Source organism: Terrapene carolina, unplaced genomic scaffold (assembly GCF_002925995.2).
Source record: "Terrapene carolina triunguis isolate 2854851 unplaced genomic scaffold, T_m_triunguis-2.0 Scaffold210, whole genome shotgun sequence".
Taxonomy (NCBI): domain Eukaryota; kingdom Metazoa; phylum Chordata; order Testudines; family Emydidae; genus Terrapene; species Terrapene triunguis.
This window is the reverse complement of record NW_020664561.1, coordinates 6,281,005-6,353,093: the sequence shown is the minus strand read 5'-3', so window position 1 is coordinate 6,353,093 and position 72,089 is coordinate 6,281,005. Positions and strand designations below refer to the sequence as shown.

The 72,089-nt window shown below is 44.9% G+C and overlaps 1 protein-coding gene across 1 annotated transcript; it reads left to right on the top strand.

Moving 5' to 3' along the window:
• The first annotated feature begins 27,918 nt into the window (after positions 1-27,918).
• Positions 27,919-50,129, top strand: LOC112107439 (alpha N-terminal protein methyltransferase 1B). The gene is made up of 4 exons (XM_024201134.1): positions 27,919-28,072; positions 33,344-33,519; positions 45,710-45,959; positions 49,855-50,129. The coding sequence occupies exons 1-4, from the start codon at positions 27,919-27,921 to the stop codon at positions 50,127-50,129; spliced, it is 855 nt and encodes a 284-aa protein (XP_024056902.1).
• Positions 50,130-72,089: the final 21,960 nt, after the last annotated feature.

Sequence of the window (72,089 nt, the reverse complement as noted above, 5' to 3'; positions counted from 1 at the left end):
CTTATTATCATCACAGTTTCTCATGTCACAATTTCACATCCTGGGTGAAAGTATTCTTGCTGTGGGAAATCAGTGATGAGTCCCAGCTGTGCGTCTTTGAGAGTGGGTTTACAGCTGTGGCATCATGAAATAGCCCCAGCTGATCAAACAGAATGCAACTTTGGATAATCAGTATCCCCAGCCAGACTCTAATAAAGCCTGGTAGATTGTTAGCGGTATAATTCTAGGTCAGTGTTTTTCCTTCCAACAAAGAAAAATTAACCCCCATTCTGCTTTAAGTCCAGTGCAGACTTACCAAAATTCACTGAGAAAGGTTAGGCCCAGCAAAACAGAAATGCCTCTTAAAAATATCTATACAATCAAAAGTTTCTGATTCAGTCTCCATCCCTTGCTACTGGCTGCAGTATGTGGCTATGGTCGAGCAGCAATGCTATTGGACTCTGGTGTGAGCTGTGTCCTAGTCCTACTTCCTTCCTAGCCTCTTCTCACCAATAGTCTTGCCACAACCTCCTCTACCTGTCCTGTTGCCCAATATCTTCTCCTATTCATCTCAGATTGTAAAGCCTTGTAAAGGTTATTATAATGTATAAGAACTGGTTGGTATCCTTTTATCTAGTTTGGGAGCCCTGTAATAGGCCTTCCTGTGTTTTATTGCAGAAGCCACCAGAACCCAACAGAGAAGCAAGGTATGCAGGTAACTAGACCTTGTATGTTTGTATATAGTTAGAAAACTATGACTATTTGAAACCCAACTGTGTCCCTACAGTTTCCTTTTATTCTTAATGTTGTGTAGAACAGCAAACACATAACAGGTCTGAGGCGTGTCTTGGTCTGTGTTGGTAAAGCACTATGTAAATTTATGCTGCTATGCCCTGGGAAACCTTGTCTCAGGGACCAACCAGGTTCCTTAGCTGGGGCGGTCTTCTAATAAACATGGAGTAGAATCATGTATAGTTGTGTATACTGTGAGGTGCTCTCCACAGGCAGGAGATTGCCTAATAAATATGATCTCTTGTACAGGTTTAATTGCAAAATTGATTAAAAACATACATAAATATAATTAATAAGTAACCAAAAATCTGTATAATGTAGAGGGCTAAAGATGGGAAGTGTGAGTCAAGGAAGAGAAATGACAGGCACCCCTGGAGCTCTGAGAGGCTAAAAGGAACCCCCCTGATGGGGGAGAAATCCCATAAAACCACAAAGAGCATAGGATTGCCATGCAGGATCAGATTATTGGTCCGTCCAGTCTGGAATCCTGCCTTCAGCAATGTTCTCCATCTGATGCTTCAGCGTAGCAGGAGTGAGCCATCTTTATGTATGTTTCCACCCTGGCCATCCATTTAGCATTTCCCATAGGACTGGTTAGTGTTACCTGGTTACAATATTTGGGAGAGGATCCAGGGTCTCTTCCTGTCCTGGTATCGCCCCCATTATGGCCAGTTGTGCTGTCATCTTTCTACCGCGCCTTTCGCTTTAGCTCTCATTGATGATCCCAGCCCTAAGACAGCCTGAGTCAGAAAGGCATCTTAAAGCAAAATCCTCTTCCTTGATTACCAGCACCACTGCTCATACCCAGCACACAACTGGCTGAACTGTGACATCACTATGACTCACACCAGTGGCTGCAAATCTCAGAAGAGTAGTGGGTAGGATGGGGAAAGCAAGTACTGTGGAAGCAAGTACTGAATTTTCCATTTTCTCTCCATACCTTCCCCTTCCCAGCCAATCTATAGAACATCCATACAGCGTCATTTTTGGAACACAAATTTGGGTTACGTTGTTCTGATATGTCAGGAGATATTTTTAATGAGGATGTCCTCATGGAAACTGCCTTTAACTGAGCTTTGTTCCTATCAGAATTGTTTCCAATCCAGTTCTGGGGTTCCCTTTGAGTTATTCCATCCTTGTCTTATACCTCTGTTAGAGATGGGCCTGTACCAAAGCTGGAATCCAGATCTGAACTTCATAGCGCAGGCCCATGCTGTGGAGTATCGCGAATGTGTTGGAATTGTAAGCTACAATTTTAAAAGCAAGGGGTTTCCTGGTCCTGCTTCATGGCTAGTGCAGGGGCTCTGTAGGAAAGCATGCGATCAGAGTGAGTCCAAAAAGAGCCAGTTTGAAGCAAAGTGGAGTGAATTGTACCTCACTGCTGTAGGGAGCAGCCTGTTTTCTATCTCATTTTTGGGTTCTGTGTTATCATTCTGAATTTTTAAAAATATAGTAGTATTACGTTGTTGACGTCACTAGGCATAGCTACCAGGTAACTCGGGAGAGTGGAAGACCATAAGTGTCAATGAAGCTCTCTTGCTCTGGGTCTAAGTGAGCCACAGTAACTCCATCTTGTGAACTTTAACCAACCTGAAATGCTGACAGCCTAAAAAGCAAAAGCATAGCGTGTAACGCAGACAGCTGCAGTTTCGCTCACATTAACAAACGCTGTAGTGATAAGAGCGGGGGAAAGGGGGAGGGGGAAAGTTCGCATGCGTCTAAGCCTACAAGGCCACAGATAAACAGATGAACAAGAACTTTTCTCACATACCAATGTAGTGCCTATTGTAACTGTTGTCTGGGAGGGAGGGGTAGGGGTGAAACCAAACAAAGGCTTGCACACAAACAGCTTGGAGTATAAAATGGGAAACTTGTTTGTATTTGTTGCGCTTCTGATTTGAGACATGCTGGTCTCCTGAGTGCCTTTTCGAGATCGCGAATAAACTTGGATTGCTTCTCCACCTCGGTGTGTTCATTGGTGCGAAGCACACCGGGCAACGAACCCAGCTGTTGCCCCCTCGGGCCCTTTGGGCCGGCAACAGTTTTGGCGTCCCTGGGTGGGCTCGAGGCTGAAATTTAGCCTTGCCCGGATCCCTCCTGGCGGCCGACGGATTACGACGACGACCAACGCCCAGAGCTCACCGGTGACTTCATCGGGGGCCTCGGCGGAGATGTGGTTTGATTGACCCCGGAGGGCACAACGGTGTAACGCACACGGACAGTGGAGAAGCAGCTGTGGGCGACGGTGCAGAACCAGACCCTTGGATAAGGTAGGAACAGTCCAGTGGGGACTTTACCTGTTTGGACCTGGGGACGCCCAGTGTCTCCCTAGAGTATGGGGCAGGGACAGAGTACAGCCGGCGGGGCACAGTGTACGCCCTTAGAATGCATCCTAGCAAATTGGGATGTGTTTGGGTCAGATTCGATGCTTAGAAGTAAATTAAAAAGATTCTGTACAGTTGATTGGCCTCAATACCAGCTGGAGTGCCAGGAAAGGTGGCCACCGGAAGGATCACTTAATTACAACACAATCCTTCAGTTACTTTTGTTTTGTCAGCGAACTGGTAAATGCAATGAACATCTCTATGCATATGCGTTTATGGTATTAAAAAATAGGACTGATATTTTGCACAAGTGCCATTTGACTTCGACAGACTCGGTAGTACCTGCTGCTAAACCCCAGAACCCTCCCACAGTTGTAATGCCAGAATCGGTGTCCCCTTCGGCTCCTCCACCCCCACAGGCTCCACAGAGTACCCCCTTGGTGGGATTGTATCCGCTGATTACTGAGAATGTGGTAGCCCGTCCAGGAACACAGGATCGTGCAGCCCAGATTGTGCCTGTGTACTCTCATGTTCCTTTTAACCCAGTGGACCTAGCTGCCTTTAAGGCACAGGCAGGTGAATTTTCTACAAATCCAAGCAGGTTTATTTCAATCTTTGAAGGGTGTCTGGCTAGTTGTAAGCCTGACTGGGATGATTGCAATATACTTATGAGAACCTTGTTGTCTGAGGTGGAGTGGAATCAGGTTGTAGCCAAGGCTAAGGAGAAGGCACAGAGAAGGCATTTAAGATTTAAAAAGGAAAGCTATTGGACACCAGAGGTTGTACCGAGTGGAATCCTCAAAAGTGAGTGTGCTCGTCCTGGTTTGTTGCTTCAAAGCTCTGTATAAAAGTTATTTTACTGGAAGGGTGTATAATGGCAATGTGTATGTGTTCATTGTTGGGAAAAGGTGTATAAGTGAAGAGTGGAAGTTTCCTTTGGAAGTTAAAAGAAGCCAAGAAAGGGAGAAGGAAAAAGAACAGAATGAGTTAACAGGAAAATATAGCTAGCAAGCTCAGTCATGCTGGCCCTATCCAAGGACATTGTTCACAGCTAAGACTTGGCTGACAACCAAGAAAAGGGGGGCCTGAATGTGCCCAAGCAACTATGAGATCTGCAAAATACTGCCAGGCATAATGAGGACAAACGAAGGGTTAAAAAGCAGCTTTGCTGGACAGTATTGGCCCAGGGATTTAAAAATTCCCCCACTCTGTTCGGCCAGGCTCTGGCCAGAGACTTGGAAGAGTGGAATAATTTAGACAGAGTCCTACTCCTGCAATACGTAGATGACTTGCTAATTGCTGCTGTGGGTCTGATCCCTTGTCTCAACGCCACTGTGAGTCTCCTGAACTTTATTGGACTCTGAGGATACCGGGTAGCTCGAAGCAAGGCTCAAATTGCTCTCTCAGAAGTACAGTATCTGGGATTTCACATAAGACAGGGGGAGAGGCGGCTATCAAATGAAAGAAAGGAGGCTATCTGCCAAGTTCCTATCCCCAGCAACCGTAAACGGCTCAGGGCATTTCTGGGCATGGCAGGCTTTTGCAGAATATGGATCCCAGAGTTTGGATTATGGACTAAACCTCTGTATGAATGTGTTAAGGGAGTGGATCATGACCCCTTTCACTGGTCCCCAGAAGCGGACAGAGCATTTAAAATCTTGAAAAGGAAGTTGATGGAAGCCCCAGCCCTGGGTCTGCCAGATCTCTCTAAGCCGTTTCAACTGTCTGTGCATGAAAGGAGAGGGGTAGCCCTGGGAGTGCTTACTCAGCTATTAGGTGCCTGGAAACGTCCCGTAGCCTACTTTTCTAAACAACTGGATCAGGTTTCAAAGGGATGGCCAGCATGCTTGCGAGCAGTCGCAGCCACTGCCCTAGTGCTTGGGGAAGCTGAAAAACTGACACTGGGAGGAACTGTGCATGTGTATATTCCCCATATGGTTCAAGCCCTGCTGGATACTAAGGGTGGTCTTTGGCTCACACAGGCTCGGGTTGCTCGGTACCAGGCAAAACTGTTAGAGAACCCTGAAGTTACCCTGCAAACCTTAATCCAGCTACCCTGCTACCAGAAACAGAAAAGCAGGAACATGATTGTCTGGAAATCATAGATGTCCAATACTCTAGCTGCCCAGATTTAAAAGATCAACCACTCCCAAATGCTGACTTGGAATGGTATACCGATGGCAGTAGTGCTGTTGTAGATGGGCAAAGGAGGGCTGGATATGCTGTTGTGTCTCTCCATGATACCGTGGAAGCTGAGAGTTTACCTGCTGGGACATCTGCCCAGCTTGCTGAACTAGTGGCCCTAACTCGTGCACTCGAGCTGGCAAAAGACAAACGGGTCAATATCTTTACTGACTCAAAGTATGCTTTTGGGGTATTGCATGCTCACGCTGGTCTGTGGAAGCAAAGGGGAATGCTGACAGCCCAAGGCTCCCCGATCAAGCATGGGTCTCAAATTCTCCGCCTTTTAGAAGCGGTACAACTCCCCTCAGCAGTAGCAGTGGTGCATTACAAAGCCCATCAAAGGGAAGATCAAGATGTAACCAAGGGCAATGCCAGAGCAGACAGGGAAGCCAAGCGTGCTGCTACCCTGAAATCACCAACAGAGGAGAATGCCCAAATGCATGTCCTCATCCCGTCAGTAGGTGAGCTTGCAGCTCCTCAGTACTCCCATGATGACAGAAACCTGGCTGACAGTCTCGGTCTCCAGGAAAAGGTGGATGGTTACCAGCAGCAGCACCTCTGACAATTTAAGTTTACGATCTAACTGTACTGCGGAAGCTCCGTATGGCCTATACAATGGCTCTTGGACTTCCCACTATAGTAGCACTCGTAAGCCCCAGCCCATTCGTTTACGCTCTCCACCCACTGGTCTCATATGTTATCAGCAAGCCAGTACAAGTAATCATACCTGGTTTGCCGGCATTAGTACGTGTAGATTTTATATTGGTTCTGGTATAAGTCTCACTGTTCCTGTACTATTGCATGGAGCTTAATTGCATTTTGTCTTTAGAGTATGAGAAAACTCTGCCAAAGGTTTGTTGAGTGTTCTCAAAGGAGGGAATTGTTGATGTCACTAGGCATAGCTACCAGGTAACTCGGGAGAGTGGAAGACCATAAGTGTCAATGAAGCTCCCTTGCTCTGGGTCTAAGTGAGCCACAGTAACTCCATCTTGTGAACTTTAACCAACCTGAAATGCTGACAGCCTAAAAAGCAAAAGCATAGCATGTAACGCAGACAGCTGCAGTTTCGCTCACATTAACAAACGCTGTAGTGATAAGAGTGGAGGAAAGGGGGAGGGGGAAAGTTCGCATGCGTCTAAGCCTACAAGGCCACAGATAAACAGATGAACAAGAACTTTTCTCACATACCAATGTAGTGCCTATTGTAACTGTTGTCTGGGAGGGAGGGGTAGGGGTGAAACCAAACAAAGGCTTGCACACAAACAGCTTGGAGTATAAAATGGGAAACTTGTTTGTATTTGTTGCACTTCTGATTTGAGACATGCTGGTCTCCTGAGTGCCTTTTTGAGATCGCGAACATACTTGGATTGCTTCTCCACCTCGGTGTGTTCATTGGTGCGAAGCACACCGGGCAATGAACCCCGCTGTTGCCCCATCGGGCCCTTTGGGCCGGCAACAACGTTGCAACCCTCCAGAAAGAGCATTTGATATTTTATCTAACTTCTCTGTGCGTATTCTGCAAACATTGCACATCCCTCCATCTATGGATTTTGTATTGCTGCCCATCATCTTAATATCTGAGCACCTTCCATGTAAAATCCATAGCAATAGCGAAGTGTCTAGTGGACTGCATGGAGTCTCTGGCCTCTCTGCCTTTCCCAGGTAGAAACCCCACTCAGAGTAGGATTTTTATTTCAGGTTGGTTCTTAATAATGTTACTAATTTACTTTTATTTGGGATTTTTGGAGGAAATTCATGGCAGAGTTTGTTTGGGTTATTTCAGTTGACTGGGGCTTGGTGGCAGAAGAGGGTGTTGGGCTCTGGTATCTATTAGCAAAATAACAAATGTATAAAGTCCCAATCCTGCAAAACAAACTGGGTGGTGTCTGTGCAGTTCTTGTTGCAGTATCAGGGCCTCAACTGATAGACCTGGAACAAACAAATAACTGGAAATAATATTCACACAGAGTCAAGTAGTTAATACAGAAATAGATAACAGGCATAAATAGACATTTGATCTTTTAGTAGCAGGATATTAAGAATAAAAACAGAACATCTAACAATATCGTAGAACATTACAGCTTTTTCACTTTTCATTATTTATTGCTTCAGATTTATAAAAATATCTATTAGCATCCATCCTATCCTCTGGGCATGTGTCCTATTAATGAAAATGCACCATATGATATAAAGGACTACCTTTGAACACGCAGCTTATAAAGCTTTGTCAGGACAAAATGTTGTTTTGTTATCATCATTCTCTTTAGCACAGTAAGATTTTCAGTTACCTTCTATTGCAGGGCAAAGTAAATTGTGTGTGACCACGTGTTCAAACCTAGGTTTGTTCAGTCAGTCTCAGTGATTACAAACAAGGGCTAGGATTTTTCAAAAGCAGGAGCCTAACATTAAGCACTTAGGCAGCTAAATAAGTCTTTAAATAAGCTTCCTTTTCAGAAGTGCTGAGCGCTCCAATTTCCATCGATTTCAGTAGGAACTGTGGGGTGTTCAGTGTTTTTGAAAATAGGGCCACTTTTCCAGGGGTGTAAAAATGAACACAGGAGGCTAATTTTAGGCACTTATTTTTAAAAAAATGGTCAAAGATTTAGGACTCGGAAGATGTAAAATGGTATGAAATGTGAGAAATGCAAGGGAAGGAACATTCTAAAGGTGATCCGTAACACACGTATTGCAATCCAAGTGTATCATCATGCAGGGCTAAAGCAGGATATTTGCCATCTTGTTTGATAGGGGCTGCAATGGCAGTGAGCCTATCTCAGCCTGACAGAGTCTAGAATAAAATGACCTCAGCTTTGCCCTCTTTGTAGCACTAGAGCCACAAGTGGTGCTAGAAACCGATAATCCTCTCCCTATGAATCAGATGATGCTGGGTTTGGATGACCACACTGTGCAAACACCAGAAACCTTACCTTGTAAGGCATGGGTAAGGAATGGTGTGCCTAGCCTCTGTTTGTCAGAGGGTGGAGATGGATGGCAGGAGAGAGATCACTTGATCGTTACCTGTTAGGTTCACTCCCTCTGGGACACCTGGCATTGGTCACTGTTGGTAGACAGGATACTGGGCTGGATGGACCTTTGGTCTGACCCAGTATGGCCATTCTTATGTTTGGCAAGTTCTTTAACAATCATGCTGCCAGGCAACTGCTGCACCAGCACTAGTTGCACAGACATTCTCTTGATTGTTCATGCTGCATTATATGGTCCCGGCTGCTCTGTTCGTTCTGGTGTGATATCATTCAGTTCATGGTGTATATCGACGGGACAAGGCCATATGAGGCTGGATGAGTGAAATCTAATGGCATGTCTACACTGGCAAAGTTACAGCACCAGCAGTTACAGCGCTGCTCAGAGAGCGCAGAAGGAAAACTGCTGTTGTGTGTTCACACTGACAGCTGCCTGCACAATAGCATGTTCACACTTGCAGCGCTATTTGGAGCGGTGCACTCTGGGCAGCTATCCCACAGAGCATCTCTTTCTTTTTTGCCGCTAAGACTTGTGGGAAAGCGGAGGAGGTCGCAGGGCATCCTGGGTCCAGTCCCAATGTCCCGTGATGCATTGCTTCGCATCCCAGCAAACCCTGGGCTTCCATCTGCATTTGGTGCCACCTTTCAAAAGTTTGTGTACTGCGTGCCCTGCCTCTTTCAGGCTGCAGGAATGGATCCCGAACTGCTGACCAGTATGCTGCTCGCTCTGACCAACACGTCACGAGTGGCAGTGGAGTTATTCCTTAAACTACAAAGTCAAGAGGAGTGTGACGTTGATCTCGCCACGTGTACTAGCTATGACACAAGATTGCTTGTGACTTTCACGGAGGTGCTGACCACAGTGGAACGCTGCTTTTGGGCTCAGGAAACAAGCACTGAGTGGTGGGATCACATCATGATGCACATCTGGGATGACGAGCCATGGCTGCAGAACTTTCGCATGAGGAAAGCCATATTCATGGGACTGTGTGATGAGCTTGCCCCAGCCCTGCAGTGCAAAGACACAAGAATGAGAGCTGCCCTGTCATTGGAGAAGCGCGTGGCGATTGCACTGTGGAAGCTGGCTACTCCAGACTGCTACCGATCGGTCGCTAACCAGTTCGGAATGGGAAAGTCGACCCTTGGACTCGTGTTGATGGAAGTGTGCAGGGCCATTAATCACATCCTGCTCCGAAAGACTGTGACTTTGGGCAACGTGCGTGACATTGTGGATGGCTTTGCACAAATGGGCTTTGCTAACTGCGGAGGGGCGATAGATGGCACGCACATACCAATTCTGGCACCAGGCCACCTAGCCACTGAGTACATTAATCACAAGGTGTATTTCTCAATGGTTCTCCAGGCACTTGTGATCACCGTGGACATTTCATGGATATTAACGCAGGCTGGTCCGGAAAGATGCATGTCGCACGCATCTTTCAGAACACTGGTCTGTTCAAGAAGCTGCAAGCAGGGACTTTCTTCCCGGACCAGAAGATCACTATACGGGAAGTTGAAATGCCTATTGTGATCCTTGGAGTCCCCGCCTACCCCTTAATGCCATGGCTTATGAAGCAGTACATGGGGCAACTTGACAGCAGCAAGGAGTGGTTCAAGCACAGGCTGCGCAAGTGCAGAATGACTGTTGAGTGTGCATTTGGCCGTTTAAAAGCTCGCTGGCGATGCCTGTATGTGAAGCTGTACATGGCCGATGACAATATTCCTATGCTTATAGCCACGTGCTGTACACTCCATAATATTTGTGAAGGGAAGGGTGAAAGCTTCACTCAGGGCTGGACTGCAGAGGCTCAGCGCCTGGAGGCTGAGTTTGAACAGCCAGAGACCAGGGCTATCAGAGGTCATCTCTGTGAAGTTTAAATGCAACATTTTACAGAAGCAGTATTGTTTGCAAACCAGACAACACTGATTCAGTGCTTTAAAACACAGCCAGTACTCACACACCTGTCACTAACTGGCTGACCTCAGGCAAGCACACATGAGCCACAAGACCCCCAAAATGGTGAGTAGCCACAGGGGCAGGGTGAATCACTCTTCCCGGACCCTGCTGTACACTGGGAACATGGCTCTTGAGGAGAGCTAGCACTGTAGGGGGGGCTTGATAATCATTCCTGTCCCCACACTTTCCACAGAATGTGATCATTATGGAAGATATCTCGCTGCTGAGGGTGAGCAGGGAATCAAGGGAAGGTCTTCTCCAAACCTGCGGCTTCCATCCTGGCCCCTATGCAGCTCGCTTGTGTGCATCAATGATTCCCCTCCTCACCCCCATGACAGCACAGTGGCGTGGGAAAGTTACCATTAATGGGTCAAGAAACAAAGCAGCTCTGCTGAGGAACCTGCGGCAACGGATTGCCCAGTATCTCCATGAGAGTTTCCTGGAGATCTCTGAGGGAGATTCCTATGAAGTGAGGGAGTCTATCAAAAGCCTGTTCTGCCGTTCAGAATAGGCATGCAGTGGGAGACAAGCCTGATTTCTGCAACCCTCCTGCCCCCAACAAATTGCTTCAGCAATTCCCAAAATCAGATCCACTTACCAGGGGCCTCCTCTCCTGTTTGCGCTTCACCAAGATCCAATTGGTGTGACTGGCTAGGCTCCTCCGGGGTAGAAAAGAGCTCCTTACTGCATGCATCTCTGGCCTCCGAGCCATCCTCTGCCTCTGGGTGTCCCTCCCCCTCTTCGTCCAAGATTTCCTCCTCCTGGCTCAGTCCACTCTTGACTGGCATGTGAGCCAATGAAGTATCCACAGGGGCCTTTGCAGTGGAGGTGGGGTCACCACCGAGTATCGCATCCAGCTCATGGGCGCAGCACCGGAGCGGCAGTTTGCCTCCCGTGCCTTGTGGTAGGCGTTATGCATCTCCTTCACTTTTACCCTACACTGCAATGTGTCCCAGTCATGGCCCCTTTCTATCATGCATCATGAAATCTGTCCGTAGGTATCATAATTCCTACGGCTGGAGCGCAGCTGGGACTGCACAGCCTCCTCTCCCCTAATTCTGATGAGGTCCAGCAGCTCGGCATTGCTCCAAGCGGGGAATTGCCTGGTGCATGGAGCAGATATGGTCACCTGGAAAGATGCACTGAGACCACTGCATGCATCACCGAGCAAACAGTAAGGGGACTTTCAAATTTGCAAAGGAATGTATGGGGTGGGGATGACAGTTGGTCACCTGAGAGCAGGGCAGTAGAGTTCAAACCAATGAGCAGAGAGGTGAGAACAGGCATTGTGGGACACCTCACAGAGGCCAATCACAGCGCTGTAATCGCCACGGTATCTACACTGGCACCGTGGTGCTGTACCCCCGGCGCAGAAAGCTTTTCGCCTCTCATCAGGGTGGGTTTTTTAGAGTGCTACAACTGTGCAGTTTCTGTGCACTAAGTGGCTTGGCAGTGTGTACACCTCGGGAGTTACAGCACAGAAAGCTGCTTTACTGTGCAGAAACTTGCCAGTGTAGACGGAGCCTAAGGCAGAGCTGGCTGCAAAGCAGAGGTGCTGGATACCAGAGGTGTATTTCAATCAACATGCTCTCTGAAGGCCTGTGTTTTTTAAGATTTCAGGCCAGCTGGTTGTAAATAAAAACTGTGTTTGAAGGTAGCTAAAAGAAAAGAGTTATGAATGGGAGAAAACAGAGCAGAGTGGGAAAGAGGGTGGGCATTATTGAAAGAACAAGGATGGAAAGGAGGGAGAGAATTTAAAGTGGAAGGAAATGTTATGAGGGATGTATGGAGATGGAAAAATAAAAAGATGTGCAATGGTACGAAAGAGAGACTGGGAGAAAAACCAGAATTGAAGAGTGATCTTGAATTAAGACAGGAGCTAGACAAGAATCCCTAAACTAACTACAGTTACAGATTATAGGTAAAGTGTGCTGTATGTAGCATTGATCTGTTTTCTATTTGTTATATACTGTTTCTTTAAATAGAGGGAAGTCCCCCAGCCTAATTCCTTATTTTCTTTCCTTCATCCCCACTTTTCCAGTGGAAGAAATAAAGTCAAGAGGAAGGATAAAAGGGAGAGCAAGTTGGACGGGAAATGAGCCAACCTATTTTTTTGGTTTTCAAAAACTGAAAACCAAAAATTTCTTTGGCTTTCATGTAATCAAAAGACCAAAAGCTTTCACCAAACTTTCAAACAAAATGAAATTTTTTCATCCCATTTGAAATTTTTCATTTAAAACATAGAATTTCTCAGCCAACTCTTGCTCAGACACAGTCTGCTGTAGGGGAGACTCACACACTGTGCTCTCTCATGGAGACTTTATTTTTGTTCTTTCTTGTTTTGTTGTTATTTTCATGTAAAACAAAAGTCATCCTGACTGAAAGGATATGGATGCCCTTTGGGCATGATCCAAAGCCCGTTGAAGTCAATAGGAATCTTTCTGTGAACGTCAATGGCTCTTGAAGTACGAAAAAACATGGCAATAAGTGCTAGGACTGTGATTGCCTGCTGAAGATATTTTGGGATCTGATTTGCTTCAGCGCCTGACTGAATCCATTATAGTTATTTCAGGATCGTAATAAAAAATAAACGAAGCCAACCCATCAGCATTGCTTTTCTCCAGAAAATAAAACTATTATAAATTTAATAGATTATTTTTTATCTTGTGGGATGGAAAAAGTCTGAGATTTATAGTCTCCACTTCTAAGATCTCTTCCTCTGTACCCATTTCTGCATGGTAAATCCAGGGTCTATCTCTCAAGGAAATAAGTCGCTGCATGTCTTTTCTATGACCCTCTTTTAAATCAACTGTCTGTATAAAAATCCTCGTGGAACCTTATTAGCTAAAATAAAATAATGCCACCTGATAAGGTGACTGACTATGCATAATAAGGGATTACACCAGGCCAGTCATTGGGGCAGAATTCTTGGTGTTCTCATGTCCAGTCTCATCTTTACTGATTGGATAGTAAACGCTCAGCTTAAATATTTATACTAGAAGGAAGTGAGAAAAGATGAAGCAAAATCCGATACTCTAAGGCAAGGTCTTGCCTTGATGAAGTTAATCTTGGTAGACAGATCAGGAATGTAGCTGAATGCTTTTTTGGTCAGCAATGATTGCTACATCTGAACAGGAGAAGGGTGTTTTGAATATGACGTGGTCACAGTGGTAGCCAATGGCAGCTCCTGGTGCCTCCTTGAGAAGGACCGGGATATCATACAGGAAGATCTGGATGACCTTGTAAACTGGAGTAATAGTAATAGGATGAAATGTAATAGTGAAAAGTGCAAGGTCATGCATTTAGGGATTAATAACAAGAATTTTTGTTATAAATTGGGGATGCATCAGTTGGAAGTAACAGAGGAGGAGAAGGACCTCGGAGTATTGGTTGATCACAGGATGACTATGAGTCGCCAATGTGATATGGCCGTTAAAAAAGCTAATGCGGTCTTGGGATGCATCAGGCAAGGTATTTCCAGTAAAGATAAGGAGGTGTTAGTACCATTATACAAGGCACTGGTGAGACCTCATCTGGAATATTGTGTGCAGTTCTGGTCTCCATGTTTAAGAAGGATGAATTCAAACTGGAACAGGTACAGAGAAGGGCTACTAGGATTAGGGTGACCAGATGACAGAGGTCAAATATCGGGACGCGGGCGAGCACCGGGAGTTCAGCTGCGCTGCCCCAGGCCCAGGAAGAAGAGGTGAGCGGTGCCAGCAGCACCGGCTTGCGTCCTCCACCAGATGGTCTCCCGATATCGGGACAAAGTGCGTCCCGACCGATGTAAGGTCGGGACGCGGGACAAGTCCCCTAAAATCGGGACTGTCCCGATAAAATTGGGACGTCTGGTCACCCTAACTAGGATGATCCGAGGAATGGAAAACCAGTCCTATGAAAGGAGACTCAAAGAGCTTGGCTCGTTTAGCCTAACCAAGAGAAGGCTGAGGGGAGATATGATTGCTCTTTATAAATATATCAGAGGGATAAATATCAGGGAGGGAGAGGAATTATTTAAGCTCAATACCAATGTGGACACAAGAACAAATGGATATAAACTGGACATTAGCAAGTTTAGATTTGAAATTAGACGAAGGTTTCTAACCATTAGAGGAGTGAAGTTCTGGAACAGCCTTCCAAGGGGAGTAGTGGGGGCAAAAGACATATCTGGCTTCAAGACTAAGCTTGATAAGTTTATGGAGGGGATGGTATGATGGGATAGCCTAATTTTGGCAATTAATTGATCTTTGATTATTAGCAGGTAAATATGCCCAATGACCTGTGATGGGATGTTAGATGGGGTGGGATCTGAGTTACTACAGAGAATTCTTTCCTGGGTGCTGGCTGGTGAGTCTTGCCCCCATGCTTAGGGTTTAGCTGATCGCCATATTGGGGTTGGGAAGGAATTTTCCTCCAGGGCAGATTGGCAGAGGCCCTAGAGGTTTTTCACCTTCCTCTGCATCGTGGGGCACGGGTCACTTACTGGAGGATTCTCTGCACCTTGAGGTCTTTAGACCACGATTTGAGGACTTCAATAACTCAGACATAGGTTAGGGGTTTGTTACAGGAGTGGGTGGGTGAGATTCTGTGGCCTGCATTGTGCAGGAGGTCAGACTAGATGATCATAATGGTCCCTTCTGACCTTAAAGTCTATGAGTCTATGAACCAATACTCAGAAGTGGAGTTTCACTCCATAAAACCCACAGAGGAGTTTCTATGGGAGCAGGACTTGAACTACATTATGGGGCCAATTCATCACTTGCCTGAGAAAGCATACCCCCATTAACATCCATGGAATTGCTACCCACTTACACCAGAATTTTAGCAGTAGCTTATCAATTCACACTTAAAAAGAGAGGTTAAAGAAGTGAAAAGAAACAGAGTTCTCATACCCTGAAGCAGGATTTTGTTCTCAATAGTGACTATAACAAAAGAGCATCTTTTTCTTCAGTAAATCTGTCCCCCCTGTGTATTCGGAGTCAGATCTGCTCACTTTAATGACAACAGTTCTGACCTGTTAGTCCAGCAAAGCCAACATTGCTAGTGGTGTGTGAGCTGGACTCTCTTCCTTCTTGTGCCTCACCAGGAAAATTATTTATTCAATTCTAACCCATTATGGCTGTAAATTACCCACTGATGCTGTAAGACTGCCATGAGGTGTCGGGGAAGGCAGAGTTTGGTCTGTGGGATCTTGATTGCTAGCAACAATATGGGTGAAAGAATCTGACAAGACTGACTTTCAAAACCCAGACTGAGTTTTCAGGGTTGGCGATTAGGAAGAATATCTGTATCCTTATAAACTGAGCATTGTTGATAGGAAGAAGCTCCATGTCTGCTTGAAAGCTTGTCTCGCTCATCAACAGAAACTGAGGCAATAAAAGATACTATCTCATCCACCTTGTCTCTCCAATGTTGATAAAGGCAGCATTGAGAAACAATAAACAGATAACTACACAAAGCCCTTTTTACAAATTCACTTTTGAGGGTAGAACTAAACTTTAAGAAGGAATTATTATACTGTGAGAAACTCCCAGACATAGCAGACTTTGGGCCCAAGTCTCTTCTTGCTTATCCAGAGTAATTCCCCCAAAGTCAACGGTGGTACACTGGTATAAAGCCAGTGTGAATGAGAGAAGAACCAGATCTTTTAAATAAAAGTCCTTTCCCTTAAGAGAGGTTCCCATAAGCAGTGGGTTGTTTATTTTCAATATGTTCTCTGGACAGTGCAATAAAATGCATGCATCTCATTTGTGTTAGTTTTCTCACTCGGAACAACGTGCCATGCAATATATTTTTTGTTACCCAAAGAGCAAAAATGTACTTTCTAGATTAATTTTATATTAGATTAAGGGAAACATAGAAATATCAAATATAAAATGAAATGGCTATGAGAGTCTCTCTTATTCTGTAACATCATCTCACAGCCCTAGGACTTAATAGACTAGGAGGTAGACTTCATGGGCCACTTTCTTCAATGGACTCAGTATTTCACCTCATATCTAAAGAGGCAGTATGCAGAAAACAGATGCATAGCCACAAAGCCCATGACATTTCATGGCCCTGAACCTGCAAAAGTTAAGCACGTGTGTGTTTGCAGGAATGGGGTCTGTTCCCGCTACCCAAACCTAAGACTGATCATAAAATGGGATCTCCTTTCCACAAAAAATTTCAAATGAAGTGAACATTTTTTTTTATTAAAATCCTTTCCCCCCTTCCCCCGCATTTTCTGAATTATTGAAGAAATAATTTAAAATCAAACATTTCCTTTTAAAAAGGAAGAAACAGAGAGAGTAAGGTTGGGAAGACCTCCCAAACCAAAATGAGGGTGTTTTGATTTCACTCGATTTTAATCTAACCACAATTGTTTGTTGTTTCAGATTCTTTCAAAATGAAATTTTTACTTTTGAATAATTTAATTTAAAAAAATCAGAAAATTTAGAATATGAATTTTTTTCACAGAAATGTTCATGTTATTCAAAAGGACATTCTTCATAAAAAAAACAACACGAAAATTCTTCATTGAGCCTTGCCTAATGCCAGACCTGTTCATTTGGGGCTTAAGTCTATTCTCAATGCAGTCAATGGCAATCTTGCCTTTTATTCCCATCTCTTAACAATGGCGCATTAGAAACCTAGCAGAAAAAGGCACAATGAGATCCAATGGTTGGAAACATCAGCTAGACCAATTCAGACTAATTACTGGAACAACTCACCTTGGGATGTGGTGGATTCTCCATCTCTTGTAGTCTTTAAACCAGGTCTGGATCTCTTTCTAAAAGAGATGCTCTAGCTAAAACAGTAGTTATGGACATGATGGAGAGTTACTGGGTGAGGTTCTCTGACCTGGATTACTCAAGAGGTCAGACTAGATACAATGGTCCCTTCTGGTTTTACAATCTCTGACTCTGTGAAGAAATCTGAGACAAGAGTGAGGAGGAGGAGGGTACCACAGACACCTGTCATGCCTTTATTCTTTTGTTGCTCTGTTCTGACCAGTCCAATGGTGAGCATATAATGGTGATGAGGGCATAATGATGATGGGAAGGACAAGTGTAGCAGAGATGGTGACCAGGATGAAGGTGGGGTTGTTGACCACAAGATTGGTGCTGGTGAGGATGAGAAAGGTGCTTAGGAGGAAGCAGAATGTGGAGATGGTAAGAATGAGGATATTGGCCATGAGGCAGTGACAGGGAAGGCTGAGTACAATGGTGATGAAGGCGATAGTGAGCAGGAGGATGCAGCTGAAGAAATGTGGTGGTGAAGATAATGGCGGGGATGAAGCAAAAGGAATCACACATAGTATATTTCTTCACTGCTCCAGGGGTGTTTTTCTGGGATTGAGGCCCAGATTCTCCTGTTCCTTACTCCAAGTGAAGCCAATGAAGATAGATCTACCAGTGTCAGTGAGAGAGGAATCACTGATCTTACCCATACCACCTCAGGCAAATGCTTGGACCTGAAAGTTCAGCTCTTGCCGTGATCATTCCTCATGTGCTTCCATGTTATAATAACAAAAATTATACTACTCCATAGAGTTGTGTGTTGAAAAAATGATCCTCATTTTTTCCCCTAATTCAGTTACCATCTGTGAATTGTTTGGGTACTTCCCCTCTTTTAGCCTTTCCTGTTTAATTTTAGCTGCTACATATGCATCCTGTTTGATACATGTTCTCCTCCTAGACGTATATATGTATAGACATAGACATATATGTGCACACACTAGCTCATCTTCCGCACTAATGGGCACACCAGCCACATGCGCAACTGTGTGCCTGTCTTCACACACCAGTGAACATTAGACAGCTACCTGCACACATGTACCCCATACACTTCCACATTAAAGCGCACATGAACTAAAGTTGGAGTTTGATTTGACGAAGGCCTTTTCATCTATATAGCACTTCTCATCCTTGGAGCTCAAATTTTAGAGGCAACATACAAACTCTGTCCTTCCCTCACCCAGTTCAGCCTAAGTATTGCAATTTCCCAAGGCTCTCAGAGACAGATCAATTGCCTTTCAAGGAGGTGAGTTGTTGACTTTTCAGGACGGAAGAAGGAAAGACCAGGAAGGTTGTCAGGTGCATTCTAGAAGAGCCAATCCAGAAATGTTTACTACAGCATCTCTTCTTGAATTTTTCTCATGCATATTATGCTGTCTCACTGCCAATCTCAAAGGCCACTGAAATAAAAAGCATTGCTCATAAAAAGACATTGGGACTAGTCAATGTCAAAGGGAGAAAACAGACTCAAAAACATAATAACTGAATCAGTGACGTTACCAAATTAAACACATTTAAGAGTTTTTTTAATGAAAAAGTGGGGGATGTCTTATTAGGAACCATAACAGCTTTCCTTTCCAGTAAGCACATTTTTAATGTTATCATTTTGTAATAGGGAACAAAAACCCCTAAATTTAAAGTTTGCCTCATACAAATGTCACTTGCTAGCTTTCTTGCTAATCCAGAGGAAATATTATCCTAGTAATCCCCAAGGCCCAATGTCTAGGTGTTGGATAAATGATAAACTTACATGAAGCTTTTTTAGTGAGATATAGTTCTCTGGAGACAGCTGGGGATTTAATTTTTCAAGGCTTAGTACGACCTAACCCTTTAAAAATAAGATTTAAGCGTCCCTTGTCAGGTCACTTAAGAGTTTCTTTTTCTTCTTTTTTATTTGCTACTTGCCCAGACTCCTAATCCCCAGCCTCTGGAGGAAGCCTTTAGCCATCTCAAACTTCTCATGTCTTGATTATGTTACAGTTCCGGAGGACTCTCTGTGCAGATGCTACTTTTTAACAGCCTTAGTCCTGGAATGGGATGGAATGCAGTTACTCAAAGCAAATTATTTCCAATATTGTTTTTTTAGATTCTACTTTCAGTTTTGAACTAAGGTGTTTTTCCAGATTGTGAGTCGTTCCTCTGCATGTGAGCCGTATTTCACAGGAGGTGGTATCTGGATTCCTTGGAATCCATGTTCCCATGTGTTATGCTGTCCATGGGTTGGTCTTCTTGCCCCTTGCTACATAGTTTTACAGACATTGACTGAATGTTCCAAGATGTGCATAGGATTTAACCGCAGAATTCCTGATGTCACTAAATCCCACACAACTCATAGAAGATGTAGGCATGAAGAATGTCCAAGCAAGGGATCTCCTAGGCATGCAGTACCAGTTCATCTGCTATGTATAGCGGGTATTATAGTAAGGACACTACTACTGTGATAGTAGTGGCACAGCCTGGTAACACTGACCTGTTGCCCAGGTGCCTGTCTGTAGTGGCTCCCCACTTTTACAAGACTGATTCTTCTCAGTTTCATGCAAACATATATGTTAAAGAAGGAAAAGACCTCTTAGATTAACTCATTGGGATTGTTCCCCACAACTGGTTTTTCCAATCTCGTTTTAAATGTCCATAGTAAAAGGGTATCCACCCTTGGCCTTACATACCACACTGCAGTATTATGTGCTTTTGAAAATCATACCTGTTGACTTCAATGGGACTTCAGCATCTGCTTAAAATTAAGCAGATGCTTAAGGGTGTTGCTGAATAGGGATGGACTTAAAGTTAGGCATGGGCTTAATGCCTTGCCAACTTGGGGACCATAGAAGAAAAGAAATAAAGTTTTATGCCAAAAACACCTCTCTACCTATATTGATCTCTATCCGTGAACACCTTTGTGTTTGGGGGTAAGATATGCAAAGCATGATGGGTAGCCTGCTATTCACTAAATTCCTCTTTCCTAGAAGAAATGCTTTCAAAGGAAACTGATAAATAACCCATCCCTTACTGTACATGGAGACACATATCACAGTGCTGGACCTGAAAACCTTCCAGACTCCATCAATTAAGCCACCAAATAGAGGGGATGAAGCGTGGGGGTGCAGTGAGTGAGGGATTCTCCCTAGGACTCAATGGAAACCAGATGTTGTGGGCAGAGCTAGCATGCTTCTTATCAAGAGCTACGCTGCAATTTCACATGGAAAGCCCTAACCAGAACCAAACAAACGACTCATCATTGCCAAGGCACTGACTTATCTTCCCCAAATATTTAATAATGAGCTCTTCAATCTAGCAGAGCAAGGTATAACATGCTCCAGTGACTGGAAACTGAAGCTAGACAAATTCAGACTGGAAATAAGGCGTAATTTTTTACAAGTGAGTAATTAACCTTGGAACAATTTACCAAGGGTCGTGGTGGATTCTTCATCACTGGCAATTTTTAAATCCAGATTTGATGTTTTTCTAAAAGATCTGCTCTAGGAATTAATTGGGGGATGGTCTCTGGCCTATGTGATACAGGAGGTCAGACTAGAGGATCACAATGGTCCCTTCTAGTCTTTGAATTTATGAAAAGCTGTTATGTGTAGTATGGTAGTGCCTATAGACCTCAGCCAAGATCAGGGCCCAATTGTATTTGATGTCGTTCAAACATAGTCAAGGACAGCACCTACCCCAAAGAGCCTCCGACAATCAACTTCCTTTCTGAAATACAAACCAAAAAGGATGCATGGTAGGTGCAGCTCTGGTGACGGGCAATAGCAATAACCTCAGCATATAACCGTGTTCATTTTTCACAGTTACAAGCTCAGACACTGTCAAATAATATTACCAGTGACTCATGGGTCAAATATTCCCTCTTCTTCTGAAAGTTGATGGCGCTACTTTGCCCAGCTGTGTATGAGCCTTATGCTCACTAGAACCAATACCCCCCTACACTGCAGTGCAGTCGTACTCTGAATAAGGCTGCTGGGAGAATTATCAGTCAACTTTCTTCCAATGGAAAAATCAGGTTTTCGACAAAAGTAAGATTTTCATGGGACATGTCCACTTTCCTGAAAATTTTTTGACAGTTTGTTGGAAAACCAAAGCTTAAAAAAATTCAGCCCAAAACTGATTTTTTTTTGGGGTAGTTTCCAACCTTTTCTTTCAGATTTTGGCAAAACCCCAAAATTTTCCAATTTTTTTTAAACCCAAAGGCAAAATTTTCCATGGCAAAACATTCCCATTTTCTAAGCAGGGCAACTCCTGACACCATGAGCTGGGCTTTGGTGGGGAGAGGGATAAGGATGTCAACAGAGCCTGTTTTAAAATAAGGAGACTGCTAGAATAATCTGGAGTAGCTTTCCATCAATGCACATCAAGAATATTGTAGGCAGAGTGCAATTATGTAAAGGGGAGGGCCCCAGAAATTAACCATTTATACCCTGGGTGGCACAGAGTTACCCTACATGCTTCTCTTTATCAGCTATTTTTACATAATGGTTACAAATGTGGGCATATGGGGGCGCTGTTGTGGATCAAAAAGGTTATATGCAGCATCATCAAGCCATAAAAATGTCAGGTTGGAAGGAATCTTTAGAGGTCATCAAGTCCAGCCTCTTGCACTGAGGCAGGACCAAATAAATCTAGACCACCTCTGACAGGTGATTATTCAATCTGTTCTTAAAATCCTCCAATGATGGGGATTCCACAACCTCTCTTGGAAGCCTGTTCCAGAGCTTAACTACCCTAATAGTTAGAAAGCTTTTCCTAATATCTTGCCTAAATTTCCTTTGCTGCAAATTAAGCCCATTACTTTTTATCCCACCTTCACTGGACATGGAGAACAATTGATCCCCATTCTCTTTATAGCAGCCCTTAACACATTTGAAGACTGTTATCAGGTCCCCCCATAGTCTTCTTTTCTCAAGACTAACCATGCCCAAACTAAACATGAATTGTGCAGGTGTGTGTAGGTAAATCCATAGTAGGCAGATATTTAATATTGTGAGGGTACACTGTGGAGGTGTACTGCATGGGAACTGCATGGGATCTTGTAAGGACTCAACTGATCTCTTGGTTTAATCCTGTTACTCTCAGGTAGAGATGAGCTGCCAGAATTTTAACCAGAAACTTTCCCCAGTGACTTCCCCACCTTAATCTGTAATAACCTGCCGGTTCCAGGATGGCATAGACTCACTGAGAGGAGGAAGATGGTGGGATAAACTCATTTGTTTTCTCATTTAAACACAAACATGTTTTTTATAGTACACTCTTCAGGGCATGGATTGTCATTTATTTATGATGGTACAGTACCTACCACAATGGGACCATCAGCTGGTAGAGGCCACTAGGTGTACTGATACTAGCCAAAACTAGAACAGAGGCAGCACCACTAGGCCAAAGTTATAGTTGATTGCACAATGTTTAGATTTTGTGCCTGAAAAAAATATGCAGAGAATCTTGCTCGTGTAGCAGCTGCCTGCTCTAATAGCACAATCTCACTCACTCACTGCCGTCAGTTCTCTCTGTCAACCAGGTCCATTTCTAATCTTGGGCAGCAACAGCTGGAACAGAGATGAAATCCCCAACACACTAGTATCATCTGCCTACTCTACTATGTTGGTATCCAGGGCCTTGGTGCAGCACAGATGTGAATGGTGTTGCTTAGATTGTAAGTGCTTCAGGGCTGGGACCAACTCTTGGTTAATATGTCTGTATAGCACCCGGCACAAAGGGGTTGTGGCCTCTAGGTGCTAATGCAATGCAAATAATAAACAGTGATGATAACTGTTTCTTCAGTGTTCTGTGGATCCTCAGGATCTCTGTGCAGGGCAGGACTGTTCCGATGCACAGCCATGCAAAGGACACTGGCTGTAGAAAGCCCCCAGCTTATCAGAAACTGCTAAAAAAAAGTTAAAAGAATTTTAAGAATACACAATAAAGGACCCAAAAGGTAGGAAATACCCTCACAACCTTAACTCTGCGCCCTTGTGAGTTTGCATGATGGTACCGTTCAGATCCTCAGCTAGTGTAAACCAGTGTAGCTTCCTAGAAGTCACAGACTTTGGACCCTATGAAGAAGCTTCCATGGAGCCCAGAGGAGAGTGTAGGAACAACTCCTCAGAGGTGGCTGGATCTCACTTCCATGAGGAAGTGGGGAGAACAATGCGTGTTGTGGGCCTATGAATTTAATGTCATAACAGATTTTATAGACTAAACTGTCCAGGATACTTAAGGTTCCCACAGGGTCAGTATTCCCCTGGGAAACACACAGCATTCTGCCCCGATGCCATTCCAAGCCTAGACTAAGCCTGGCAGGAACCTGGAAGTACCGTTATATTTAATGGAGAGGTCACCTTGCTGCACAAATGGACTTTTCCAATCCAGAGACGCGTAAAGAGATGTGTCAGTTCAGAACAGATGAGCTCTGAGCTATTAAGTAGCTTCTTTTATCAGCTGCACAATGACCTTACCCAATGTCCCTCCAAGGCAGTAGAACTGCTGTCACCGGGACACCACCCAATGCGGGGCCAAAAATGACAAAAAAATCCATGAAGAGTCTTTCATCCCTGGGATGGAGTCCAGGGAGTTACACTAGGGATGATCCTGGTCTGAGACGTTTGGGGCTACGTTACAGAGGGTCCCATTCTCCCTGAAGTGACACAAGTGCAATTCCCATGTAAACAGGGAACTGGATGTGAGCTGGGTTATTTCAGCAGCTGCCTACATATCAGAAGCCCATAAGAATACTCTCAGATGGGCAGCAAGGTCTCTGGGCTGGGCTGGGGTAATTATCCCAGTTATACCCGTCAGGGTAGACTGGTCCTTAATGTAAGCAAATGCAACTTCATTGAAAGCAGTGAAGCAGCATCTGCTTACACCAGGTCTAAATTTGGCCCATCCCGTTAAACACTGACCTCTGACTATGCCTCTTTCCTCTGAGGATTTCAAAGCACTTTGCAACCATTACATGAGTTGCATTGCATCCCTGGGCGGTAGGTGGTAGTATCCCACTTTTACAGACAAAGTGAGACACAGAGCTGTGAAGTAACTTGCCGAAGATCACACTTCAAGACAGTTGCAGAGCCAACAATAGAACTCAGCTCTCTTGATTGCCAGCCCCCTGACCTATCAACTACATATCAGGGCCTTGTTGCTCCAATGCCCACTTCTTTCCTTCCCTCAACCAACCAACAGTCCATCAATGATATGGAAAAAGGGGTAAACAGTGAGGTGGCAAAATTTGCAGATGATACAAAACTACTCAAGATAGTTAAGTCCCAGGCAGACTGTGAAGAGCTACAAAAGGATCTCTCAAAACTTGGTGAGTGGGCAACAAAATGGCAGATGAAATTCAGTGTTGATAAATGCAAAGTAATGCACATTGGAAAACATAATCCCAACTATACAAATAAAATGATGGGGTCTAAATTAGCTGTTACCACTCAAGAAAGAGATCTTGGAGTCATTGTGGATAGTTCTCTGAAAACATCCACTCAATGTGCAGTGGCAGTCAAAAAAGCAAACAGAAAGTTGGGAATCATTAAGAAAGAGATAGATAATAAGACAGAAAATATCATACTACCTCTATATAAATCCATGGTACGCCCACATCTTGAATACTGCATACAGATGTGGTTGCCCCATCTCAAAAAAGATATATTGGAATTGGAAAAGATTCAGAAAAGGACAACAAAAATTATTAGGGGTATGGAACGGCTTCCATATGAGGAGAAGTTAATAAGACGGGGACTCTTCAGCTTGGAAAAGAGACAACTAAGAGGGGATATGACTGAGGTCTATAAAATCATAACTGGTGTGGAGAAAGTAAATAAGGAAGTGTTATTTACTCCTTCTCATAACACAAGAACTAGGGGTCACCAAATGAAATTAACAGGCAGCTATAAAACAAGAAAAGGAAGTATTTCTTCACACAACGCAGAGTCAACCTGTGGAACTGTATGCCAGAGGATGTTGTGAAGGCCAAGACTATAACAGGGTTAAAAAAAGAACTAGATGAATTCATGGAGGATCGGTCCCTCAATGGCTATTAGCCACGATGGGCAGGGATGGTGTCCCTAGCCTCTGTTTGCCAGAAGCAGGAAAGGGGCAACAGGGGATGGATCACTTGATGATTCCCTGTTCTGCTCATTCCCTCTGGGGCACCTGGTATTGGCCACTGTCGGAAGACAGGATAGTGGGCTAGATGGACCTTTGGTATGACCAAGTATGGCCGTTCTTATGCTATGTTCTTAAGTACCTTTACTGGTTTGTGGTGTGACAGATTTTGATGGAAAACCCATCCCGGCTCTGTGCGTGTGTGCACACGCACACACAGACACGTCTATTTTACTTACTGCTAGGGCTGTCAAGCGATTAAAAAAATTAATTGTGCGATTAATTGTGCTGTTAAACCATAATAGAATACCATTTATTTAAATATTTGTGGGTGTTTTCTACATTTTCAAATATATTGATTTCAATTACAACACAGAATACAAAGTGTACCGTGCTCACTTTATATTTATTTTTGATTACAAATATTTGCACTGTAAAAAAACCAAAAGAAATAGTATTTTTCAATTCCCCTAATATAAGTACTGTAGAGCAATCTCTATCATGAAAGTTGAACTTAAAAATATAGACTTATGTAAAAAAAAAACTGCATTGAAAAATAAAACAATGTCTTGCATCGCAAGATATTTACGTGCCAGATGCGCTAAAGATTCATATGTCCCTTGATGCTTCAACCACCATTCCAGAGGACATGCATCCATGCTGATGACGTGTTCTGCTCAATAAGGATCCAAAGCAGTGCGGACCGACGCATGTTCATTTTCATCATCTGAATAAGAGGCCACCAGCAGAAGGTTGATTTTCTTTTTTGATGATTTGGGTTCTGTAGTTTCCGCATTGGAGTGTTGCTCTTTGAAGACATCTGAAAGCATGCTCCATACCTTGTCCCTCATCAGATTTTGGAAGACACTTCAGGTTCTTAAACCTTGGGTCGAATGCTGTGGCTATCTTTAGAAATTTCACATTGGTACTTTCTTTGCATTATGTCAAATTTGTAGTGAAAGTGTTCTTAAAACGAACACGTGCTGGGTCATCATCCGAGACTGCTATAACATGGAATATATGGCAGAATGCAGATAAAACCGAGCAGAAGACACAATTCTCCCCCAAGTAGTTCAGTCACAAATTCAATTAATGCGTTATTTTTTTAACGAGCATCATCAGCATGGAAGCATCTCCTCTGGAACAATGGCTGAAACATGAAGAGACATAAGAATCTTTAGCACATCTGGCACATAAATATCTTGCGATGCCAGCTACAACAGTGCCATGCAAACGCCTGTTCTCACTTTCAGGTGACATTGTAATTAAGAAGTGGGCACCATTAACTCTCCTAAATGTAAACAAACTTGTTTCTCTTAGGAATCAGCTGAAGAAGAAGTAGGACTGAGTGAACTTGTAGGCTCTAAAGTTTTACATTGTTTTGTTTTTTAATGCAGTTATGTAACAAAAAAACCTACATTTGTAAGTTGCACTTTCATGATAAAGAGATTGCACTACTGTACTTGTATGAGGTGAACTGAAAAATACAATTTCTTTTATCATTTTTACAGTGCAAATATTTGTAACAAAAAATAATATAAAGTGAGTACTGTACACTTTGTATTCTGTGTTGTAATAGAAATTGATATATTTGAAAATGTAGAAAAACATCCAAAAATATTTAATAAATTTCAATTGGTATTCTATTGTTTAACAGTGTGATTAATCATGATTAATTTTCTTGATAATAATTAATTTGAGTTAGTCGCGTGCATATAATGGTCATGAAATGGAAACCCCAGTTGCTGGGCTTAATCCTGAACTCAGTGACAAAACTTTCCTTTGATGTCAAAGGGGCAGAACAAGGCCTGTAATGCAGGTGTGCAAAGGGGCAGAAATCATGTGGGCCCTGCAGCATCACGGGCTCCTAAAGGAAACTGGCTGGACAACTGCCTTCATTTTTGTGTATTTAAAATTCTCACCCTTCACTTGGTGTTAACGCCATTCATTTATTTTTTAATTAACTTGGGCACTGTAGCAAGGGCCTGATTCTCTTCTTACTTGCACTGATTTTACACCAGTTTAACTACTCCTGATTTACCCTAGTGTAGCTGAGAAGATGTATTAATTATATTATAGTGGAGCCTAGAGGCTCCAACTCAGATCAGGGCCCCATTGTACAAGGTGCTGTACATACACATAGTTAGAGAAAGCCCTTGCCCTGAAGAGCTTGCAGTCTAAATAGACAAGATGGAAAACGGAGGCACAGAAAGTGACTGGCCCAAGGTCACATAGTTGTAGAACTGGGATTAGAACCCATATTTCTTTAATGCCAGCCCACGACGCAGTCCACTAGACCATACTGCCTCTCCAGAGGCAGCTGCACTCTACCCACTTTGTGCCTTGCCAGGAAGACCTGGCTTCTCAGGGGAATGAATAGCAAACGTGGCTTGGAGGTGACCCGGCGCCTGAAAAACAAAAATTACCCTCCGATATGCCAAAGAGGGAGAGGGAGCCACTGCACAACAGCCATGGTCCTTTGAAGTAGAAGCTAAAGAGATTTTAAAAACTAATCAAATTAGAGCGATCCCTCTGGGAGCACATATACTTTTACCCTGGCTAAGCAATATCCCGTTTGGGTTTTTAGCACTTTCCAGCAGCTGCTAGTTTAGGAGTGTGACACTGGAGAGATTATTCTGAGCAAGTGCTAAGAGCCAGCACTTCTCCTCGCTCCATTCCCAGACACTCCCCCTCCCTCCAATATAGAATGACAGAGGACTGCCCCGGTTTAAATCACACTCTCAGCCTCTTGGAAAGCACAGGTCCCACTCAGAGCACAATCCAAGCAATTCCCTCTCCCCATCCCATAAACCATCATCACCATGGATGGTAAGGGAGTCCATTTAGCTTTTAAGTCACGCTGGCGCAAGACGGACGAGGAGCTCTGTCGACACAGCATGTCTTTTATCCTGCACAAGGCCATACGAACAGATTTCTTTCAGAGTTACCTCTACCTGCTGGAGCGGCTTCCCCTCGGTGAGTTATCTGTGTGTGTCTGTCTGTGGACAGTGCCTAATGCATTGTGCGAGCTGCCAGAATACAAATAAATTGATAATAATGATAAATAGCTCTGCGAAACCCTAGCACAGATGATAAGGTGCTATACAAGCCAGTCTGTTCTATCCTTCAGCTACCACTGATCTGGCATCACAGTTTATTGTATCTTGGTGCCACAATGGTAAGCATCACAGAAATAGGTGAATTGGCAGATGAGATCTACTTTCCTTGCAGATGCGGTTAATGCTATTTTTTCCCCAGTCACAGTTAAAATAAAAAATGTGTTGGGAGTTTAAGGATGAAAAGCTGCATTGTGTGTGAGTGTGAAAGAGAGAGAGAGAGAGAGAGAGAGAGAGAGAGAGAAACTGGAGCAGACATGCTTTGTTTTCTGGCTGTCAAATGTCCATATTTGTTATCTTTCCAGATGTCCATATCTTTGATCCAAGTCTTGCTTTGCAGGGTGGAAAGGTGCTTGCGAAACAATGCTCTCCCACAATTCACCCAATCCAATTATTTATTTGGTTTCAAAGTACTTCTGGAAGGAAGGGTTAATTTATGGCCAGATTTTCAACAGGAGCTGCTGAATGCCAAGTGCTGAGCCACTTTTTTAGGAAATAGTGCTGAAATAGGATCTGAGCTCTACTGAAATGTCTGGCCCCAAATATGTAAGTTTTAGGATGTCCTACTTCAATTCCCAAAAGCCACAATTGTCCTGATGACAATCAAAAAGAAGCCTGGTTTTGACTTAGGGCTGTATTATTTTAAGATGGTCACTTTGTCAGCTGCATACTGCAAGCTACACTGAATGTTAGAATCACATCAGTTAGCGAGGGAAAGAGCCTTTTAGGTGACATCTTGTTTATCTTATCGGCAGGGCATTCGTTCTTGAGGGTTTCCTCCACATTCACAGGCAACAGATCACCTTCACTGAACATGTGCACCTGCCTTTGACACCAGTGGGAATTCTGTTAGAGATCGAGGCATTTATAGGTCTCTTATAGAGTGGAAGCAGTTGTGTTTTGCACTATTTCTATAGAGCTGCTAAAAAGACAAACAAAATGTGCAACCATCTGAAGTGTCCCATAGAAGATAAATTCTCTTCACCCTAGTCATTCTGTGCTCTTGTCCCAAAGTGTAGCAATGATTCATTAGCTATACCATCGAGACTAGCTGCCTTTCCACTTTTCAGGGTTTTCATGGCTGTGGTCAACTCCTCTGTGTTGAGCTGCTCATTGTGGACTTTGTTGTCTGAGGAGTTAGCAAAGTTCCTGCTTGATTTGTTTAGCTTTATACTTTGCTTTGTGGGTTGGTTTGTCAGTTGGGATGAGTTGGTGTGCAGCTTGGTTGGCCCATTCTTTTTTTTGCTATTGTTTCAATCAGCTCCCTTCAGCGGTTGTGCTGCTCATTTCCAATCTCTCTCATAAGCTCACTGGTTTCTTCACTGAATGGATCCAGGTCAAAAAATTCTGAATCTCTCTTATATTGTCGGCTTGCCTGTTCTGAAAGCCCGGGTGTACGTAATGTCCAACATCCCCTAGGGATGTACTTTTGGGCACTCTTTCACACCAGAGAGACAAGTTCGCCACAGTGAACATAGTGCTCAGTTCAAAGGTGAAGCCTTCCCAGGAAGCTTTTCTGAAGTAGAATCTTGGCAGGTGCTTTGTTTTCCTGGGTTGCACTGCAGCCTCTAATGTCACTTGCGCTGGTCTATTATTGCCATAACCTCCCTTCTGAAGTTGCCGGCATTTTCAGAGGTCTCAAAAGCTAGATTGGGATAGTACCCCTTGTTCCATCCAGTGCTTTGGAAGGCACATTTGTCCTTGAAGTCGTAGAGCAAGGTCAACTTGTTAGTTGCTGCCCCCTTCTCAACTTCTTCCCCTTTGTTGGGGAATCCCCAGATGGTTTTGTGACTGTTGAAATCGCCTGTGACAAGACATGATTTTACAGCAGTGGAAGGTCAGTTGGCCATGCAAACTGTTCACGTGGTGGTTTGTAAACAGAAATTGCTGCCCTGATAAGTGTTGTTGTACCGTGGTGCTTCACAGCAGTGTTTTTCCACCAGTCTTTTGTCATGTAAAAGTATTGTGCCACCATAAATGTTGCTTTTGATGTTCACAGCTATATGCATGCCAGGAGTGTTTGGTGCTGTTGCCTTGCCGTCTGTCAGCTGCAAGCACACAACATCTCTTTTCATGCCAGATAGCATGTCAGTCTTCTTCGCAGAGAACTCCTCCACATTGAAACGGACAATTTTTAGTGCCATCTTTGGCTGAGAAGTTTATGTTGAGATCTATGTCTGCGTCTTCTATTGTGGTCTCAGTGGGCATTGCCAGATTTGGTCTCTCTCATGTTTAGCTGCAATGGGAGTCACGATGTGAATGTATCTGACACAACTCCTGGTTGGCTTGATGAGTGGGCAAAAACATGAACTGCGCCCCTCTGGGAGGTGGTGCCAGTGGAGAGGGGAAGCCAGAAGGTGGTGTGTAGCTAAGGGTCCATGAGAAATTCAGGGCCAGACTCCAAAGATCTAAGATCCTGAGCAGCATGTCACTCCCATGTGATCCCTTTCATTGGGGTCACACTTTGAGTGTTACTGCTCTGAATAACAGTAATATGTGCTGCCCCTTTCACACAAACCCCAGCCCTGAAGCACAAGCTGCACGTTCATTCCTCTCCTTTCCATCCATCAGGAGAATGTGAAACTCCATCTCTTGACAAGCCCAATAAAATTGTTCTAGAAATCATCAATGGACTCTCTTAAGTGAGATCTTGTAAAGCCAGCATCCCGGGCCTCAGTTCCACTAGCCTCATCAACAGTGGCTGCAGTATACAGAGAAAGGGGATACATGGGTAGAAGGGCAACAGTCCCTGGAGGAAAGGATAACAGCCAGTGGATCCTTCTATTTCCCAGGGTCTGACAATCACCATGGTCAAGATTTGCAGGGGATCAGCTGCTGCTCCCTTGTTTTTTCTTCCTTTAGTGAAATGTTTCTTTGGAGTATGGAAAATAACCAGTGTAGTGTGTCAAACCCGGGTTTGACCCTTGCTGGACTCAGCACTCACCTGTGGTATAAATTTCTAAGGCATAACATAAATGTGTAATGGATTAAAGCTTTAATAGTATCCGCTCAGCAGTCGGCTTAAGCAGGTGATGACAAGAGGGGCTGGTAATGCTGCTTTTGTTGGATAAAGGATATCCCTGGCATGCTGCGTATACGTAATCCAATAGCACTATTTTGCTCCTAGTGGTCTTTGGTGGTAATTATTCTCTATTTTACTTCCTTTGCCCCTCCCTCATTTGCCTCCAGGATGTCATTCTGGTGCTCAGGATGGGCAAGCACACACTTATTCCCCACTGAGCTCCTTGCCTTCAGTAAATACAGTCCATGCTCATTCATGAATTGTGGCCTACTCTGGTCTTCCACAGTGCAGTCTCACTCGCCTGTTCAGAGACCAGGCAATAATTACAGTCAATGACTCCTTAGAAATGTAAAAGTGCAGTACACCGAAGACAAAATCATAAGAGTTGCAAGCTACATAAACTGCATTCCTTTCCTATCATTTTATTTATTTAGTCTACAGGGAGGTCTGTGTTTACATTGTGGCTGAAGGTACCTAAACAGACGGACATTTGGCACTTGCTCACTTCCAGTGCTGCACGTGTATTGGAGATGCACGACCTATGGTAAGACTGGCCACATACTGCACTGCTCACGAGTACTTGTTGCAAATCCACACCAGCATTAGCTTCATCCCTACCTCCTTGTTACTTGCTATTCACAGGCAGTCATGTGATTGGGTCTTCATTCACAGGAATGTTTGGGAACAGCTCTTTTTCATGCAAGGAAAAGCTACATTATCCGCTTTCAAAGCCCGCCTCAAAACTCTCCTTTGCATTGATGCCTACAAAAAACCAACAACTTGACAACACTTAGGTAGAGACCACTGTCTCGCATGCTGACCAATGTTGTCTCATTGTTTCCTTATACTTCCTATCTGTCTGTCTGTATCTATCGGTTGTCTTTTACTTAGATTGTAAGTGCCTACAAATACTTAAAAAGGGTAAGGACGAAAAACCCAGAACATTTAGGACAGATCTCAGTTAATGAAAGAAAAAGGGAAAAGTATCAAATATCAAGTTGAGAATTCATATGTCTTAGACAGCTGCGAATCTACTATTCCTGGTCACCAGCAGACCATGTGATAGTAATATAGAGCCCAAACATTTAAAAACTAAACAATGAAAATAGAAACTCCAAACTCTGGCACCTATTGTGTCACCCTCATCAATTACATATCCCTCCTCCTTTTTGATCTGTGGCAGATGAAGATTTAGGGACTGATGCGCTACCACCTTGCACCGTATATAGTCATTTAGGACCGGACCTTGCAATTAACTCCACTGGTGCCAAGCAGGAAGAAAATATTACAGAAAGTCATAGAATTCTTCACTCAGTCACACTGGTGGGACCGTTTTACTCCTGCTTGGCACACACTTTGCACACTTATAATCAACTACACAAGGTGCTGGGCCTTGGACTCTACAAACCAATTAGCCTCATCTCGGGGTACCTGTACACTGCAATCAGAGGTGTGACTGCAGCACGTGTAGCCATACCAGAGCTAGCTTTGATCGAAGCAGCTCAAATAACAATAGAAGTGAAACTGCAGCAGCACGGGTTGTACAACCTGGGTATGTACTTGAGCAGCTGGCTCATACTGCTGGGACTTCTATGCTATTGTTATTCAAGCTAGCTAGATCAAAGCTAGCTCAGGTAGGTCCATATGTGCGCAGTCATCCTTTTGATTGCCGTGTAGACATACCCATAGTCTAAAACTGTTAATGCAACCCACGGTTTTGCTGTGTAGCAAACAGCTTCTGTGGCTCTAATTTGCATGCGTCTTTGCTCTCAAGTCTGAAATCTACGATTTTGAGTTAACATGGAGCCATCTGGGAAGGTAGGGATGTATTTACACAAGGGGCCTGACCTTGGAAGGTGCTGAGCGGCCTCAGTTCCCATTGACTTTAATGTGAGTTGATGGATCTCAGCACCTTGCCAGAGCCAGTCCAGAATTAATCATCCTTTTTAATTAGGAAGAGAATTTTGCAAATTCTTGGTTTATTCCCACATTCAAAGATCTTACGCGTGCACACACACACACACACACACACACACACAATCCAATAAGACACCCAATCAGACCATGGAGTATCCCATTATAAATAAATAATATACTTTCTGTTTGCAGTGAAACTTTATGCTTTAACGAGCGAAGTGATCAATGGCGAGATGCAGTTCTATGCCAGAGCCAAACATTTCTATCGGGAGGTGCCAGCGACAGAAGAGGGCATGATGGGAGATTACATTGAGCTGTCCAGTACGGACATTGAATCCTCCAGGGAATTTCTTAGGAAGTTTATTGGGGTAAGTCGTCCGCTCCCATCTTCGGCAAGAAGCAGGGCTCGTGTCATAATTCACATGCATCGTGCCCAGTCCTTCTTCAATTCTTAGGTCCTGATCCTGCAAACCACACCATGCAGGTGGACCCAAGCACTTGCACAGAACCCCAGAGTTCCACGGAGGTTAAGGGGTGGTTCTATTTGTAGGATTGGGGCCATACATAGGCAAAATTCTCACTGGCTTCAGTGGGAGTTTCACCTGTGTAAATGCTACAAGGTCAGACCTAGTCTGATCAGTGAAGTAGGACATGATATACCAAACCAGACTAATACTCCAGCTAGCCCCTACCCTGCCTCTCTCAGAGCCTGTTTCTAAATGTTTCTGAAGAAGTTGTGAGATATCCCATGTGATAGGCTGGGCCTTTTTAGGGCCAGGGCTTTTTCAGAGACGCTTCCCTCTTAAAAGTCTTTCCAATTACAGGGGCGCTCGCTGTCTGAGTCATTCAAAAGAGTTTCTCCAGCATGGGGCATAGGCTACTTGCAGGTTTAAACTAATGTAAATGGTGGATTCTCTGTAACTTGAGGTCTTTAAACTATGATTTGAGGACTTCGTAACTCAGCCAGAAGTTAGGGGTCTGTTACAGGAGTGGGTGGGTGAAGTTCTGTGGCCTTCAATGTGCAGGAGGCCAGACTAGATGATCATGATGGTCCATTCTGACCTTAAAGTCTATGAGTCTATAGAGGTCTGGCTTGTCCATGAAGGTTAAGTACAGTTAGACCCTAGGTCAGGGCTTATCTCCAACCCCTCCCTGTTGTAGTGGGCTTGTACCTGGTCTGGAGGGCCCTTGCGTGTGGCAGAGGTTTGCAAGCCATCTTCCTCCTAGCAGCTCTGTTGCAAGCATTGCTGCCTCTGAGGCCCAGCCACCGTCCTCTGGTTACCCCTCTTTCCAGTGACAGACTCTCCCTTTTAAGCTCATTTCCTACACATGGCACAGGCTCTGCAGGTGCACCTATTTAGTACTGGTTGAGCCCAGAGGAGCTCGTTAGTGGTTTCCTGATTGGGATAGGGGTGTGCCGCATCCCACCCTCTATTAGGCAAACACGGAATAAGCTGCCCATAGAGAAATTTTTTTCCTAACCTCAGTCACTTAGGGACAGATTTTTAAAGATATGTAGGTGCCCAATGATGCAGATGGGTGTCAAGGGAGATTTTCCAAAGCGCCTCGCTGGGGATGTGTTCATTATTCATACTAATGTCTTAAATGTTTGTGCAACCTGCTAAGCTTTCGGCCTCAGTGATATCTCGTGGCAATGAGTTCCATGAGTTAATTAGGCTTTCTATAAAGAAATATGTTTCTTTATCAGGTTTAAATATATTGGGATGGAAAGTGGTGGTAGTTTAACAACACAGAACAACACTACATAGCAATGTAGGGCAGGAAGTGAGAAAGAATATTGTATCCAATAGAAACTACTGGGGGAATATGTCAGTGCAATAGAATTGCCTGAACTAGTAAATCTGTATTAGTAATCATAATAATTAATTATTAATTAGTAGTAGTAGTATACTAGCACCTAGAGGTCAGGACCTGTACAAACACATAATAGTCCCTACCCTAAAGAGGCAAAGGATGGGAGGAAGCAATTTGCCCAAGGTCACAGAGGAAATCAGTACCAGAACCAGGAATCAAACCCAAGTCTCCTGATGCCCAGACCACTGGCCAAGTCACTAGACCACACTACACTTATATTGTTAGATGTGCTCACTTCATATTAAATAAATGTCTAACCAATGGTCATAAAATTGCAATCGAAAGCAGCAAAATAATTTTTCACTTCAGTCTTCTCATGCTGGGTAGTGTTGCAGTGGGTTTGCTCCATCTCTGATCAGCATAAAATCTGATGACTAACAATTACTTTACTCCCTTGTACTTTAAAATTCTCTGCTGCTTTGCACTGAAGGTAGCATCATACTTTGTCTGAGAGGCCATGCGCTCCAATTTACTGCTCACAGATCTGGGAGCCAAGAACCCCTGCATTTAAACTTCAGCTGTGCCAGTGACTTGCTATGTGACCTCCCTAGGCCAAATTCTGCCCTTTGCTACACCCTAGGCCAGTGGTTTTCAATCTATGGTCCGTGGACCCCTGAGGGTCTGAAGACTATGGGTATGTCTACACTACGAAATTAGGTCGAATTTATAGAAGTCGATTTTTAGGAAGCGATTTTATACAGTTGATTGTGTGTGTCCTACTAAGCGTATTAAGTCGGTGGTGTGTGTCCACAGTACCATGGCTAGCGTCGATTTTCGGAGCGTTGCACTGCGGGTAGCTATCCTACAGTTCCCACAGTTTCCGCTGCCCATTGGAATTCTGGGTTGAGCTCCCAATGCCTGATGGGGCAAAAACATTGTCGCGGGTGGTTTTGGGTACATGTCGTCAGTTGCCCCTCCCTCTGTGAAAGCAATGGCAGACAATCGTTTTGCACCTTTTTTCCGTGTCAGCGCCATACTGCTTTCAGCAGACGGTGCAGTAGGACTGCTAACGTCATCATCCAACCACTGCTTTCGCTGCAACTCTGCTCTCCTGCTCTCCTGGTGCCATGAATCCACCTCACAGGTTCTCTCGTCATTCTTTATAAATATCTATTCTCGTGGCATCCCGTCGTCATCCACCACTTCCGCGGCAACTCTGCTCTCCTACTCTTGTCTTGATAGTGAATTTCTCTAGGTTGTCTGTCATGGGCTCCCGGGAACGTATGTTCTTCATCAGGAAATGTGCGCTATGCTAACTGTCGTCATCCACCGCTTCCGCTGCAACTCTGCTCTTCTGCTCTCCTGCAGACGCCATACCACAGCAAGCATGGAGCCCGCTCAGCTCACCGCTGCTGTTGTGAGTGTTGTAAACACCTCACGCATTATCCTGCAGTATGTGCAGAGCCTGCAAAATCAGGTGAGGAGGGGATGACAGCGTGATCACGATAGTGATGAGGACATGGATACGGACTTCTCTCAAAGCCTAGCAATTTGGACATCATGGTGGTAATGGGGCAGGTTCATGCCATGGAACGCCGATTCTGGGCCCGGGAAACAAGCACAGACTGGTGGGACCGCATAGTGTTGCAGGTCTGGGATGACTCCCAGTGGCTGCAAAACTTTTGCATGCGTAAGGGCACTTTCATGGAACTTTGTGACTTGCTTTCCCCTGCCCTGAAGCACCAGAATACCAAGATGAGAGCAGCCCTCACAGTTGAATTACCGTTGGGGATGTTGAAATGCCTATAGTTATCCTTGGGGACCCAGCCTACCCCTTAATGCCATGGCTCATGAAGCCATACACAGGCACCCTGGACAGTAGTAAGGAGCAGTTCAACTATAGGCTGAGCAAGTGCAGAATGGTGGTAGAATGTGCATTTGGACGTTTAAAAGCTCGCTGGCGCAGTTTACTGACTAGGTTAGACCACAGCGAAACCAATATTCACATTGTTATTGCTGCTTGCTGTGTGCTCCATAATATCTGTGAGAGTAAGGGGAAGACGTTTATGGCAGGGTGGAAGGTTGAGGCAAATCGCCTGGCGGCCAATTACGGGGTGATAGTTCTGTTTGTTTCTCCTTGATGAAAACCCGCCCCCTTGGTTGACTGTACTTCCCTGTAAGCCAACCAACCTCCCCCCTTCGATCACCGCTTTCAGAGGCAATAAAGTCATTATTGTTTCAAAATCATGCATTCTTTATTAATTCATCACACAAATAGGGAGAAAACTCGCAAGGTAGCCTGGGAGGGGCGGGTGAGGAGGGAAGCACTGGGTGGGGTGATGGATGAGGGGAGGACAATGCCACACTACAGTTCAAAACTTATTGAATGCCAGCCTTCTGTTGCTTGGGCAATCCTCTGGGGTGGAGTGGCTGGGTGCCCATAGCCTCCCTCCCCCGTGTTCTTGGGCGTCTGGGTGAGGAGGATATGGAACTTGGGGAGGAGGGCAGGCGGTTATACAGGGGCTGCAGCGGCGGTCTGTGCTCCTGCTGCCTTTCCTGCAGCTCCACCAGATGCCTGAGCATGTCGGTTTGCTCCCACATTAGGCTCATTAGCCTCTGGGACGGAGATGATAGGGGGAGCGTAGAAACATTTGCAGCTGCGGGAGGAAAAAAAGGGAGAATAGTATTTAAAAAGATACATTTTAGAGAACAAAGGGAAGACTATTTCACACTGAATCAAGCGATTCACATTATATAGCACATGTGCTTCACCCGTCCCCCGCCCCCACTGCGTGGCTAGTATCAGGGAAGATCCCTCTCAGCCAAACGCGAACAGCTCAGCATGAACGGGCCTCCACCCACCACATGGCAAAGCCTTTCAGAGTACCTCCACGAGAGCTTCATGGAGATGTCCCTGGAGGATTTCCACTCCATCCCCAGACACGTTAACAGACTTTTCCAGTAGCTATACTGGCCACGAATGCATCCCAAGCCTTCAGGGAAAATTAAACATTAAACATGCTTGCTTTTAAACCCTGTATTATATTTACAAAGGTACACTCACCAGAGGTGCCTTCTCCGGCTTCATGGTCCGGGAGCCCGCTTTGGCAGGGTTGGGAGGGTATTAGCTCCAGGGTGATGAACAGTTCCTGGCTGCTGGGGAGAAGGGATTCTCCGCTTGCCTGCTGTGTGCTTGCCTGCTGCGAGGATTCTTCTCCCCATACAGCGATCAGATCCAGTACTTCCCATCCAGTACCTCCATGCTGGAGCTCTTTTGCAATTCTGGGACTCCATAGTCACTTGTGCTGATCAGCTTGCCACGCTGGCCAAACAGGAAATGAAATTCAAAAGTTCCCGGGGCTTTTCCTGTCTACCTGGCCAGTGTATCTGAGTTGAGAGTGCTGTCCAGAGCGGTCTCAATGGAGCACTTTGGGATAGCTCCTGGAGGCCAATGCCGTCGAATTGCGTCCACACTACCCCAAATTCGACCCGGCGATGTCGATTTCAGTGCTAATCCCCTCGTCGGGGAGGAGTACAGAAACTGATTTTAAGATCCCTTTAAGTCGACAAAAATGGCTTCGTCGTGTTGACGGGTGCAGGGTTAAATTGATCTAACGCTACTAAATTCGACCTAAACTCGTAGTGTGGACCAGGGCTATGTCTAAGATTTCCAAAGGGGTCCGCACCTCCATTCAAAATTTTTTAGGGATCCGCAAATGAAAAAAGGTCAAAAACCACTGCCCTAGGCAACCTGTTGGAGTCAAGGGATTAGTTGGAGCACTGTGTCTCTGTGTAACATGAAACTAACAGCATTTACTTTCGACCTCTCAGGGGTGTCATGGGAACAAATTAGTCAAAGTCCATACAATGCTTGGAAAAAGTAAAGTGCTGACATTACTTGCTTTTTCTTTTAAAGGGGCTAAACACTTTGACAAAATGCGTTTGTTCTGAATGAAATTTACCCATGTGCACAGAGGTCACCTCAGGCTTCTGCATCACTTACGTCCTCCAGAAAGGACTTAAGTAGAACTCAAGCAGTGCATAAACCTGTGTCACCCTTCCTGGACAACATGTGGATTCACACATTTCTGAGCAGTAAATTTATATCATGTTCTTACTCCCATTGTTTGTCTAGTGAAAATTCCTGGTGCTTCAACAATCTGCAGAATTTCTCACGGGGAGTCTTGATTCTGTCACAGAATTGTTGTATTCTGAAACCAAACCAGATTTTTCAGAATCTTACCCTCCCTGCTTCCATATGCTGTTTGTGTTTTTCGGCTCACTGTGGGTATGTCGACACTGCAGTTAGAGATGTGACTGCAGCACAACTAGAGATGGATCTAGATAGCTCAAGTAACAATAGCAATGAAGCCATAGCAGCATGGTCAGCTGCATGGACTATCCCCACCCAGGGCCCTGGGTACATACTCAAGAAACTAGTTGGTACAGTGCTACTCTAGCTAGATCAAAGAGAGAAATCATATTCTGTGCATCAGGTATGATGACAGATACAAAATACCTAGAGATAGAGTTTTTGTTTCTGTTTTTAGCCAGGTCTGTCTGGCATACTGTACTCACAGAACATGATGCAGAGATACCCTGAATGCCCAAGATCCAATGAGATGGAATCTTGCAGGGTTTGCTAGTTCTGATGTAGTTTATATGATCCCCTCTGTTTAGTTGATTGTAGTCCTGAGGTTTATATTCTTTTCAGATCCCTGCAAGTTGAATCTAAGGGCAGGTCTACACTACAGGGTTAAGTGGACCTAAATTACGCAACTCCAGCTACGTGAATAACGCAGCTGGAGTCAATGTAACTTAGGTTGACTTATTGCGGTGTCTACATTGCGCTGGGTTGACAGGTCTCCTGTTGACTTACCTTACACTTCTTGTTCCGGTAGAATACCAGAGTTGACAGGAGAGCGATCAGTGGTCGATTTAGCGGGACTTCATTAGACCTGCTAAATTGACCCCCAGTGGATCGATTGCCACAGCATCGATCCATGGTAAGTGTAGACATACCCATAGTCACATACACTTATGTTCACTGGCTTTCTGTGGGGTGGTCTTCACTGCAGAGTTAACTTGTGTTATCTACATTCAAGTGACTCCTCTCAAGTTAGTCTAGCTGGAGTGAGAGTGGCCACACTGCAAAATAACACTCAAGCTGCTGTATCCACACCGGTATTGCACTAAGTAGGACTGTTGCTAGGACTTCTGGGGACACATCCCATGGTTCTTTCTGCTGCACTAAGCTGAGTCCCACTATGAACTCTTTTCCAGTATGGAGGTGAACTTGTATGTCCTATCTGGGCATACAAGGGGAATTTTGGGAAGGCATTGGAGGACTATCAGTAGCTCAGGAACACTAGACATTAGTCCAGTTGTGTTGCCAGAGTCTAGGTCAGTGTGTTACAATGGAATCCCTGCTGACCCACTGGCAGAGCCCTCTGCCACTGTCAGGGCCCTGGGCTGGGACCCGGTGGAGTAGGGTGGGCCCGGGTCCCCTTGCAGCTGACTCACCCTTCGGATGACCACCTACCCACCTTAGGCTGGATGACCTGCGTTTGCTTACTTCTCTGCCCTGCGCCAGGGCCAGAGCCCTGAGACTGCTACTTCCCCTATTGAGCATTGCATTTATAGGTACAACATAATGAGGGGGTGTGGCCTCCCTTTGAGATTGATGGGGAGGGCTGGCCACTAACCACTACATGATGTTATTGGCTCATTTGTTGGATCTGAACGCTGAAGGATAGGGCATGGTCATTATTTTATTATCCAATGAATGCCAAATAGTTTGGCCTAGTATTCGGTGTATAGTGAATCCAAACCCAAATACTCTCATGCCCCAATCCTCTGCCTTCTCTCTGCATCCTGTTACTCCTAGAGCTGATTGAAGTCTTGTCATCAGAATGTTTTTTTGACCAACAATGGCTTTTTGACCAAAATAATTTTTTTTTGGTGTGGAAAATTTTCATTTGGGTTGAAGTTTTCCAATTGTTAGATGACAAAATGGAAATTGAGTATTTTGCGGTAAAAGTTTTCAATTCTCAGTAAAGTTTTTGGTGTCTGAACACTGAAAATTTTTATCAAAATTTTTTTTGATTAGTGAATTATTTTCCCTTTTTAATTTTGTGTTTGTCAACAAATTTGCATTGCAAATTTTGGAAAAAAACCACAAACTTTATGATTTTTTTGTGGAAAAATAACTTTTTTCTTTTTTTTTTTTTAACCAACTCTAGTTCCTCCCTCCTCACCTGCAGCTTCCCCCCTGAGACAGGAAGCAGTAATGGAAAAGTTCCTGTGTTCTAATGCCTTCTCTGCCACTGCCCTTCTCTGCATTCCTTTCCACTCCTCCAAGGCCTTGAGCAGTGATGCCATAAGCCTCTGCCGTGGCTGCCTGTGGTGGGCTGTATAAACTCTGCACTAACAGAGAAGGAGCTTGGGAAGCTCTGTGCGCTAAGGTAACCCTGCCAATCATGCATGGTAAGCAGGAAAGCTTTAAAAGGAGGAAGCTGCAGTCCGCAAGGGGGAAGCCCTGAGAAGGGGGCGGCTGGAGTAGCTCCTGAAACAGCAGGAAGAACCTTCACTCCAAAAACGCCCCCAGCTCTTCAAGGAGTCCAGTGAACTTCAGGGACAAACCCGATAGGTAAAGACTAAGGCAGCTATCTAGGCACCTCTGAAGTAAGATGGTGCCTCTGCCATGTCTGCTTTTCACTGATCTCAGAAAGGGCTTGTTTTGTGTTGAACCTTTGCTTTCCCCCTACCCATCAACCAAGCAGGGCCCACAAGGGCAGGACCCACTACAAGGACTAAGAGGGTACGGCTTGTACTGGAGTAACCCCATGGTGGTAACTGGGCATGGCAAGAGTCCAGAGCCCCACTAGGGAGATGCCCCAGAAAGACTCATTTTACACTGCCATATCTCTAAGGAGCTCCATGAGCCCCTCATTCTGCTACTTGCCAGAGCTTTTGAATATGTACATCTCCTACAGGATAGCAGCTTAGGGGCCGAGATGGCATGAGGGAACCAACCAGCAGAGTGCTTTCCATCCAAACACAGGGCTGGTCAAAAGTCTGTCTGGCAAAACTGTTTGACAGTGGAAAATTGGGTTTTCAACTCAATTAAGTTTTTTTTGCTAAAAAGTCTCTGCTCTCTGTGGAAAATTTTGATTTTTCATTAAAATACAGGGCACCCGAAATTCAGATGATTTCAGCTGAAAATCAAAATATTTCAATATTTTGATTAAAAATGGTTTGAAAAAAACTGCAATGCCTCATGGGAACTGTAGTTCAAGTGGTTCATGCTCACATTCTCCCCTGTAGGCAGGCCTTCCAGGTCAGATTACATCTTCCATGATACACCACTTTCTCCCCTCTTGCTGAGGGAAGCGGGTGCCTCATAGGGGGCTGCTGGCCATGGTGCATCATGGGAGATGAAGTCTGGCCAGACAGGTCTGCCTAACAGAGAATGGGAGCATAAGGTATCCAAACTACAACTCCCATGAGGCAGTGTGGTGCCATTTTCAATCAGAATGTTTTGTTTTTTGATAATGCACTGAAAAGCCAAAAATGAATAATAATAACGAATGCTCTTTGGCTAGTGAAGAGTTCATGGGACAGGCATTCTCCACAGGCCAAGGACATTCTTAATTAGCCAAAGAACATTTGTCACGTTCATTTACATGCTGTTCACTAGGTGCATGGACAATATCTAATCGTATGTAGATTAGTAGGTACATTTACAGAGGACGAGACAGTCCCCTTACAAGGAACCCTGGATAAGAGGCAGCCTAAGGAAGGAGTTTTGTGACCCTAACTTCTCTGATGTGAATTTCCATGTGACCTACTAGCAAGTCCTTACAGGCTGGGGACCGACTGGCTAAGTGGCAGTTTGGCAGAATAGGGCCTGGGGATTACAGTGGACGAGAAGCTGGATATGAGTCAGCATAGAAGAAGGCTAATGGCATATCGGGCTGCATTAGTAGGAGCATTGCCAGCAGATCGAGGGAAGTAATTATTCCCCTCTATTCGACACTGGTGAGGCCACATCTGGAGTATGGCATCCAGTTTTGGGCCTCCCGCTACAAAAAGGATGTGGACAAATTGGAGAGAGTCCAGCGGAAGGCAACAAAAATGATTAGGAGGCTGGGGCACATGATTATGAGGAGAGACTGAGGGAACTGGGCTTATTTAGTCTGCAGAAGAGAAGAGTGAGAGGGGGATTTGATAGCAGACTTCAACTACCTGAAGGGGGGTTCCAAAGAGGATGGAGCTAGGCTGTTCTCAGTGGTGGCAGATGACAGAACAAGGAACAGTGGTCTGAAGTTGCAGTGGGAGAGGTTTAGGTTGGATATTAGGAAACACTATTTCACTAGGAGGGTGGTGAAGCACTGGAATGGGTACCTAGAGAGGTGGTGGCATCTCCATCCTTTGAAGTTTTTAAGGCCCGGCTTGACAAAACCCTGGCTGGGATGATTTAGTTGGTGTTGGTCCTGCTTTGAGCAGGGGGTTGGACTAGATGACCTCCTGAGGTCCCTTCCAACCCTAATCTTCTATGAGTCTATTAAATATTAGATCTGGTCTGATGAATGCATCAGTAAAAAGCTATGATAGAACTGGTTGGAAAACAGGGATTTTTCCTGTGGAAAATTTTGGGTTTACCCTGTGCAGGACCGAGACACACTCTTGCAAGCAAGGTCAGATTAATCTTCAGAAATGGACAAAGCAGGACAAGTAGAGTGAGTGGCTGTGGGTGAGATCTTTCCAGGCCTCTGTGTTTATTCTACAGCTACCTCATGTAACTAGATGCACAGCCAGTATATTTATAGCCATGATGTCGTCCTTGGGACTGTCCTTTGACCTTAATAATCTGCTGAATTAATCATTGAAAGGGGGCCCAAGAAGTGATGATATACAAGCCTCTGACATGATTTATTCTTAGTCTTGTTGGAGGAGGTTGTTTAATAAGCTGATAGAGCCAAATCCTTCCTTGATGTATCTTTTTTGAAAGGTATGGAGTTACAGCAGGGATGACCTTGGCCCTTAGCTTTCATTTCAACACTGAGTTACATAGGAGAGGGGAGAAGGTGTTTACATTTGTCTCCAATGTGTTTTCTTTAAAGATAAATTAGCTTGGAGGAGTTCCAGTCTCACAGTTAATGCCTGCACACTGCTAAAATTCCCGTTTTACAGCAAAACAGCGGGTTCTTAAGAGCTAGAATAGAAGCTGCTGCTATAATTAAGCGAGAAATCTATTAGAAAAATCTAATTAGATTTTCTAACATCTATTAGAAAAATCCTTTTTCAGCAGATCATTGTTACTTTCTCATACACACACCTTTGGTGCTGAGATTGATCATGTCCAATCTCTGTACAGAGATGATGTTTTTTAAAAAATGTTCAGCAAAATCAATTTGTCCATTTTTGAATTCTATGTATCGGGGGTGGGGAGATACATTTTCCCCACATGATTCAATCCTTTGGGTGATCAGAACTCAACCATGCCTGTATTGCATTTGTTTAAGCACAGTGTGTTTTGCAGAGATTAAATGTATGCTTAAATCTACTGTTAAGGTTTAGCTGTCTTCAGAGGACCGTGGGGTGGGTTAGTTTTGGTGGATGGGCAGGTGTGAATAGATGAGAACTGAACTTGCAAGGACTTGACAAAATGGGTGAATGTTTTAGGAAGACTAAGGACTCGTGAAAACATTATGTTCACCATTGTGCCAAGCAAAAGACTCCCTGCTTTGTAGGAATGAGCACAGGTCTGGGACTTAGGTGGTCCCAAGTTCTAGTCTATTGTCAGGGACTTGTCACTTAAACATTCCTTAATTAGGCCTCCCAGCGTTCCTAGGCTGTATGCAAATATGGCTACCTACAGATGGGTAAACTGAGCCCAGAGAGGTTGGGTGATTTTCCCAAGGCAGGGGCGTAGCGACTGGAGGGAGACATGTCCCCCTCCAACATTTTACTATCCCGTTGATGGACAAGGTGGGTGAGGTAATATATTTTATTGGACCATCTTCTGTTGGTGAAAAAGACACGTTTTTGAGTTACACAGGACTCAAAAGCATGTCTCTTTCACCAGCAGAAGTTGGTCCAATAAAAGATATTACCTCATCCACCTTGTTTCTGTAATATCCTAGGACTAACACAGCTACAACAACACTGTAAATATCCTGTTGATGGTCATTTGTGGCCAATCTTGTCAGCTAACTTGATTCTTCCCAATCATGCCTGAACATGATAAAGTGCTATAATGAAGACAAGCCCCCACAGGAGAACTTGATAGAGCCATTCAAAGTTAAGAGTTTAGTACAAGACCCTGTCCCACTGACCAAAACCAAAAAGGCATGCCATGAAGTTAATGACCAGTAAATGCAGGCCACCTGTGAAACTCCCTGCCACTGGGGATCACAGAGTTAATCATCTGGATAATTTTCTGTCTGGTAATGATATTTCTAGGTTTGCATGTTAAGCTTAGTCAGAGCTCATGCATTAGACTGTAAGCTGATTGCAGCAGGGGACAGGGGAGAATTTCCATCTGTGCTGACACTACCATCAAATTCTGTACAGCACTGCAAAACTGACTATGTGCACAATGAGGCGTTTCCTTTTCAGTGTCAAGTATACAATTGTGATGGAGACAAGAAAGTGGATTTGATGGACTAATGGCGTGATCCAGCGATCCTCCTGGTGGTGCTATTCCTGGCTTTTAAATGATTTTCTTGTACTCCGCAGGGCCCTGGGAAAGCTGGCACTGAGTGTGCCCTCGACTGTGGTTCTGGGATTGGACGGGTCACTAAGCATGTCCTCTTGCCAGTTTTCAAGAGTGTGGAACTGGTGGATATGATGGAGAATTTCCTGGCTGAGGCCCAGAACTATTTACAGGGCAAGAAGGACAGAGTAAAGATGTACTATTGCTACAGCCTCCAGGAATTCACTCCAGCCCCCCAAAAATATGATGTCATCTGGATACAGTGGGTTTCAGGTTAGCTCACCATGAATTTATATATATAATGAACCATACATATATTGCATTAAAATACATGTTCAAAGAATGTTGAGGTTGCAGAGTCAGGTACTCAAAAGTTAGGAAATGCCTGAATTAAGGTTGCCAGGGCATGGGCACTGGCAGAGGTGGGGCATTGAGAACACAGGAAATACAGTTTCCTTGTTTTCAGTTCTAGTGCACCATTGCAGTCCCCAGCTGCCAGGAGGAGCAACTGCAGGAAAATACTGCTGCACCCCAGCAGCCCTGGAAAGGAGCATGCTCAGTCACTGTGGGTATGGCACATTGTAGTCTGGTCGTCATGTTTATTATGGTAGTGCCTAAGGACCAAGCAAAATGGAGCTCCATTGTGCTAGGTGCTGTACAAACACAATGCATTAGATCAGGGGTCGGCAACGTTTGGCACGCGGCTTGACAGGGTAAGCACCCTAGCGGGCCGGGCCTCTTTATTTACCTGCTGACGCGGCAGGTTCGGCCGATCGCGGCCCCCACTGGGAGGAGATGGCAAGAGGGTCTGTTTTGGAGTGAAGCCGAGTAGAAGAGCTTGGCTTGTTTAGCCTAACCAAAAGAAGGCTGAGGGGAGATATGATTGCTCTTTATAAATATATCAGAGGGATAAATATCAGGGAGGGAGAGGAATTATTTAAGCTTAGTACCAATGTGGACACAAGAACAAATGGATATAAACTGGACATTAGGAAGTTTAGACTTGAAATTAGACGAAGGTTTCTAACCATTAGAGGAGTGAAGTTCTGGAACAGTCTTCCAAGGGGAGTAGTGGGGGCAAAAGACATATCTGGCTTCAAGACTAAGCTTGATAAGTTTATGGAGGGGATGGTATGATGGGATAGCCAAATTTTGGCAATTAATTCATCTTTGATTATTAGCAGGTAATTAGTCCCAATGGTCTGTGATAGGATGTTAGATGGGGTGGGATCTGAATTGCTACAGAGAATTCTTTCCTGGGTGCTGGCTGGTGAGTCTTGCCCATATGCTCAGGGTTTAACTGATCGCCATATTTGGGGTCGGGAAGGAATTTTCCTCCAGGGCAGATTGGCAGAGGCCCTGGAGGTTTTTCACCTTCCTCTGCAGCGTGGGGCATGGGTCACTTGCTGGAGGATTCTCTGCACCTTGAGGTCTTTAAACCACGATTTGAGGACTTCAATAACTCAGACATAGGTTAGGGGTTTGTTACAGGAGTGGGTGGGTGAGATTCTGTGGCCTGCGTTGTGCAGGAGGTCAGACTAGAATCATTAGATGATCATAATGGTCCCTTCTGACCTTAAAGTCTATGGGTCTATAAGTCTAAGAGAAGAGACTGAGGCAGGAGGATCAGCCAATTGGAGCAGGGCAGAGAAAGAATGTCCAAAGGTCCCTGCTGTGGCTGCTTCTGTTTCTATAACAGGAGCTGCCTGAAGATGGAGCAGACTTGGTGCAGATGGACTCCGCAGAGAATTTAGCTGCCAAATTTCACGTTCCTGGAGGTATTAGGCTAGGCCCTCCTCAAGCGCCCTCACAAGGAAGGAAGGTGCCCTGCAGATGCCTGGCCTCAGTTTCCTTCCCAACTAGGGTGACCAGATGTCCCGGTTATATAGGGACAGTCCCAATATTTGGGGCTTTCTCTTATATAGGCGCCTATTACCTCCCACCCCCTGTCCCAGTTTTTCACACTTGCTCTCTAGTCACCCTACTACCAACACTCCTCCAACAGTCTCTTGGGCTGAGAACACCCTCGTCATGGAGTAATTTATCATTATACATGTCTCAAAGGCATATAGCAAGTCCCATATCGTAACTCCAAATACCTCTGGCTCTACTGCCTTTTGTCACTCACTTCTCCCTCAGTCCCCAATCTCCCTTTAAGGGGAGATTTCCTGGGCTTGTCCCTATCATCCCCTAATGGAGTTCAAAGACTCAAACAAAGCAACAATGCAAACAACAGCCACTCACCCTGGGGTTAGGGAAGGGCTTACACCCCATCTGGGTTCTTTCCTTGCTCTGTGTATGGGACTGAAACCACAGGGCCCTCTAGGCCTTCCTTCACCCCAGCACTCACAGAGATTGGCAGGTAATGTCCCCACTACTGCTCTGCAGGCCCTTGGCTTCCTTCAGCCTCTGTTCTCTCCCTCGTCCCTGCCCCTCCTTATACAGGACAATGGCCACAGGAGCACTCCCTGGGGCTCTGGAGTTCCTACCACCCAGGACCCCCTACTTCTGGCCTGTCACTCTCTCCTCCCTGGTTCTCAAGCCTCCTTATATGTCTTCTGACCCCAGGTGCTACCCTGCCCTCTAATCAGCCCTAGCTAGGGCACACCTATTTAGTCACAAGACTGAGGCCCTCTCCCTTAAAGGGGCTCATGCTATGGTGTGAATTCCATTAAAGGGGCCAGTTCAATTGGTGGTATAGTCAAGCACATAGCTGCCTTCCAACCAGTTGATCTGAGTTTGATTCCTCACCAATGCGGCAGTGTGGCTTTACCAAGGGTCATGGTGGATTCTCCATCACTGACCATTTTTACATCAAGACTGGATGTTTTTCTAATGGATCTGCTCTAGGAATTATTTTGGGGAAGGTCTCTGGCCTGGGTTATACAGAAGGTCAGACTAGATGACCACAATGGTCCCTTGTGGCTTTGGAATCTCTATGAATCTATGAAAAACCCTGTGACTCTGGTTCACAGCATGGGGGCACTAGAGCTTTGTAACTAAACATTTGTACATGTTTTTAAACATGGGGGGGGGGGGGGGGAATCAGATTTTCCCCTAAACTTGGTTTTGGAAACGGCTGAACCGTTTTTGCAGAAACTTAAAAAAAAAAAAAAATTCTTTATGAGGCAGACACATGACATGGACTATTTTAACCCAAATGGTTAAGTTTGGCAAAGTTTGAAGCAACTGAAAACAGGATCTTATAATGGAAACTCTTACGCTAGCTTAAGTATAGATGGCTCTATCAGCTGGACCTATGACACAAGTGATGGTGTTATTATCTTATCTGCAAATGCTGTAGAGTGAACCGTGCTTGCCAGGAAAAGAAGCCGTGGAGTCAGGCTTCTCAAATACCTGCTGTGTGTGAAATAAAGAGGCAGTAAGGTTGTCAAACTCTTTGGATCGTCCAGCTTCAAGTGCCCCTACTGGCAGCTGAGTGCAACAAGAAAATGGCAAATTCAAGGGTGTCCTTAACTGCTTACGGCCAAATCAAAAGCACAAGCCTGGGACATTAACATGCTAGCTACCATGTCCCATCCCAAATCTGAGCAAAGTTAAGAAATTAAAGCTGTAGGGAGAACAATGTGGCTCATGGGGCAGGGAATCTAGATCCACTTCATTCTAAATGGGAACATGGCATGACTGTGAGCCTTTTAATGAGAAGTTTTGCTAAATGAAACAAAATGAAATAGGTTTAATCACATTGATTCATGTTTATGGAATGGGAAGTGACCTGTTTCAGGTCATCTCATACACTTGATGGTTGGGTGATTTCAGTGCATTTGGTGTACCCTTGCGTGTGCACAATTAACTCTTTAAAAACACCTGCAATGACATGTTGACCCAACGGCCTGCTCCCAAGCCATAACATCTGAGAGGCTAAGGCCTCGTCTACACTAGAAAAGGTTTGGTGGCATTGCTATACCAAACTTTCCTAGTGTAGATTCAGCTTATACCAGCAAAAGAGTGATGGTATAAGGAAGAAAACCCGGTGTCCTATGAGTCTGTCTCCTGCTCTCATCCTGGGAAACACTTCTATTAGTTACTTTGCCTCAAATAAGTGGAGTATAAATAAGCTGATGAAGTCAAGATCCAGCTGAGATGAGTCCAATCAGATGGCACTGGAATGGTGAACCACAACCCATTTCTGTCTCTTCACCTGTAGGATACCTGACGGATAAAGATCTCCTGGAGTTTCTTATCCGGTGTCAAAATGGCTTGAAGGATAATGGCATTGTCATTCTCAAGGACAATGTGGCCCGGGAAGGCTGTATCATGGACCCATTGGACAGCAGCGTGATCCGAGATCTGAGCATCCTCCAGAGCCTCGTTGAGAAAAGTGGACTCACCATCCTGCAGCAGGAGAGGCAGGAGGGCTTCCCTGAGCAGTGTGTCCCCGTCTGGATGTTGGCCATGCAAAAGGACCCTGGCCTACCCTGAAAGGGGTTGTGTGTGGATATGAAGCCCCTGAAACATGACTGATGCTCAGGACTTGCAATGAGAGGAAGAAGAGAAAATGTCTGCTAAAATCCCACTATTAGCGTAGCTCTACTACTACAGCTACAGGGCTCTGCCCCCCCGAATGATCATGAGAGTAACTGCACCCGAACCAGGGCATGCCAGGAACTACCCTGTTCCCAAAACCAGGCTGCCTCGTCTTCACATCTTCTCCTAATAGGCCTCCTCTCTGTGAGATTTCTATTTTGTTAAAGGGATAAAACTCATCTGTGAGAAAATAATTAGGCTAAAGCTTTCCAAAGTGACATGAGAGTCTCAGATTTTGGGTGCCGCATTTGAGATGCCATAATGAAGCCTGTTTTTTTCAGAGGATGGATGCTCAGCAATTCCTGGAAATCAGGGCCCCTTTAGAAGATTCAAGTTGGACATATACATTACTTCTCTTCTGAAAATCTCAGTTTAACTTCATTTCTGTGTGGCTAATAATACCATAGATTATTGGAACTGAAAATGTCAGGCGTGTCTAATCTATTTACTGTCAGTTATGCTGTTTGTTTATTTATTTATTTATTTTTGCATTTCACTCAGTTTGGATGGTGAAACTAATCTGGTCAATTTCATACTTTTAAGTCAATTTCACTTCCTTCTTCCCTTGCCCTAGAAGGATGCTGTTATATTAGGATTCTCAACACTTCTGGGGAAAGTGTCAATGACAAAGATCTACATTGTAAAAAGCTGTTTGCATTGAAAACTTTGCAAAATGGTTTCTACGTGTATTAAGTTGTGGAAAACTTTTGTTCTAAAACCAAAAGCTACATTCACAGCAGAAACTGCTTGGGTTACATACAACCATGAGGTCCTTTCTTTCCCACTGTTGCGGGTTTCACTGAGAGGCCGGCAGGCCTAGTAGGCAGGTCGTGGCCTGTCAATTTCTCGGTGCCCCCAAAGTTCACCCACATGTACTGGGTTGGTATGTAGGGGGACCCAGCCCACCATCTCCATCAGGTCCCAGCCCAGGGCCCATGGGGGAGAGGTGTGGAACATGTTGGTCACCTCTTCCTGCTGCACTTGACTAGTCTCCCTTGGGATGCTTCCTACCTCCCTGCTCTCTGTCTGGTTTGGCATGTAGGCACAGCCCACTTTCTCCCCAGTGGGGGTTCCCAGTCAGTGAACTAAGCACTTTGCAGCTCTCTTGGTAGTGTCCAATTATTCTCCCTCTGCAGAGAGTGGGGGAAGCCTCTACCCTCCTGGTTGAGTCTAAGCCACAGTCCAGTCCCTCTCCCGTGGATCACTTTGTCCCTAGAAGCTTCAAATTTTCTTCCTCCCTTTGAACAGCCTCCCTGCTTGACTATCCGAGTCCCCTTTTGAGCAGGGACAGGGTCCACTTGGCCCAGTACTGCTCCATCAGTCTCTGTGGGAGGGTGTCTCTAAATCCCATCACACCCATATTCAAAACAAGTCTGACATGATATGCAGGGCTAATTGCATTTCAAGGGGTGTTAACAGTGAGGCTAAGGGATATTACTAGTACAATATTGAATTAATTAACTGTACTAAGCTACGGAGGATGTTACTTTAACCCAAAGGCATCTATGATTTATATTTAAACAGCTTGGGTTTGACATTACTAGTAATCATATATCCCCTCGCCTCTGTGCTATCCAGAGATTATACACAGAATAGCTTCTTGTTTCACTTACACATGCACAAGGAGAGCTGTGTGGAGGACAGAAGTTCCAGTTCATGAAGGATTTTGAATTTTCAAAATTTGGCTTCATTACGAATCGGAGTGAAAACTGAACATTTCAAAATTCTCTGCAAAAGAAAATTCCTGGGAGAAAATAATTGGTGCAGGTTGATCAAAACATTTCATTTTGACAAAACATTTTGTTTTGATTTTGACTTTTATTATAATAGTGAATATAAAAATTTCAAAGTGCAAAGTCATTTCAAAAACAAAAATCAAAAATTTTGTTTACCTGGTTTTCTTCCAAAATGAAATTCCTGCAAAATCAGCCTGATTTCATGAAGTTTTTCAATTTTGATGGCACTGCATTGTCCGACAGACTGTGGGGTCTCTGTCAAATATTATCAAAAGTCAGATTAACCCCATATAGGGCTCTGGAGCCAGCGGGTTTAGCAAAACTCCTTTGGGTGTGTGTCTGTTCAGTTGTATTTTTAAGGAAAAGCACCTTGTGTCATTCTTCCATAATAACCCCCCGGATCTTATTTAATTGCATAACTCAACGGTTCTAGAAATATAATCACCTTTGTGTGTGAACTCATCTGTTTGTACAAGATGGCTTCTTACATTAGTCCTTAAGCTGTAGTTGTGTGCTCTGTGCCCTCCTGCTATTTCTGGCATTAAGGGACACACAGCCCTGGTGCTTCGGTGAACATTCTGGAATATCATATGACACAACTGCTTGTAGATCACTTGGCGCTTCTAGATCACAGTGCCACATGACACAGCTGCTTCTAGAATGTGTTGGTAAATTCTTCCATTTTAGTAATTTGGTGGCAGAGGATTAAATTAGAGAAGTAGAGAATGTTCTAGAAAAACAGAGTTGAATAGTCAAAGTCTGGAAATTTTGCCCTGAGAGCTAAGAGGGTCTTAGTGATCTTTTCATTCTCACAAGACTGCTAACAAATGCACCACCTGTGGTAGTGGTTGGTTAGACATAGAGATATATGTAGCATCCTCACTGTTCTCCATCAGGTGATGGTCCCTATGTGTATGCCACTATGGGTGAGCATGCACTCCATGTGCCTGCGACTGGAAAATTTTTACTAGCTGTGTTCAGTGTGTCCTGGGTTGCCTCATGTGCCAAGCCAAGGGCAAAAGGTGAGGCACAAATCACCTGCCTCTCCAGTTCCTTCTACTGATCATGGCAGCTTTGCTAGTGTTCCCACTTAGATTCTAGCCTTTCCCATAAATAGTTTACCTTTAGGTAGTTTAGAAGCATTTTGGTGCCTGGGAGTGCTCCCCACTCTGTTACCTCCCCACCTCCATATGGGGTTCTTGGTAAGCCTAAAATCCCTGGCTTCAAATCCTCTGTGGACTGCCCCCAGGTCTTCCCGGTGAGTGATCCTCACAACTCGTGCTTATATTGCCTTGGAGAATCTCACGTTCCCTCCAAGTGCAATGTTTGCTGTTTGTTTCTACCTCAAACCCGGCAGTGCTGAGAGCTCCGGCTCTAAAGACACCTAATGGAGCTGCTGATGAGGCCCCAGTCTGACCGTGGGTCGTCTGACCCCCTCTACATCAGCAGGAGGTACCTAGCAGTGCTCTTCCTGACAAGAAGCTCTTGAGCGCCAACTGTCAAAGACCAGGCCTAAGGACTAAGGAGGAGGGTAAAAACAAACATGCCTGTAAGAAATGGGAGACATCCTCTTCCAAGGCCTCTGAGAAGAGGATTGCCTCCTTCCACCTTCTAAATCAGGTGACACTTTGCACTCTGGGATGGGTGTGTCAGGACCAAAGGAGGAGCCTGGGTCAAAACCACCTGTACTGAGGGCCAAGAGCACCTGAAACATCCAGCTGTGGAAGGGGAGGGGCAGGCCCACGCCAGCAAAAAAGAAAAGAGAGAGATCACCGGCTGCATCCACGGTACTGCACTACAGCGGGAAGGAGGACTTGGCGGTACCGACATTCACTGCCTGACCAAAACTGGCACTGTTGGCTCCACCAAAGAGGCAGAGGTCCCACCCGCTCCCCACCAGCTAGATCTGGGTACACTGCCCTGGAGACCCTGGCTCTTTATTCAGAGTCGCTGAGAGTTGAGGAACTAGTGGTCCCTAGGGAGATACCCATACTGTCGATGCACCATTCACCAGTGCCACCGTCAGCGAAGGTATCACAAGGCATACGGCACCAACAGCTCCGCCAGTGGAATCTGAACTTAGGGTCATGTTCCATTTTGGGTCTGGGGTCTTCATCCCACCCCTTTTGTACCCCATGGGAGGGGTAAGGAGTGAGGTTGTGCTGCAGTCAGGGATGGGCATTTCTTTGGTCTTTTAGTGTTTTATACCTTCCCCCCCAAACCCCTTTGCCCCTCCCGACTGGTTGCTTGACTTTGCCTTGAGATAGGGGTTAAGGCAGTCTTAAAGTGTGCTCTCGAGTAACACTTTAACTGCTCTTATCTGTTCCCATTGTACTAACAAATCCAGTGGACTAGGCAGAAGCAACATCACAGTGTCTTTGTCCTTTGTTTACACATATTAGTATAAGAGTATCAAAAAGTCAAACCCAAAATTCTATCCCAGGCTAAGAAACAGACCTATCTACTAACATAAAGTAAGACATCATTATCTGTGAAATACATTTCTTTTTGGTAAAAATGTCTTTTGTGTGTTTTGTACTTGATTTTTCTCTGAATTTCCAGAATACACACACAAACACACCCACTTCCAGATCTTCATAGAGATGTATTTTCCCAGTTAATCGAAATGACCAAATCTTAATGTCATAGAAAAGGGCACATTTTGTGATTCTCACATCCTCAGAAATTCATGTGTCATGCTTGTTTTGCTTCCACAGTAAAATATCAAGGATTCTCTGGTGACATAATGAACCACAAGAGCAGAGATTCAACAACATTTTAGCAGATTCAATAACATTTTAGCTTCCTTCTTTTCTAAGGTGTATTTTAATTAAAGTAGTTAGCTAATGTGTGCCACTCTCTAGGGCACCTAAAAAATCTTAATGATTTTGGGACAGAGAACATCTCTGTCAGAGGTTTGCACAACACCTAGCACAAAAGGCAGGGTCTCTTGGCTCTATCACACCAATAATAATTAATAATGAATAGTACCTTAATTTAAAATTGCAGCAGACCTTGCTTGGATAACCCTCTATGTAAGATCAATTGCTCTTTTGTGTTCAAAGGCTGATTCACAGACTCAGTTAAGCACTAACTTTTGTTACTCTTTCTCAACTCCTGTATTACTTAAGTTGTAAAACATTCATCTAGTGGTGTCATTGGCTTCACTGGGACTTCGAATCCTGTTTGCTTGATGCTCATTTAGGGCTAGATACTTCTCCATGAAGTCAAGGAGAATTTTGTCCAGGAGCAAGCCTTAGACACAAATTCAGAAAAAGCGTCTCTACTCAGGTCCATGCTGAACAAGAAATTCCTTGTGAATAATTCATTAGACAGGTTTAGCCTCTTTTCCTGCTTGCGAACCAGCCACAAAAAAAAGCATAAGTTTCCTCAGTTTTATTCATTATTAAAAAGAATTTGCTACAGAACTTACGTGGATAATTCTTTGGTGTTGGTGGGGACTTGACTTGATATTGGAAATTCAAAATCTGAAATGGGTGTGGATTAGTTTGGAATGGATATTTGTGTATAGTATCACATGAATGAGCATGAAGCTTAGAATGAAGTGTCCTAGGCAAATATTCACATATATAACATCAAAATTTGCTTTCTGTTAATATTCCCTAATGACATTTTTGGACCAGTCCTGTCAGTATATTCCTTTGCTAGAATACAAACGGAAAGCAAACACAAAAGTGGTATATATGAAGCTGAGGCAAATTCAGTTTTTTTATTCAAGTGAATATTCCTGGCAAATGTTTAAATGATCATCCACCTCTAATTACTAAAAACCCCAAACAAAATAAAATCCTCTCAAAATAAAATATTACTATATATACCTAATTCTCCCCCTGGACCGAGGAAGCTCAGAAGTTGTTAAAGTAACTTGTGAGACCAGTGGGTGAAAATGGCTGTTCTTTGTATTTTCAATGGAAATAAAAGCAATAATCTAGTCAATGCTTAATTTGTGCTGGGGTTTGCCAGGGCTCTAGGCTTAGCAGTTCATAGCCCTGGAACCTCTGGGTTTGCTGCCTCACTTATGAATGGAAAAAAAATTGCTTGAGCCCCTGCACCTCTTTCATTATAAATTAAGCACTGAAACTAGTATCAGAAAGATTACCAGTAAGAAATAATAAAAAGCCCAGATCTGACTAAAGTGGCACCACATACTAGACATGCTCAGCACATGGCCAGTGCTCAATAAATAAATAATTAACACTACTCTATTCCCTTTAGGTTCTCATACTGCCCTCCTCATTGTACATTAAGCACTTTCTAGTCGTACATTAACTGGTGTGAGTAGTATCTTGCCCCTAGTAAATGTCAAAATGCAATTGAGGGATAATAGATTGATCTAGAGAGAAGGTAAGGATGACTTCACCAGAAGTGATGCCACCAGCTACATCACAGGAAATGACGATGACATGAAAGTGACGATGTCACCGGATGTGCTGTTATGACCTCAACCCTGTCCTTCTGGGATCTGGTCCTTTCAGCCTCTGACTCCCAGTGGGAAGGCCCACCTTAGGGAGGGAAACCAATAGAATTTGTTGTTTGGCCCAGAACCTGTAACTCAGTCCCCAGTAAATAGTGCCACCCCTAAAAACGATAAAGAAACAACTAAAAGCATGAAAAAAATCTAAAATGTAAAAACAAAGATGTGTGCAAAGAGACTTGTTAAAGAAAACAATAGACGTTTGTACATCTAAATGGTAACTAAAAACACCCTGATATGGTTGCCGACGTGAATATCTGGACATGGGCTTGACCCAAACCCCTAGGACCTCCCCAAGGGTCACTTTCCCTAGGGAGGTAAACAATGGGATTTGGTAGATGGCCCAGAACCCCTATACCAGTGACTGGTAAGTAGCGCCCACTCTAAAAATGGTAAAGAAACAGAGAAAAACATGAGAAAAGCTAAACTGTAAAAAGGTGTTTTAAAATATTTGCAAGCTCATGAAGATCATCCTAATCCTTAATAGTTAGGCATTGTTTTAAACTCTGAAGCATTCGGTTTTATAACCCCTTTAATTTTCTTGTTAGCATTAACTATTTTAACTCTGGATATTCTTGTTATCCATTAACTGTCCAGTCCTTCTTAGGATCTTGTTAAGTTCTTGGCATGAATGATGTCCTGTGACAGTGATTTCCACTGTCCAATTACACATTGTGAGAACATTTCTTTGAACCTAGTCATTATCTAAAGTAGTCCATCATCAAGCAACCAGCTAAGGCACTGATCTTGCAGCTTCCTGAATGTGGGAGGACTACCACGCACCTTCACAGTCCCCTTGATTTCAATAGGACTGCTCATGTGCTCCAACTTCCTCACATGCTTAAAAGTGTTTGCTGGATTGGGGCCGGAGCTCTGAGCACCTCGCAAGCAACCTTCATTCACTAACTCAAAAATGCACCCCACAAGCAATCAAAGGTGCAATCAACTAATCATCCAACCAGCTCTAGCAGCCAACAAACCACTCCTCAACTAATCAGAGTCAAAATGCGTTAAAATTCACCTCTAAAGCATTTGGCAATGACTAGGTATTAGGTGCACTGTGATTGCTGCTTATTATATCAAATATGACACTCTTTTTTAGTTTGTTTATCTCCACCTGCTTTGTCCCATATGTTAAGACTGTACATTCTTCAGGGACAAGGAGTGGACTGTCTTTTTATTATATGTCTGTAGAGGGTCTAGTACAGGCTTCTCTAGGCACTTCCGTAATACAACTAATAAACAATAAAACAACAGTTACAATTGCTTTGACTGTTCCAAAAACAACCCAGCTGCACAGCCCCAGAGAACAATACTCAGCATTTCAGGCCTGCAGGAAGATCTGACATTTTGAAATTCCCTTGCATCCCTATTCAGAATGAAAAGTCTGAAATTTCAAAATTCACTGTGAAAAAACATTCTGAAATATTTTGTTTTGGAAGCCTTGATAGGACTGTAGCAAAATGTTTCATTATGATTTTATCATTTAAACTTTTATATTAATATAACAATATAAGAATTCAACTATTTTGTACTATATTATACTATAAAATAATTGACTTACGATTATATTTGTTCTAATAATATAAAACAGTTGACTTATATTATATAGTTGGAAGGATAAAATCATAATTTCCTGCTGTAAATTTTGACAAAATGTTGCCGTTTACTCAAATCAACATTTCCCAACAGAAAACTGTTCTGTTGGAAAATAATTGACCAGCTCTATTTACAATCATTTTAGCAGTATTAGTTGTGAATGACACCCAGAAATACTGTTATCATACAGGTGTCAAAGCCACCTAAGGGATTTGAATGCCAAATTCTCATTGGAAATTAACGCCTTGGTCCTTGGATATTACACTAATAGGGGCAATATAGCATTAGTAATATGAATCCCATTAGGGAGAGGCTTTGTAGCTTATCCTGCAACGTATCCTGAATGCTTTTGTGTCACCATCTCCACTTTTCCACTTAATCCAGCTTTCTTGGAGCATTTTATATGGCATGTCAGACAGTAGGCCTGTCCAGAAGAACTTGACTGTTATATGTGATTAAAACCAGTTACGGTACTTCCCATTTCTGCTCTCTCCCTTTGATACTTCTGCAACCATGCCAAGGAAATACCTCCCCTGTTCGCCAGCACTGATTTGTTCTTCACTGGAATGCGGTGATGTCCAAGAAGGAAAACAGATCACCTTTGATTTGAAGAGGAGGTAATTCTGTTTATCTGAGAGCAATAACAACACACTATATTTCAACTTGCAGGGCAATACTGTGTCTTTAAACTGATGTCAAGTGGCTGCTCTAAGACCCTTGGAGCAAAAAGCTCATAATACCCTAATAATAATAAATAACAACCCTTAGCACTTGTAGAGTACTTTTCAGCCACAGATCTTGAAGCATTTCACAAAAGTGGTTATTATTGCCACTTTGAGTGGGGAAACTGAGGCACACAAGTTCATGCCAACCATTTTAAACTTGGGATACATTAAATTTAGATTTCATTAGGAAGAGCAGGTGCTCAGCACCTCTGCAAATTAGACTACTTATTTAGTAAAGCTGGTGGAAGAAATACTAGCAGAAATATGCAAAAAAATATTGGAAATGTTTTCTTTTTTCTCCCTATATTTGAAATTTTTCACATTGAAATTTTGAGACTGTTCTGGTGTTCCGGTGTTTTGGTAGCTAGATATGAAGGTAGGGCCAGATTTATAAAGGTACTTTGGTGCTGTAACCAGGGGCTGGCCCGTTAAGGGGAGGCAGCGCTCAGCCTGCCTGTGACAGGTTCATGTGACAGGCTCCTGTAAGATAGAACAAGCCAACCCAGACCCACCTTGAAATAATAACTACATAAAAGGCTGATTGGTAGCTAGTTAGATAATGAAGAAGGGTTACCTGGACTCAGCTGGGGGTTTCCTTGAGACAGGAAGCTCCTGAGGAAAGGTGCTCCCAGGAGAGCTTACCAGAGCAAGGGGCCTAGAAGGTGTGATCCTTAGAGAGTGGAGATTCCTAAGGGAAGAGCTAGAGCTGTCAGGTCTCCAGAAAGGCCTGGTCCCGGAAAAGGGACTTCCCAGGTAGTGGCTGGAAGCCCAGCCTGTTGGGAACTACATATTGCCCTAGAGAAGAGCTGCAGTTGACAGACCTCCATGGACCCCTGGCTCTGAGGAAGGACTCTCTCCAGGTGGCAGCAAGGTGCCTATCTCTAGGGAAGAGGCCCAAGTCGAAAGAATCCTGCTGGTAAAGGGCCTGACTGGAGGGGAGTGGTGGACTTGGGTGGGAAGAAATAAACTAAGACTGACTCTGTCTCCCACCTAAGACGCTGGGGTGAAGGTTTGCTTATATACTTAAAGGGCATCAATAGGCGTAGACTTCTTAGAATGGGTGCTGTTCCCTGTGTAAAGACTCATTGATCTTATTGACAGCACATTAGGGGAAATTGATGCAGGGAGTGCTGCAGTGCCACACTTGCCCAGCAGGAGGTGATACAAGTCATGTAAGTTTTGTGACAGGTCCCTAAAGCTGCAGATCAGCACCTAGTGGGACTTTCCAAAATGCCTAGGCCCATGGAATTAGGTGCTTTTTTTTCAAGCTTTTCTCCACAGCCATGAGGGCTAAAACTTCCTCCCCCCCCCCCCCCCCAGTGAAAGCTGAGTTTCTCACATAGTCACATGACTCCAGGAGCTGGGGTATTCAGAAAAAACACCAGCAGCCATGAGCCTCATGATAAAATGGCAAGATCTGGCCGCACGAATGAGTCCACCGAGAGGGTGGATGAGGGACATTTATCCAATATAATTCTTGTTAGTTATTGTGTATTCCAGTAGTACCCATGAGTCTCCACCAGGCGCAGGGCCTGAGTGTGCCAGGTGCTGCACAGACATAGAATGGAAGACACTCCCTTTCCTGAAGATCTTATGATCTAAAGAACAAAGCAGACAAACACAAATAGGCAGCAAATAAGTCATTTCCAGAAACCCAGGACCAACCATTTACAAACTCTCCCAGTCCCAACTTTCTGCTCCAGTAACATCCCTTCCCTTGTTCCCTGAGTCCAACTGCCACAGCCAATGTCCTGTCACTGAGTTCTCTCTCCCCACTCAGAACAGTGAGCCTCACTCTGGAGCCAGACACCGTTTTTTTTTTTTTTTTTTTGGAAGGGTTAAAAAATGTATGATGTTATGCTGTCAGTCAGTTGCCAGCCCTGTATCCAGCTTGTGATCTATGACCTGAGTTTTTTAAAGATGTCTTCTTCACCTTCCCTTAAACAGCAAAATTAGAGACACATGGTGGGAAAGATACATGGAGAAGATATGCATATCCACCTATCCACCTTATGAAGAATAAAGGTCAGGGAAAATAACTTGTCACTGTCACCTCCAGTAAGCAGTAATCTGTTTTGTATCTTGGGTAATGATGCCATGTTATTCCTCATACTTTCTGAGGCCTCAGAGCTACCAAACTAGACTTGTCTCCAGTACTTTTTTATGATGATCCTATCACCAGACCAGATGTCACGCCCCTTGAAGATGCAGCTAGCCCTCCATGTGCCATCAGTTAGTGTGTGATCCCCCAAGCATGGAACTGCCTAGGGCCTCCACCAAGGTTGTGATCGCCGATCTGACTATAATGGATCTAAGTGGCTTGAAAGTATCAGCAGCTATTAAGAGGTAGAGGCATCCCCTCCTCTATGACCCAGGTACTCCATTGTGGTGATGTACAGCTGGGAGGAGGAGAATTCCTGCACAGGATGTCTACAGACTGCCCTCACCAACACAGGGGATATGCTGTGGGTGGGGCTCAAGCACACACTGCTAAGTGGATTCTGAGCAGCTCCAGGCTGAAGTGCTGCCCATAGGCCACCAAGGCAGGGTTAACATAACTTAGAGCAACCCCCAGACTGCATAAATTACTCTGGGAGACATTTGTCCCCTCATCGGCCCAGAATCCTGGGGGTAGAAAGGTGGCTTAAAGACAGTTGCCCCGTTCCCCCTGGGCTGCAGCTAAGTATTTGCAATCTCGCCTAGCGTCTTTGTGTCCCACCCTTTGCCTGATCCACAGAGGCTGTGAGTCTGCTACAGCCCCCAGGTACAAATGTTTAGCTCAAGCTATAGAGGCTCAGGCGTGGCGCTCTGGAGGTCCCCGGTGTCGTCACAAATCTATACTGTCCCTAGAGTGTCTTCCTCTAAGCAGGAGGACCACTGGCTCCTGCTCACCTGGGACCAGGTAAAGTAGAAAAGGAATCTATTTGGTTTACAGCTCCCCTAGACACAGGTATTAGTATCTAGTTGGATTTTTCCACCTCCTGGGTTAATTGTCTCAGAGGAGAGCCAGCACTGACCCCCCACTGAGCTAACCCAGGGCTAGATGACATGACACTAGGACTGATTGAAATGTGTGCTGAATGAAATATAAATGAGCGGTCCCTCCTAAGATCAGAGCGCCCTTGGCAAGCCTCTTAAAAACACAACTCATAAAATAAACAGACTCCAGCAATTACCCACCACTTGCTCCATCTCAGCAGCCACATCAATGCCACAAAGAGTTAATAAACCTCCCCAACAAAATCGCCACCCCAGTCCCTGCAGCTGAGGCTCCCAGGGCAGGGCGAGCTGTCAGTAGAGGCTAAGTGATTTAGTAAAACATTAATGTTCCCGGAGGAGTCGTATTTGGGCTGCGTGGGTTTGGCGAGGGAGGCTGCCCTGACCAGCTTCCCTGATTCCAGTTACCAAAGGGAAAACAGACCGTTGAAGAGGCCTCTGTTTTGACACCGGCTGTAGACTTACTCTCTGCCAATTTCCTTACTTCCTACTGTGACCTTCCCTTCTGCTGTAATCTGGACCGGTGATCTGCTAGGCCACTCCAATCCTTGACTTTGGGAGCCAGCCTTACCCTGCTCTGCTATGAGAACCCCCACTCCTGGGCTGTTCACGCACAGCCTCTGGCATGTAAGCTGCTCCCAGCTACTTGCAAGCGAATGACACTGGCCAATATCTCCGGTCCCAGACACAACCCTGGGAACCTCCATCTTGCAGTGTCCAGTTATGCCCGCAAGCTTATATGAGTTTGTCAATTTAACAAAGAAATTGATATGTACCAGGCTTGTTCTCCCAAGGGGAGCCTCTGGCATGCTTCAAACCAAACGCACTGCTTCAGGTAGAATAAACAAACAGATTTATTAGCTATAAAGATAGATTCTAAGTTATTATAAGTCAAAGCATAACAAGTCAGATTTGGTCAAATGAAATAAAAGCAAAACACGTTCTAAGCTGATCTTAACACTTTCAATGTCCTTACAAACTTTGATGCTTCTCACCACCGGCTGGCTGGTTGCTCTTCAGCCAGGCTCTCCCCTTTGATCAGTGCTTCAGTCGCTTAGTGGTGGTGGTGTCTGTAGATGTAGGTGGAAGAGAGCGAGAGCATGGCAAATGTCTCTCCCTTTTATCATGTCCTTTCTTCCCTCTTGGCTTTGCCCCTACCTCAGAGTCAAGTGAGTATTACCTCATCGCAGTTCCAAACTGACCAAAGGAATGGGGTGACTCCCTCGAGAGTCTAACAGATTCTTTTGTTGCTGCCTAGGCCAGCGTCTTTTGTTCCTGTGAGGCTGGGCTGGGTTTGTCCCATACCTGCCCTGATGAGATGTGAACTGCCTCTCTGCTCTTGGAGAGTTTTTGTCTGGGCTTGCTTTAAGCCATGAGGACACATTTTCAGCATCACAACTATATACATGAAATTATAACCTATAACATCACTATAACAACAATGCTCAGTACATCATGAGCCTTCCAAAGACATCCAACATGACAAACTTTGCATTAGATACCACACAATCATTTTACAAGGCTGAACATGGGGGTGCTGGGTGTTCCCCCAAGGTACAGAGCATCACACCTACCCAGGAATTAGAGATCTGATCACCTCTTCCCACAGGACTCTCTATGGTGAGGGACGCTGGCGGGGGAAGAATGCCCCGAGGACACCCTAGATCCCCACTGCGGAGGTGGGGTTTGCTTCCCCCTCAAGCAGAACAGGCAGTGGTTTGGCCCCCAGGCTCATAGATCGCAGGAGATCTGTAGGAGGCCAGAGCTATCTGTGTGGCACCCTTGCTCCTCTGCAGTGACTCCTGGCTCCTCTCTCCTGTTGAGTTCTCTCCTCTGCCCGGTAAGATGCAAGGAGATCATATGGGGCTAGGCTGCTCTGGGGCATTCTGGCAACATGCAGGGCTGGATTTCCAATTAGGCACATGCCTAGGGGTGCCGGTGTTCTAGCTCTGAGCCGCCGCGGGCAGGCAGCAGGGGCCCCCAGACCTCCGAGTCACGGCAGCAGGGGACCCTGGAGCTCCGAGCCCCTGCGGGCAGTGTGGAGGGGGAGCTCGGAGCCGGAGCTCCCGCAGCTGCCAAGCCACTGGGGGTGCCTAGGGGTGGCCAAGGTGTAAATCCGGCCCTGGCAACATGGCCCTGGCAAGCTCAGCCATCACAATAGATGACTTTTCACTTTCTGGGCCAGAGACTGATCTCAGCTACCCCCCAGTGCAAATCTGGAGTAATTCTATTGACTTCAGTGGATGGAGTTACCCAGATTTGCACTGGTGTGACTGAGATCAGAATCTAGCTCTCTCTCTTCCTCTGGGTTCTCCTAGGAAAGTGGATTTTGTCCCATCTCCTCCAGTAGGTTGTATTACCTCTCCCAAGGAGATAGAATACTGGCTGCTAAGAGAGATCAGTGCTGTTACTGGCAAGATATAAATCATATTTGAAAAAGTCCTTCACCTGTGTTATGACACTGGAGAGGATTAAAATGGAAAGTCTTTTAGAACTCAGATTTACTTTTCTCCTTTGTTTCATTTTTGCACTTCACTCTGCTTGGACAGAGAAACTAGAAGGGTTGATTTATAGTCAGTTTTGCTTCCTATCTGTGGTACTTATATGGCCCTGTGATGGGGTGTGTACCCACACAGGTTAATTTTTTTTTACTAGAGCTGAAGAGCTCAGTTATGGCATCTAGTTGCACCTGGAGGATGGGCCAGGCCTAATTAAAGCAGGACCCCAGCTGGAGCGGAGCTGGAGGGTAGTATAAAGAGAGGAAGCTCAAAGTAGAGCGGGACTGCAGGGTGGAAAGCTACAGGCACTATCTTGGCCTAGAAAGTGGAGAGAATGGTAGGGGTCAAGGATGAAGCCCAGGGTGAAAGTTGGCCATGGGATCCTCTCCTGAGTAGAGAAGGGTGGCAAGAGGCCAGAAGAGACACAGAGCAGCCACTGGAGCAGACGCCAGTGATGAAGCATCCTAATTGAAGGGAAGGATCAGGACTTCCAAGGAGAGAGCCCTGGAAGGTGTTTGGCGGAGGAACTTAAGAGTCATGATAGGTTAAGCCTCGGGAGAACAGAAGTTGGGTTAGATTGTACTTCTGGTTTGAGATTTATTGGGGGATTCCAGGGAACAGCCTGGCCCTGAAAGAAGGGTGAACTTCGAGAGGTGTGGGAGAGGCCTGCTGATAGGCCATGGTGGAAGATGTCCAGGGAAGCAGCAGCAAGGAGGCTGATGGAGCAGACCTTGATTGCTGGTTAATGGGTCCCTGGACTGGAACCCAGTGTAGGGAGGCCCTGAGTTCCCCACCAGCCACTGGTAAGGTGGAATGAAGCCCCGGAGAAGGGGATATGGACTACTGGAAGCCCAGAGAAAAAGATGTATGGGCCCAGCATTGAGGGCAGCAGACCCGGCAGACGATTAGACGTTTTTGTTGGATATTGTTACCCTGGAAGGGGAGAGACTTTAAAGTGACCCGGCCAAAGGACTGAGTTACAAGATGAGATGTGACAGCAAGACTGAGGAAAGAGCTGCTATACCACGCCCAGCCACTCGAGGTGTTTCAACAGTGATTGCACTCTTCTACAAGCCTTCATCACTACGGTATCTGAGCCCCTTACGATACTGATTAGATCTATCCTCATCATATCCCTGTGAGGCAGGGCAGTTATCCAAGGTCACCCAAGAAGCTTTTTATGGAAGAGTGGGGAATGGAACCCTTGGATCATCCTTTTGCCGGGGTCTCAGCACCTGGCACGACTGTGTTTGGGTCTCCAACATCGCAAGAAAAGGTTTAAATCCCCTACCTGGGTTTCACTGAATTTAAAAGAGCAAACAAAGTCCTTGCTCCCAGGAAACCATTTCTATTCAGCATTCTTTGTTGTAACCCCGCTGAGAAATGGGCCTAAAGCTATTTGAATGTCTCTTAATGAGGATGGTACACACAGTATTGCCACCCCTAAGTGATCAAAGAACAGGAGACAAGTCCCTAAAAATAACAAGATTGGCTTAAAAATCATCAGCATTTAGAAATTAATATTTCTGGATTCTTTTTAGTTGACTTTTGGCTTTTGAGCCATTAAGTTTCATGTTTTCAAGCTCTACTCTGCAATCAGGATGGCTAGAAACTTGTTTTTTCCCCCCTTGCCGTGAAAGCAGAGATTCTCACATAATCACTTGTCTGCAGGGGCTGGGGCTTGAAAATTAAACTCCAAATATTGGCAGGCTTGTGACCCAATCCAGAGGGCTGGCAACCCTATATGTGACTGATCTTAACATGGCTGTGCAGAGAGTAAGGGGCGGAGGGGGAGGAGGGGTAACACAATCCCAGATGCTCTTTCAGGAAGTGAGGCAGCAGAGCCCTGGCTGGATGCTGCACTCGCAGAAAGGAATGTTGCAAGATCCTTGTCACAGCACAGCAGAAGAGACTGAGCGGGAAGTGTGTTCCTAGGGGTAGGGTGTCGGTAGGGACAGTGCCGCCCTCCTTGGGGTGTCTCCTTCTCAAGGCTGCGCCTAAAGGCACAACCAAGTCCATAGTGTTTTCATAGGTCTCAAATGGCTTTGCAGCGGGGAAGGGTTAAGTATTCTTACCCCTCTTATAGGTTGGGAAACAGAGGCACAGAAAGATTACATGATTTGCCCAACATCATAGGGCAAGTCAATAACAGAAGTGGGGATCAAACCCAGATCTCCCGAGTCAGTCCTGTGCCTGACAAACTGGACCATGCTGCTTTCCAGCACCATAGCTCCCCCCTGCGACAAATAGGTTTGTTCTGGGCTCCGTTTACTGCAGTGTATACCTTGTCCGCCATTCAGGAAGGAACCACGTTAGTGCAAGGAGAATGACGTGTAGTGACAGCTCCTCTAGATTCCATCCCCCTAAGGGCTTGCTCCCGTTGGAAGCTTGGCAGGGCCTGTGCTGGGAATGTCTTGGTCTGGTAGGACTGGCTCTCCAGCCAGGACTGCAGAGATGAAAATCCAACACAAATCCATACGAGACACCCGTGCAGTCTGAGACAGCCATTAGCTAATCTTCCCTTTGGCCAGCGCCTCTACCTCACCATCAAGGGAGCTTGGATTACAGAAGCTGCTCACTTAATGAGATAGTCTCCAAAGGAAACTTGCTTCTCTGGCATGAAAATACAGAGGCAAATGAAATACTTGGCACTGTACAGATTAACGTGTCTCTTAGGAACCATCTGCACTGGAGCTGGAAGGTGGAATTTCCAGCTTGGGTAGACTGATGGGCACTAGCTTTGACTGAGCTAGTATGCTAAAAACAGCAGTGTAGCTATGGCAGCGTGGGCAGCAGGAGGGATTCACTGCCCAACTACGTACCTTGGATCTGGGACAGGATTGTACTAGGCATGGGTAGTCTGCCTGCCACCTGCACCACCATGGCAATGCTGCTAGTTTCAGCGTGCTAGCTCAATCAAAGCTAGTGCACGTACATCTACGCGGGCTGGAAATTACCTCCCCAGCTGTAGTTTAGACATACCCTTAGGAGCTCAGAGCACTTAACATGCATTGAGCCGTATAGAACACTGTGAGATAAACAAGTGCTAATCCTGCTTTACAGATGGGGAAATTGAGGATTAGAGAGGTGAGTTGTCTTGCCCAATTTGGGGCAGTGAGTCAGTGGCAGAACGGGGAATAGAACCTGGGTCTCCTGGCTCCCAGTCTTCAGGATGGGCTGTAAAACCAGGGTCTTGATTGTTTGTAGTCATTAAAGATCTCACGTGGTTTTCTGGCAGAGTAAAGGTGTTAACTTTTGTTTCCTGGCCAAATACCAGTTTGGCTGATTATATTCTTGCCTTTCTAAATTTCCCCTGCAGTTTCAACGGCATGCTCCATGCTTTACTTCCTGTAATAAGCTCTGTGTAACAGTGCTGTGTTTCATAGGTTCCAGTGCCAGAAGGGACCACTGTGATCATCTAGTCTGACCTCCTGAATAATACCAGAGAACTTCCCCAAAATAATTCCTAGTGTAGATCTTTTAAAAAAAAAAACATTCAATCTTGATTTAAAAATTGTCAGTGATGGAGAACCCACCATGAACTTTGGTAAGTTGTTCCAATGGTTAATTATTCTCACCGTCAAAAATTTTGCCTTATTTCCAGTCTGAATTTGTCTAGCTTCAGCTTCCAGCCATTGGATCATACTATACTTTTCTCTGCTAGATTGAAGAGTTCACTATTAAATATTTATTCCTCATGTGGGTACTTATAGACTGTAGTCAAATCAACCTTCTCTTTGTTAAGTTAAGTAGATGGAGCTGCTTGAGTCTATCACTATACGATATATTTTCTAATCCTTTAACCATTCTCGTGGCTTTTCTCTGAATCCTCTTCAGTTTGTCAACTTCCTTCTTGAATTGTGGCCAACAAATATGGACACACTATTCCAGCAGCGGCTGCACCAGTGCCAAGTACAGAGGTAAAATAACCTCTCTGCTCCTAGTCAAGATTCCCCTTTTTATGCAACCCAGGATAGCATTAGCCTTTTGGCCACAGCATTGCACTGGGAGCTCATGTTCAGCTAATTATTCACCACGACCCCTAAATCATTTTCAGAGTCACTGCTTCCCAGGATAGTGTCCCCCATCCTCTAAGAATGGCTGTGATGGGATTCACTTGCCATTGCAGTGCCTCCTTGTGGTTGCATCTGGGGATTAGCTCCACTTAGGTCTGATGCTGCTCTTCTGATGGTTGCTCATATTCCCCCTAGTTCTCCAGGGTGCGGGTGCTCTCTTCTTCTCGAATCAGCCCTCCGCCCAGGTCGCTTATAGTCCTCCCCTTCTGGGGGTATCAAAGTCTGTATGCCGTTCCAGACAGTCTTCTGGTTGGCGGCCTGGTCCTGCACCACTTTCCCAGAGCCTGGTAGGGAAACCTGGGCCCACCCACTTACTCCAGGTTCCAGAAACTATGGTCTTGCTCTCAGACCCTGTCGCTATTTTCCTGGACTCCTTCCTACTTCCCTTCTCTATCTTCTGCGCCCCTGCTCCTTCTGGGTGTGCTGGCCCAAGCTCCACCTCCCAGGGAGTAACTGCAGACTACCTCCCCTTTTTTAACTTCTTGCCAAACTCTTTAGCCCCAAACAAACCTCCCTTCTCCTATGGCATGACTGCAAACTACTTCCCCTGCAGAGCTCTTCTGTTCTCAGCTTCATCCCTTTATACGGGTCCTACCTGCTCCATTCCAGCTGAACATCACCTTCCATAGGCTTTATTGATCCCTGGCTTTCCCCAAGGTGCAACATATAAGGTTCACTGACTTAATTTAACCTGCTCTGCCTTTTGTGAGGTGAGCATCCCATCACAATGGCCTACATTCTTTGCTCCTAGATGTATACATTTACGCTTAGCCATTTCACCCTATAGGTACCTGCAGTTCTGTGGGGATAAGTGAGTCCTACATAGCCAGCTGTAAAATGCTTTGGGATCCTTCTTGATGAAAGGTGCTTTAGAAATGTAAATTTATGATGGCTGCCTTTAGATTAGACACAGACTATTCCTCATGGAGGGAATTCCTAAATACATGCAGTCCAATTCCCAAACAAAGGCAGCAGACAAATTGCATTTTCAGACAAAAATCCTTCCCCCTCCCCCTTTGGTAACAGGTTAAAATGGATTCCTGCAAATGGGAGATAATGGAGTTCACCTTTAATCTCTTGCTGCTGGGGATCAAATTACCTCTTATAAATGACTTATTCTGGCCAAGCAAATGATTTGGAATTGATGTTCTTAATTGTTTTCTAAATTGCTATTCCCCACCCCCCCCCAACACAGCTGTTTTGTATCAGAGTCTAGTCTAATGGGTACCGTCAGCCACACAAGGGCGTTAAGTCATGCGGTCATAAAAGAGAAGAGGTTGGGGGGAAGGGAGGGAAATACCACCCAGGGTATTGACTAGCTGTAAGACGCACAAATTGAAATATTCCCTCCCACCAATAGACACAATTCTGTCCTGGGCTAGCAAACATGGAGATTTTTGCTTTTCTCCATTATTCAGAGAAGGAGAAAGGTTAAAGGTCTGGACTGGGATGCAGGAGACCAGGGATGAATTGCTGGCTCTTCCACAGACTTCTCTGTGTTACCGTGGGCAAGTCATTTATTCCAATGGAAGTTAGGACCCTAAATTCCTTTGAGGATCTGGGCCTTAACCTCTCTGTGCCTCAGTTTCCCATCTGTAACATGGAGATAAGAATACTCTCACTCTGTCTGTCTTGTCTATTTAGACTGTAAACACTTTGGAGCAGTGACAAATCCTGCTCCAAAGTGTTTACGGTCTAAATAAATGATGGGCCTCTGATCTCAGTTGCGGCCTTAGAGGATACTGTAATACAAATTAGTAGTAGTAGCTGGCAATCCCCCGGAGTTCGAGGATGACTGTCTTTCATAAAATGATAGCTGGTTATTGCTGATGGAGCCGCAGGTGGCTAATGAGACCAATCTGGGATCCACAGATCTTGTCACGGTTGGGACAGACATTTCCCAGTTGAAGGGGCGGAATCTGGTTGTTGAGTCGGCCTGCAGCGTGTTCTTTCCCCCTTTCCCGTTTCTCCATTTCCTGTGGTCTCCATTGGGTCTTGAAATACTGGGATCCTTGCTGCAAGGTTCTGTTGCATTTTGGTAGGTCGAGGGCGTGTCTCACCCATGAGTTAATGTCAATATTCCAGGTTCTAAATTTCATTGCTCAGTTTTGACCGCAGTAAGGTGATCCTGCTGGATGTGGTTATCCAGTGGGGGGGAGGCGAGGCAGACTATGTTTAGGGCACCTTTTCTAGCCCCCTCCCCATGCAGGGTGAGCGAGCGGATCCTAAAAAGGGCTGCTCAATCGCAGTTGCAGCTGCCGAGTTGCACTCCTGCCTCTGTCCGAATGCAAAAATGACCATCTGATACCGGCCGCCAGTGTGGCGGTCAGTGACTAGGAGTGTCCGGTGATCACTGTCCTACTCCCATCACCACTCACCAATTTCCACAGGACTTGGACGTAAATATGGAAGACGCCCGGGTGAGAATTCTTTTAACGTGGAGACACTGTTGCACACCAGTGTCCGCATGGTACTTGACAGGATGGGGATCATAATCCAATGGCAAGGAAACCAAGATGGCTGGAGACCTTCATCCTGATGCAGCCCTCATCTGGCTTTACAGCCTGTAGCAGTGTGGCAGTCATCCCTCCCCTCTGGATCAGAGGGAGACCAGACGGCCTCACTATGTCATTGGGATTGCCACCTAGTATCAGAGGGGAATTAGTAACCCAGGTGTTAGCATCCCGACCAGTTTGACAGGGCTGAACCCCTGAGTGGGCAACTGGCTCTGGCCCCTATGCTGGGGCTGGGCAGCCCGTAGTCTATCGTTGAAGTCAAACGGGCATTCCTGAAAACCCACCCCTGATGACTTAGTGTTTGGGCAGTTCTTTTAAATGCACAAAAACACGATACACAAGGGATTAGAACAATAGCTAAGCAGGGTTTCTGACCCATTTTCCGGGTTTACAAATCAAAGGATGATTTTTCTAGCTCTCACAGCTAGAAACTCAACTCCTCTTCTTTTTGCCTTTTACACTGGTACCACTAAGAAAGATCCTGCAACCAGCATTGTGCTGAGGAAGTGCCAGGAAGAATAGACTCCAACTTGCTTTCCTGTTGCTGAATGTACTGAACAGGGCTAACAGCTGTAAAAATGTATGTGTGTCAATGAACCAAACAGATGTGACTCTCCGACACACGGGCCAGATTTTGCCACACTTGCTCACATGGAATTGTTCCTTACTACCTGAATAGTCTCATTTAAATCAACAGGAGTACTCTTGGCAAAAGGATCTGCACAGTGGGAGTAAGGATGTCAGAATCTGGTCCAGGGGGAACTAATATGTTGAGTAAGAAAAGGCCTTTTTATATAGTCTCTTTCCTTGAGTCCTAAATTTGCAGCTGGTTCCTATCTCAATATTGGGCCAAACCAACCCCCCAGATACAGACATACCTAGCCTTTGGGGGGTTCACTTCCAGATCCAAACTTCAGTCTGGTCCCTAGCCAATTGGTGTCAGTGGATAGCATCCCATTGACCTCAGTGAGCTTTGGATCAGGCCTTTATGGTAGGACTCACCTCCATCCAGCACAATACATCTCCCAGTAATGTCACTCCAGTTTCTTGGCCCATTCCTGTAGAACATTGTCGCTTTTCTTTTAAAATAAGGGTTGGTCTCGAGGAGGCAGAAACTCTCTTCTTTTCCAGCTGATGATTGAGTATCAAACTCCTCCACTGAGATTTCTCCATGGAGACATTGGGTTTTCCTGGCAGGGAAGGCTGCAAACTA

Coding starts and splice junctions, on each gene's coding strand:
- LOC112107439 (XM_024201134.1), top strand. CDS start 27,919: ATGGATGGTAAGGGAGTCCATTTAGCTTTTAAGTCACGCTGGCGCAAG. Junction 28,073..33,343: donor GCTGGAGCGGCTTCCCCTCG/GTGAGTTATCTG, acceptor TTCTGTTTGCAG/TGAAACTTTATGCTTTAACG. Junction 33,520..45,709: donor TTCTTAGGAAGTTTATTGGG/GTAAGTCGTCCG, acceptor TGTACTCCGCAG/GGCCCTGGGAAAGCTGGCAC.